The sequence below is a fragment of the Eucyclogobius newberryi genome, unplaced genomic scaffold, assembly GCF_026437365.1.
Source record: "Eucyclogobius newberryi isolate DKJ021-1_F unplaced genomic scaffold, fEucNew1.0.hap1 SCAF_1, whole genome shotgun sequence".
NCBI classification, from domain to species: Eukaryota; Metazoa; Chordata; class Actinopteri; order Gobiiformes; family Gobiidae; genus Eucyclogobius; species Eucyclogobius newberryi.
The window spans coordinates 44626185-44698273 of record NW_027315723.1 but is presented as its reverse complement, the minus strand read 5'-3'; the positions used below and the strand labels follow the sequence as shown (position 1 = coordinate 44698273).

The following is a 72089-nucleotide window of genomic DNA, read 5'->3' as shown; positions in this document are numbered from 1 at the left end:
ATTTATCACTAGTAAACCTGGACGTACTAGCCGTAAGCAGCGCTAGGATGGATTTTGCTTTGGCGGTTTACCACAATTTCACTTCAGATGCCTAAAAATTAATGCATGTAAATATTAACAATGTGCAAAATGGTTCAGTGGCTTGCAAAAGTATTTGTACCCCTGAAACGTTACGTTACATTTTGCCACGTTACAACCACAAACTTAAACAAATTCATTGGCAATTTTGTGAAAGAGCAACGCAAAGTGGCACACAATTGTGAAGTCGAAGGAAAATTGTACATGTACATTATAAAAAAGAAAAGAAAAGTGCTGCATGCAAAATTATTCAGCCTCTTTTTCCTGCGTGCAAACAATTGCTTTCAGAAGATGCCTGATGATTGTTGACAGAGTGAATGGTGACCTAATGATTAAAGGTCCCATAACATGCAAAATCGACTTTTCAGAGCTTTTAACCTTCTTACATTGCTATTTGTGCTTCATATATGTACCCAGAGTGTTTTTTTGATTGATTCCCGCAGTTTTTAGCTATAGTACAGACTATCTCCTTTCCGCGAATCTCCAAACTGACGGGCGGTGGGGCAAGACCGCGTCATAAGGTCAAGCACGCGTCATCATCCCCCCTCCCCTCCCGCCTGCCGCCTCCCGCCCCCTTCCCCCCGGCTCCGTGCTGCGCTGCTCCGCGCCTCTTGTCTCCCTACAAGCCCATTCCGGAGTTTTTCTGCTTCGATTTACGACGAAACACAGCTCAAAGAGGCCCAAAACGTCATTAATGATATCGCACTCTTTACTATTATCACAATGGTGAAGGTTTATGTGGCAGCTGATGCAGCAACCGGGAAAATAAACGGAGAGAAGTTCTATCCAATACCGAAAAACCAGGAAATAAGAGCGCGATGGACATAAGACTTTTATATAGATCTATAGATATATCTGTTCTGCGCACGCTGTAGAATAAACACCAGATTTATTTAGGCTCAAAGTAGTGTTGATCTGAAGTTCTATCGTTTCTCACTCAGTCGCGCGGCAGGAGCGGCGCAGCGCGGAGCAGACAGCTGTGGGACTATGTCACGGGTGGGCGGGGCACACACGCGCTCTCTGAGACTACGTCACGGGTTGGGCGGGGGAGCCAGATCGCTCTTCGCAAGGGTGGGGGCGAATATCAAACCAAGCCGTCTGCATTTCCGGGTTGGTGAGGGGGTCCAAGGTCTGGGTGATATTTCTTAACTATTATGTTAAGGGTGTTGCACAACCCTTATTATTATCAATTATACACTTAGGATAGACTACGAAACGTGAAAAAAGCACATTATGGCACCTTTAAACGTTAAACCATCTGTGTGTCTAATTTCAGTATGAATGCAGCTGGTCTGTGAAGGCCACAGAAGTTTGTTAGGGGAGCAAACGACATCGCAAAGTCCAAGGAACACACCAGACAGATCAAGGATAACCTTGTGGAGATGTTTAAAGCAGGGTTAGGTTATAGAAAGATTTCATACGCTTTGAACATTTCACAAAGCACTGTTCAATTGATAATCCGTAAATGGAGTATGGCACCACTACAAACCTTCGAAAACATGGCCATCCACCAAAACTGACAGGCCAAACAAGGAGAGCACTGATCAAAGCTACAGCCATGAGGACCATGGTAACTCTGGTGGAGCTGCAGCAATTTACTGCTCAGGCGGACAGGGAAACTGCACGTTGGACAACTATCAGTCCTGCACTACATAAATCTGGGTTTTATAGAAGAGTAGCAAGAAGTCTTGTTTTCTGTGTCCTCACATGGCGTCCGGCAAACTGCAAACATGTGGAAAAAAGTGCTCTGGTCTGATCAGACCAAAATTTTACTTTTTGGCCTAAAAGCACGGCACATGATTCAGAACACACCACCCCCACTGTCAAACATGGTGTGGCTGCAGCTGTGGGGCTGCTTTTCTTCAGAAGGGACAGAGATTTGATGAGAAGATAGATGGAGCCTAATACAGGGCAATCTTGTTGGCATCTGCAAAACTTGAGACTGGGGCGGAAGTTCACCTACAGCAGGACAACAACCCTAAACATAAAGCCAGAGCTACAATGGAATGGTTTTAAACAAAACATATTCATGTGTTAGAATGGGCTAGCCAAAGTGCAGACCGAAATTCAATCGAGAATATGTTGCAGGATCAGAAAACTGCTGTTCACAAACGCTCTAGATAAAATCTGAGCTGTTTTACAAAGAAGAATGGGCAAAAATGTCAGTCTGTCCGTGTGCAAAGCTGGTAGAGACATACTACAAAAGACTTTCAGCTGTAATTGCAGAGAAGGCGGTTCCATCCGTATTGATTCAAGGGGACTGAATACTTTTGCATGCTGTACTTTTATGTTTTTATTCTAAAAGAAAAATGGAATTCCTACATAATTTTCCTTTAGCTTCCACGTCATTTTGTTCTTTCACAAAAAAAAGCCAAAACAATTTATTCAAGTTTGTGGTTGTGACGTGACAAATTAGTGCAAGCCACTGTAGATTAAAAAACCTACCTCCTTCTGATTTGTTTTGAAAATCCCCAGCCATAAATGTGTGTATTCGTATGTGGATGTTGTTTCAGGTAACGAGTGCTCTATTGACCAGATGGAGCATGTGCGGGAGATGCAGGAGAAACTTGCCCGTTTGCACTTTGACCTCTACGGAGAGGTGGATGAAATGCCAGAGGACCAGAGGAAAATGGCCTCAGACACCAACATGGACAAACTGCTGCTCAACGTAAGCACCTCAGGGTTTTGTTCTGACCCGGAAAGCTGGTTGTGAATGTTTGTGCTTAATCTGGTTTTAGCTTATAGGGCCTTGGAGTAGGAATGGAAATTGTGAATGAAATATGATGGTATATGTGAAAGAGGAGAGTAAATATGGCCTAAGATTCCTGTTGTTTACCATTGTTCGGTAACACAGCCTATAAATTGATTATGGGTAATGTATGCATCACCATAGAGCTCCTGCACCCTTGTGACTAGGAAGCCGTTATGGCAGGGAAGAAACTGCTGTGATGCCTGAAATTTTGCTTTTGTAGTTTATATTTGTCATTAAATGAAGGCGTAAATAACACTACATGTATACTACATCTTAAAAACGAATCAGGTTAGCGACCCTTTCACTAAAATAGTGAAAACATCAGTGGTTCCCAAACTTTTTAAATTACAACCATTAGCGTTCATGACCCCAAACATTAAATGTTGTCTACCCCAACATGTCCAATGTTTGATTTTATTTTGAGGCTATAGACCTAGATACTTTGTTAGGCCACAAACATAATCTACATTTATTGCTGCATTTGAAAGGTGTCAATCCTAGTTTAAGACTATTGTGTGAATATTTTTTTTCTCGCTCATAATCTGGGAACCCCTTGAAATATTTCTGTGACTCCCATAGGGTCCTGACCCCCTGGTTAACTTTTTTAAGTTTGGGATTTTATTCAACTGTCAATTATTCAAACAGTGTTTTTCAAGAGCAACTACTCCATCTTTAATGGATTAATAGATTTATAATTAATGCACCTAAACACATAAATCTGAATTATTATGAGATGGTGATTAAATCATTGCCCAAATGAAAACCCAAATTAATTCAAAAGTACAATTGTAGCTTAGTTAGTGAGGCTTGACTCACTACTGTTCGTTTACTTGCTTGAATCCATTTCTATCCTCAATCTGAAGCTTTGTCAAAGGAGCTGTCTTCTTCTGCGCATAATAATTTGTACATCCCAGTGCGCGAAACAATCCACAATGTCTGAAACAATACATTTTAAAATTTGCTGTCAATGCCATTATTTTCAATCATGGATCTGATAAATAAAATATCTGAATAGGGTATTGCTAGCTACAAGCTGCCATGAGTAGGCTCCAGTGGCCAGTCCGTTGGAACTGCTGCCAAAAAATCCTCTTCTGCCCAGAAAGCATTTTTCCCATAGAGCACAATGTAAAAACCAAATGCTCGCGTTCAGCTTACAGGCCACATGCAGCTTTCACAAAGGTCGGATTTTGTGGTGATTTTTGGCTATTTTCAGGTTATTTTTTTTTCTTAAAAACAGGTTATACATCTTTAGCTTAGGCTCATTCTGCAGAGGCAGAGGCAGAGGCAGAGGCAGAGGCAGAGGCAGAGGCAGAGGCAGAGGCAGAGGCAGAGGCAGAGGCAGAGGCAGAGGCAGAGGCAGAGGCAGAGGCAGAGGCAGAGGCAGAGGCAGAGGCAGAGAACTAAAGAACGAATCATACACGGATTCAGGAGCCTTACAGAGTTGAAATAAACAAGGACATCCCAAATTGTGTTAAGTTAATTCAGCGATTCATTTTTTTTGTTTTGTCAACATTTTTAAATACATTTTATGTATTGAACTCAACATACGGAACCCTTATGTGTGCTGCTGCCTTAACCACACTTTAAGCACTTTAAATACATTATCAACAAAAGAAATGTTGAAATATGGTGATTGATGCCTTCTAAATGAAGAATGTCTATGAATAAAATGTATAATTAATGAAAATCAGAAATGGTTAAAAAATTACATTTTGATTTAACAATGCCACTGTCTGTTGTAAATGGTCTTTTAGTATGTGTTTTTAGAATCTGTACAGCCAAGATAACCATTACTATTTTCAATACAACTACCATTATTTCTTATAGTCTAATCCAGGGGTGCCCAATACGTTGATCGCGGTTGATCGCAGTGGCAGTCAGGTCGATCGCGCCAGAAAGCTCCGGGAAGCGCGCCGGAGTGCGCACTGTGTAATGCAGAGGAAGGAGGAGAGATGAAGTTCTGGTTAAGCTCGACCTTCTATCACTTAGCGTAGTTGTGGTCAGTATATTTTATTTTCAAAATACTCAGCTGTATTAAATGGTCTAGTTAAATAGCAGATTTTGTCTCTCCTTTTTATATTGGACATTTGTGATTCATGATAAACAATATTAGGCTATTAATGAAAGCCTAAATTGTATTTCTATAGCCTAATTATGGTTAAACAAAAATAAAAACCTGTTTAATTCTGACAACAAAAATAATACTAAATTACTGTATAGTAATTTAGATCTATAGGTAGATCTTTGGGCTTTGTCGAATATAAAAGTAGCTCATGAACCGAAAATGTGTGGGCACCCCTGGTCTAATCAAAATTTGTTGTTTAATCATTGCATGCCTAATATGCAAATTCAAATTTAAAAATATTTCTAATGGGAAGTGAAACTAGATGTACACACGCTGACATTTATTTTTCTCTCTCATTGCAGTTGGAGGAGCTGAGTTCATCCATGTATCCTTTTAAGTGGAGCCCAAGTTATTAAATCTGTTCATTGAGTCCCTGAGATTAAGACCAAAACAATATGAACCATAAATCAGGTCAAACCTCAACCATCCATTTGAATTTAAAATTTAAAATTGCAAAATGTTATGTTATGTGAAACTATTTGTTGTATTTTGTGTGTTTTCTACTTAACCTAAATTATCCAGCCAGAAGTTAAACCTCACTGATAGTCAGGAGATCACAAGAACAGCCAGCATTTAGGCTGAGCCCAGCCCCACGGAGAAGGAGAGTTTGGGATGACTTCTGATAAAAGAACACTTGTTTCACCAGCATATTCTTCTAGTCAGACACTCCAATCAGGTCATACTGACTAAGCTTTTTATGTAGCTGTAACCTTGAAAAATTATCAGTCATTATATTTTGATAGCAAAGTCTTACAATGTGTTTTATCTTTTTGAATCAAATGTTCTTCCATTAAAGGAGCTGTATCTGACTTTTAATGTCTTTTAAAAACAGAAATAGTTCATTTTTAACTCCTTGCAGTGGTCCTAACGTTTTGCTCACTTTCTTTAATGCATTCTAATTTTTCACCATGAGTTTATAAGCACTTTTCACAACCAGAGTGAGTTTTGCTGTCACGGTAAAGCAACCAACTAACATGCTTACACTGCACTTCCTGCTTCACGTTTTATTCGATACACTGCGCACAGCAGTCTCATTTTTTGTCACCAAGAACTGCTTTTACAATATAACTGTGCTGGAGCAAAACAAACTTTACCACTTTAAAAGGTACTTTATTACATGATGAAAATCTGGTACAGCTACTTTAAGTGTGGGCAATATTGACAGAAATGTTCATGTAAATAATTCTGGATTGTCCCTATAACAATAGCGAGATCATATTTTTGCAATCCATCAGAAACGTGTTAAAATGTACCGCTATATGTCTTGTGCACTCTGTAACCTTTTTGATTTAGAATGTCCACCATGTGTTGGTCTCCATAGATATTTTATTGTTTACTCTGGAATGTTCTGCAGTAACCATCAACAGTATCTACATATCTTGCATTTATTAAAGTGCAGGAGTTTTTTTTTTATCTCTTGCCTGTCTCCATGGAGATGAAAATGTTTTAATGCCATAAAAGATTTCCATCTCCATGGATGGAAATGGCCTGGAATGTGAAGCATTCCGGGCCAAGCAAAAAAAAATCTCCTTGGAAAACCCTCAACCAGAGAAACTACATAATGCACCTTTGACGTTCAATTATGGCACACATAAATTGATGTAATCACTAATTTCTCCTGGATTTGTCCATGGTAGAAAAGGTTTCAATTGCCAGCTGCTTTAGAAATCAAGATGTTTCGGCTTACTTTCTAAAGTAATTTTCAATCTGATGGAAAGGGTTTGAGCAGAAGCAGTTTTTGAGCTCTAATTGGTCTCTGCCCAATCAGAGATGTAACAGAAACTAGCCCTGCCCTTGTTTGCAAGTCTGCAAGGCTTACTGTCAGACTTAATTTATTTTCTACTATGGCACAAATTGTGAACTGACTTCAAAATGAAACATAAAAGCCCAGTTTTTTAACAATTCCTTGCTGCTTTTTCCATAGTTGACCCTAAAATAAATATTTACATTTTGCACATCTTCAAAAACAAGACCACAGTCTGCATCTTAGGGAACGCCCTCTAATGGAATGTTGAAACAAAACATACATTTTAATGTTGAAGAACTGTTCTGTCGCTCACAACTACAAGAGCAAACACTGAGTTATGCTGTACCAAATACAGACACAAAGACATGGAGAAGATGGAGTGTATCCAAGAAAGCTTACAGTAGCTGTAGCTACATGCTAGCACAGCCTGCTGTATTTTAACATCTAGAGATTTATACATGTACTTTTCTGGGGTAACCCTTCGTCAACCTCTGTTTAGACTCAGTTGTGACTTGACTTAAATCAGTTGTACTTAAAATAAACCTAAAAGTAACGTCAAAAAGAAACATATTTTTCTCCCACGGCAGACGACGCATCCAATATGATGCGTTTTCCACTGTATCTATTGTCCCCCTCTTTTTCCACGTCAGGATAACCCATCTATTTATAATTATAGCTATGTTTTTCTGATTTGATTTGCAATAACTAACCAAAGTTAAACATGCAACCGTTAACTTTTTTGCTGGAGGGTCTGCAACCAACTTGTCCCCATGGATATGTTTTAAGATGAATCCTCACGCAGAGAAGTTACATAGTGCACCTTTAAGAATGCAAACTGGTTTGCTGAAAAGAAAATATACTGAAATAGATATAATGTATGGAAGTACAATCACTGTATGGTGCTGATGATCTGTTTTTATTAACATAGCTTTAACCATCATCGTTGAATGTAAAACATGTTTTTGCACATTTCCAGAGTGCTGGATAATGAAAATCGACCTTAATTTCTAATTTAATGTCTATGCCTTATCACATCTCACCTTCAAGTGACTTCCACAGAAAATATCTTGTATAGTATATTTATTCCCTACATTTTGTGTTGATTGATAATCTGCTTTTGATTGAATGTGGAAGTGCTGTTTTCAATCAACTTCTTTGTCATTTTAATAAATCATGAACAAAGTAAATGCTAGTTTTCTTTGTTTTTTAATGTTGACATACCTTTATACTACAGCAGAGTTGGCAAATCAAAGTACTAAAGTCTGCTCAAATAACATAAAAATATAAATTATGTTTCTTTGAGTATGTCCTTTCACAGAGACGACCGACTGCCTTACCAACAAGTTTCATTTGATTGTGCCTTTTTTTCAGACATATAGGCCATAGGCTGTAGCCTGTATCGGTCAAGTTCACTACACCTCACAAGGTCACAAGACTGAAAAATTACTTCAAATATAAAATTATCATTGTACTATTGGCTCATGACCAAAGGTTCTCCACTCGCATCGCACCATTTTTTTTACGGCGATAAGTTAAATGCGGAACTATATCCCTACGCCTGAATCATTCTGCCTCTGAATCAGCCAATCAGGGGAGAGATTACTACAACAACATCAAACATGGCTGCTCCCGTGGAGCGGCATGTTGTCTCTCGAGCCGATAGAAAACGCTATGAAAATATGGATTACATGTGCATCACATACATTTCAGCGGTAGAAAAAGAACAAATACAGCCACTGACTGTTGTCCGCTGGAGGAAGCTGTTGTCCGCTGGAGGAAGCTGTTGTCCGCTGGAGGAAGCTGTTGTCCGCTGGAGGAAGCTGATGACTTGTGCTCGAAAGTGGATAGAAATCGACGGAATAGACCGTGCGTTAGCAGCAGCTGTTTGTGTACACAATGATGACTTCGCCAAACAAAACTATCCTACGTCTTCTGTGGCTTCTTCGGACGGAAATTTTTCTCATTTTCTGGAAAGTAACAAGCTAGGCTTTCACCCTACATGCTATAGACGTTTCACCCTACATGCTATAGACGTTTCACCCTACATGCTATAGACGTTTCACCCTACATGCTATAGACGTTTCATTGACAAGAAACGAATTACTAGTGCTGAAAAGCAAAACAGTCGGTATGTGGGGAGCATGGAGAGGGTGACGATGACACTGAATCTACCACATCAACTCTGCCACCTTCTCCCAAACGACTGAGATCTACCACAGATGTTAAGACAAAATCATCTAAAAAGTCAAGCAATGTACTTCCTGAAGTTTGCATCATTTGCAAGAAGGTTGATCGCTGTATCAAAGAGGCTCACAAGACAAAGAAAGATAAATTGGTCCAAGCTGAAACTTTAACGGCTGGTGAGTAGATTATATACTGATTCTGGCATGTGTGTTTTCTCTTGCTCGTGGTAAATAGGACTAATCACAGTGAAATAAGTTGGCCAAAATATACATATATAAGATAAGATAAGATATTCCTTTATTGTCCCACATGGAGAAATTTCATTGATGCAACGCAGGTAGATCCAGAGGTAGTAACAGAAGAAAAGAACAGATAACTTATAGGAAGTTTGAAAACTTACTATTAGTGCTTATAATATGTGCCTAGTTTATTACATGTAGATGTAATGTACGTAAGATTGTATGATGATGTGAGTTGAATAAAAGGGCAATACAGCTTTTGCGATTGTTTACTGATTGTGCTCACCCTCGATTGAAATTCTTTTACTTCTCCTTTACTAGGAAGTTTGGTCAAAGCAACTGAATCAAGAGCAGATGAATCCATCCTGATGTGTACCAGAGGTAAAGATTGTGTTGCCATTTAAGGCACCTCTATCACAAGAGGTGTTACAAAGAATACACAAGCTTTCTGACCAAGAAGACAAGTGATGAAAGGTAACATTTTGGTAATCAAATAAAATATATATATTTCCATATATTTAGATAAATTCATAATTTAATTGAAAATAATTGTAATGACTACACGATAATTTTAAATACCTTTGAATCAAAGCAAATTTCTGTTTGTAGTGAGCTAGTAAATTTTCACTCACTGACCAATCACTGCATTTCCTTGCTTTATACAGGTTACCTAAAGTCTGGGAGTACGGCGATGCATATACAGCATTCTGTGACACTGTCATCCGGACACGACTGATTGAAAACCAGGAAATCCTCAGAATGAAGAAGCTCTTGTCCCTGTTCCAGAACAAGAATTGAATCAAGACTAGAGAATTTGTAATTGTTGAAGCATTCAGTTGAATATTAAATGTGGAGTAAGAATTTTCAAGTGCGTAACGATAACTAAAAATTGTTAAAACTGTTTTTTTAACTTACGTTTGCACATAAACTAAAGCACCCAGAGTCTCCCCACTTTACATCCTCCAAGAAAGTAGTTATGTCTCTGAGAATCTGAGAATACTGGAAGAAATCATGCAGAGAACTTTTTTCCCCAGCTCAAGTATATCTTTGAGATTGGAAAACCACTTTTGAAAAGTAGTCTTGGTGTGGTTATTAGGCCTATGGCCTAATAATTTTCCTTCCCAAACCATTGGCACAATAAAAACAATGAATTGCAAAGACATACCTGCACTCAAAACTTACAATACAATGAAGTTTTAAGTAATGTTCTTGATAGAAGTTTGGGCCATAGCACAAAGAGGGAGAGATGGAAGAGAAGGAATCATACTACAATGAATCATCCGGTGAATCCATTGGCCAATTCAATTCTTCCATTTTATTGCACAGTTATTAAAATACACATAAACACAGGGTCAATATTTCATATAAATATGCCAAAAATCTGTTTGGTCAGCCCCTCCAAACTACCTGTCTTCGCCTCTCTTATACCTGGGACAACAGTAGCACTGCGCCCCTCTGTGGACAAATGGAAAAACAACACATTGACTCCAACTTTACATTTAGCTAAGCTCTGGACTGAGATGAATCAACTCAACACTGAAGCTTCTGTCACAGGGTACAGGATATAAGTAACGCATCTATATTTATTATCTGTGTTATAGTTTGCAGAGATACTAATGTCTATGTTAGGAAAAGTGGCACTAGATAAACTAAATTTGACCTGCTCGTCCCGGAGTCCTGGAGGCGTGCAGGTCCTGCAGAGATGGAAGTCTCTCGTCTCTGTTTGTCCCTGGCTGTGGCTCCAGCGTACCACACGGTGATGGAGGAGGTGAGGATGGACTCAATGATGGCACCATCATCTGCGCTGGCAGCCTGACTTTCCTCCGCTGCCTCAGGAAGTACATCCTTTGCTGGGCTGAGGAGGAACCAGAGCTCATCAGGCGTTTCTGGAGTATGATCTCAAGACCAGATTTGCACATAACACCATAATTGAAACCAATGCACAATTCAATTTACAAAAAATAAAATGTCACATGAATTATTATTATTATATTATTAATAATTAAGAAGTGCATTATATTTGTAAAGTTAACTCAAACATAATGGCATGATTGTGCAGAGACAGACTACAGCTGCTGAGGTTCTGCAGACTTCCATCTCAGCAGGACCTGTACGTCTCCAGGACGAGCAGGTCGGATCGTAACTGACCCTTCTCACCCTGGGCATGGACTATTTGAGCCACTCCCCTCAGGCTGGAGGCTCTAGTCCATCCGGACCAGAACCTCCCGCCACAACAACTGTTTCTTTCCCTCATTCGTTGGAATGGATTTCAATGAAAGGTGATTATAAAGTGTTCATGACATTATGTAATCACCTGTCACTGAAATGACTAATGGATGATGATTAATTTTATCATTGTACTTTTAAGTTGTCAAATCTTAGTGAATAAGACATTATAAAACATCTTGACTGTTACAACTAAGTATAATAAAAAACACAGGTCAGACGTCTGTATCGTGCATACTGCTGTCTAATATTGCAGAGCCACAGAGTCTTTTTTACATCTAACATACTGAGACTTAATGTGAAATGAATGGTTGATAATATTAACTAATCATATACTAAAGTAAGACATTGTCCCTGTTTGAAGCTCGGGTGGTATATTTATTTGGTGTCTTTTCAACATAAACATTATCTGCACAGGGACAGTGAGCTGCTGGTCAAATGGTCCATCTAAAAGTACCGGTCATTTCTGTAGTGCATTTGGTTTAGTAGCATCAGAGTAAAATACATAATACACTGGGAGAATTAGCCATTAGCTCCGATGCTAGCGCCATTTAGCTGTATCACTGCCTCGGGACTTCTGCGCGTCAAGGTTTTCAGGCCTTGACTCGCAGAAGCCCCGCTCGACCTGCAGAAGCCCTGCTCGGACCTGCAGAAGTGCCAAATGTCCAGATTAGGACGTGAGTCCAGCCTCATATAAACCTACAGCACTGTCCGGTTTCTATGGAGAAATGCCATGGTAATTCGTGACGTTGCAGATTGGCAGGTGTATAAATACCGCTCACGCACAGTCCTCGCCAGGTTGACCTCGGACTCGACGCAGTGAGCAGCACTTACCGAATACAAGTCAACTTTTCAACGCACGAAGCCAACCACAGATTTAGCATCCAGCTCTATCTGAGTCCAGTGGTAAGTCAACATTTTCTAATCATGTGTGAGCCGTCTTCTGTGAGCAGTGCCCGGAGGTTTAAGGGAGGCGCAGGGGAGGGTGTGAGGAGCAGGTGAGGAGCCAGACTCTAGCCCTGTAAGCGGGGCCTCGGCGTGTCAGAGCGGAGCGGGGCCTCGGCGCTAGCATCGGAGCTAATGGCTAACTCTTCCAGTGTATTATGTATTTTACTCTGATGCAGCAGCTCACTGTTGTCCCTGTGCAGATAATGTTTATGTTCAAAAGGCACTAAAAAAAAAAATAATAATAATATATATGTATAGCAGTGTAGATGTGTGTGTATATATATATATATATATATATATATATATATATATATATATATATATATATATATATATATATATATATATATATTTGTTTTGCCGTAGGCTTTATTAGACAGTAGATGGAATGAGAAAGAAAGGAAGGGGAATGATGAGAGAGAAAAGAGGACATGCAGCAAATGTCGGGATTCAAACTCACGATACAGTGGCTGGCCGTTCATTTTACCTTTTGCCTGTAATGCCCACATTTCTCCATGCTCGCACACAAGATCTATGGCGCTCAGAAAATAAAATTCACCACAAACAGCCACTGGGGCCAATCAAGCAGGAAGCGCAAGTGTTTGACACACTGTAGCAGACTCTTGTGGACAGTATAAGCACTGTCCAGGGGACACGTCGTGTTCTCTAAATTTTTAGTTTCAAAACGCTGTGTGTTTTATTACAATCAGAATCATATTCACTGAGAAATTAGTCTTATTAGTCCCGAGGCGCAGCGCGGACCGCGGCCCGAGGCGTAGCGCGGACCGCAAGCACGTTCAATAGACAACTGGCCTGTCACTATTGTGTAAATGAGACTTTCTTGGCCAGAACTGACTCACGAGTCAAAAGACACATGTGCATCATTATCTGGACCATATTTCTGTGTAAATATCTCATGTCACAACGTAACACTCACTCGATGATTACGCGCTCAGGAGCAGATGATCCAGATGTGAAGACCCAGGTAAATCAGCTCACACAGAGTCATCAAGGACAGAAGTGACACTAGAGACAGCTGTGATTTGTTCTAAAGCGGGTCTAAAGCAGGACTAAAGTGGATCGCGGGTGCGCCGCGTGCCCCACGAGACCCCCGGTTTAAAAAACGCATCACTACTGCGTTTATTTCTGTGTAAATATCTCATGTTACAGCGTGGGCACCTGCGGTTTATGACAGATGCGACAGATTAGTTTATGAATAATATCATCCAGAAATGGTCTTGAAGTGGCACATTTTGGAGCAGTTGATGAGCATAAAGTCACAGCAAGAAGCAAACGAAGCATCAACCTGGACAAAGTGTCCAACCTCTAGAGAAGTGAGAAGGACAACAAAGTCCGTCACAGAGCCAGCTTCACTGACCAACACCAAAGGATCGATCCTGAGAATTGCCACAACAAAACTTACACCAGACTTTGATGCACTGCAAAACAGGGAGATCAACATCACTGTTCCCACTGAAATTGAAGGTCAATTTTCCTGCTGTGTTTATTCAACTGAAATGTAATTAAATTAATCATTATTTAATGCATTTGGAAAACAATTTGTACATTGAGCCTTGCATTTGTTTGCTTTGTTACAGGTCAAATCTTGCGTGTAATTTATAGTAATTTATTAGTTCACACAAACACACCATCCATATTTTCCTGGCCCGACCCCCCGGTCAAATTTTAGAATCCAATGTGGCCCTCGAGTCATAAAGTTTGGGGACCACTGCTCTATGTTGTTGTTCGTCCTCTGGCCATCTGTACTTCCGGGTGCTGGTCGCTCGGTGTGTATGTGTGGTCCATGCGTCTACTCCATGTAGCAGGTGAAGGTGCAGGAGCCCACCGGGTGTCCAGCTCAACCACCGCTGCCTTTTTGATTATGATGTTTTATTTTTAACAAGTGCTACTCTCCCTGTTACCGGTTGGGATCCGTTTGGTACCCGTCGGCCTCCAGTGGTGGTTAGACCCTCACAGTGGTGTAAGGCCAAGCGGTAGAGAACCCTTCGCTTACAGAGGCGTATCAGATGCAACCGACGTGTTCCATGTGCTGGAGTGTAGCGACAGGCAGTAGTGCGGGCATACAGGTAATTCTGTCAGTTTACTGTTAGCCTTCAGGGCACCATATCAGGCCCCAAGGGGTGAAGTCAATGTGGAAGCAACAGTACCAGTCGTACCTGACTTGTTTTAATTTGAAAAAAAAAGGGTTGCATGGCTTATACCCACTAGACCCCGTTTGGGCTAATTCCTGGGTCTTGCCAACCCGAAGTCCTTTTAAACTTAAGGAGCAAGTGCATTATGCTCACTCCCCTTATGGTGCTGTGTAAATGTGCATAGCGCTACAGTGAATGTGTTCAATGTTTTAATCATCGGGACGATCTGTGCTAGCCACAGATTGTCCATAAAAAACACCATGTTCAAGCACAAGGGTGTCCATCAGTGCACATGGCACCAGGACACCCTAGGCCGGAGGTCAATGATCGACTTTGTTGTCGTGTCATCTGACCTCTGGCCGCGTGTCTTGGACACTCGGGTGAAGAGAGGGGCAGAGTTGTCAATCGATCACCACCTGGTGGTGAGTTGGATCCGCTGGCGGAGGAGGAAGCCGGACAGACTTGGCAGACTCAAGGGCATTGTGAGGGTCTGTTGGGAACGTCTTGCGGAGCCCTCTGTCAGTAGGGTATTCAACTCGCACCTCCGGGAGACCTTCTCCCATATCCCGGGGGAGGCTGGGGACATTGAGTCCGAGTGGAACATGTTCTCCGCCTCCATTGTTGATGCGGCTGCTCGGAGCTGTGGTCGCAAGGTCTCCGGTGCCTGTCGTGGTGGTAACCCCCGAACCCGGTGGTGGACACCGGAAGTAAGGGATGCCGTCAGACTGAAGAAGGAGGCCTATCAGGTTTGTAGGTCTCCTGAGGTCATCGACAGGTATCGGCAGGCCAAGCGAGCCGCAGCGCGTGCTGTCCCAGAGGCAAAAACCCGGGCCTGGAAGGAATTCGGGGGACTATCGGTCGGCCCCAAAGAAATTCTGGCAAACCGTCCGGCGCCTCAGGAGGGGGAAGCGGTGCCTCACCAACACTGTTTACGATGCGGGTAGAGGCCTGCCGACCTCGACTGGGGATGTCGTCGGACGGTGGAAGGAATACTTTGAGGACCTCCTTAATCCCTCAGTCACGTCTTCCGAAGAGGAAGTAGAGACCAGGGACTCAGAGGCTAGCTCATCCATCACCCAAGCTGAAGTCACTGAGGTTTTTCGCAAACTCCTCGGTGGCAGGGCTCCGGGGGTGGATAAGAGTACCTAAAGTCTCTGGATGTTGTAGGACTGTCTTGGGTGACACGTCTCTGCGACATCGCGTGGCGGTCGGTGACCGTGCCTCTGGACTGGCATACCGGGGTGGTGGTCCCTCTATTCAAGAAGACCGGAGGGTGTGTTCCAACTACAGAGGGATCACACTCCTCAACCTCCCCGGTAAGGTCTATTCCAAGGTACTGGAGGGGAGAATCTGACCAATAGTCGAACCTCGGATTCAGGAGGAGCAGAGCGGTTTTCGTCGCGATCGTGGAACACTGGGCCAGCTCTATACTCTCCATCAGGTGCTCGAGGGTTCATGGGAGTTTGCCCAACCAGTCCACATGTGCTTTGTCGATCTGGAGAAGGCTTTCGACCGTGTCCCTCGGGGTGTCCTTTGGGGGGTGCTACCGGGTCCGGGGCCCTTTGCTCAGGGCTGTCCGGTCCCTGTATGACCGGAGCAGGAGCTGTGTTCACATTGCCGGCAGTAAGTCAAACCTGTTCCCAGTGCATGTTGGACTCTGCCAGGGCTGCCCGTTGTCACCGGTTCTGTTCAGTTTTTATGGACAGAATTTCTAGGCGTAGTCAGGGGTCGGAGGGTGTCCGGTTTGGGGACCACAGGATCTCATCTCTTCTGTTTGCAGACAATGTTGTTCTGATGGGTCCATCAAACCTATGCACTGGGACGGTTTGCAGCTGAGTTTGAAGCAGCTGGGATGAGAATCAGAACCTACAAATCCAAGGCCATGGTTTTCAACTAGAAAAAGGTGGCTTGCCCTCTCCAGGTGGGTGGGGAGTCCTTGCCCCAAGTGGAGGAATTTAAGTTTCTCGAGGTCTTGTCCGCAAGTGAGGGAAGAATGGAACGGGAGATTGACAGGCAGATCGGATTTGGGTAATGACCAAAAGGACAAGTGGTCGAAATAAGTTTCCTCCACCGGGTGGATGGGCGCTCCGTTAGAGATAGGGTAAGGAGCTCAGTCAAACAGGAGGAGCTCAAAGTAGAGCCGCTGCTCCTCCACGTCGAGAGGAGCCAGCTGAGGTGGCACCTCCCTGGGGAGGTGTTTCGGGCATGTCCCACCAGGAAGAGGCCCCGGGGAAGACCCAGGACACGCTGGAGGGACTATGTCTCTCGGCTGGCCTGGGAACGCCTCGGGATCCCCCCGGAGGCGTTGGAGGAAGTGTCTGGGGAGTAGGAAGTCTGGGAGTCCCTACTTAGACTGCTGCCCCCGCGACCCGGCCCCGGATAAAGTGGTAGAAGATGGATGGATGGATGGATGGACAATATGAAAACATTAAAACTTTCAACAAATTGTTGTAACAAACTCCAATTATCACATAAATTAACACACTCTTATGTAGTATTTCCGCACTATAAGGTGCACTTAATATCTGCCTTATATGCGCTTAATATATGGATTATTTCTGGTTGTGCTTACTGAAGGTCTCCTTCTCCCTTTTCAAGACCCCGTGCAAAGTTTATTGCAGTACATTTGCTTCATCATGCGTTTTGGCAAAATGAAATAGGCCCTTATATCCGTTCGTCTTTTCGCCATGTTTTGATAATACTGTAATCAGGATGCAAACTTATTTAGTATACAGAGTAATGAAGTGTGAATGAGTAAAACTGAAGCCCTGAATGACACTTACAAGTACCTAGGCTAGCTAAATGCAGGTGCCGTTTCAAGAAAAACATTTTTACAAGTTCTGCCTCGGCGCAAAATAATTTAAACCAACGTACAGCGGCTCAGCACGTGAGGCGGCAGTGCACGTCACCACGCAACGGACTAAACCAATGTCCGACTTACTTAGGCGAGAGTTTTTTAATAAGTTGTTTCACGGACTTTCCTTGGCATTTTTTAAGAGGGGAGGACGCCCCCACACTGCAAGTCCGAGTCAGACACAGTCCCGGGCTCCCACAAACTGCTCTGTGAGGTAGTCCAGGATCCACTCTGCCAGGTCATAGTCCGAACCAGCCGTCTCCAACTTGTCCCTCAGGAGCAGCAGCTGGAAGGTGTAGAAGGCGCTGGAGAGATCAAAAAATAGAATCCTCACAGCGCTGCCAGGCTTCTCCAGGCGAGAGAGAGCGGTGCAGCAGGGAGATGACGGCATCCTCCAACACTATTGATTCTAATTCTGAATTACCCCAAGCATTCTCAGTTTACGTGAATGAGAAAGTAAATGGTCCAATATAGAGCATTTCCAGTCAGACAGGCAGATTACAATTCCATAAAATGCATGTGGCCGAATGAGACTCTGGTCTCACATGGTCAAGATTATGGTCTGGAGCAGGTGTACCACAGATAAGTTACCATATAAAATGCATTTAGCTATGAAGTTAACTCCCGTATTAAAAAACAACCTCTGGATTAACATGTTTTTTTTGCCCTTCGAGACAACCGCTGTTGTGATTTTGGGCGGTAAAAAAATGTATTGAATTGAATTGTTTCAGACAAGAACTTATTCTTGAAATAGGGCAAATGTCTTACCTGACCCACTGTAACAAGCCAGTCAGCCAGTCTAACTGTGAAATTGTGTTTGTGTTCATTTTTACCCTTTTATAGGGGTGTTTTAATAATTTTGATTTTTTTGAGTGTGGTATACATAACACAATTAACATAACAAGAACAACTTGTCCATTTGTTTCATGATCTTCTTAATGTATGGCATGTGGTGCCAGATCCTAGGTCCTGGGTTTGTGGACACTGTGGGAAAAGATAAAAGAAGTAAAATCATAGTAAAGTTTTCCATAAAGCTGCTTTTACTTGAAGGCATCGCTCAGAAGCACTGTCGTAAACTCGCTCAGACTATTGGACTACAGAAGAAAGCTGTCGCAACACCACTCCTGCCGTATTTTGGTTTAGCGGAAAAATTCCCCAGGTGAAGACGCGAAAGCTCTGACCAGATAAAACGTGGATTTTGAATGATGAACATTTTATATTTGATTGTAATACATTTTACATTTGATGGCAAATACGTGATTAGGACATCAAATTTAACCAGATCAACAACATCTTTAACACATTTACTTTCAGTGATTGAGGTTTCACCTCAAATATTGTTCAGTTTAATTTCTGTTACTTTGACCCCTCACATAAAGGAGTTTATTTTAAAGTTATAAATGCACTCTTTGGAACTAAAAACACTAAAAGGGTGAATATTTAACACCAGTTTTGAAGAAAAATCACTTCAAAGTGTAATTAAATTGGCACCCACTGTCACCCACACTATAATTAATCATTTTACACTTTTGGAAGTGTACATTTTCTATTTCCTATAGATTAAATTATAATAATTAGGACATTATTAATACACACACACACACACACACACACACACACACACACACACACACATACATATATATATATATATATATATATATATATATATATATATATATATATATATATATATACACACAAACTCTTGGATAAAAAGCTTATAATATAGTACTATAGTCTTAATTAGTAATGTCTTTATTAATTTCAGTCAGAACAAATGTACATATTTCTGAAACACGCAACTATTTGGGTTGTAAATGGAACAATATACTTCTGAACAACAACAAGGTACAGTTATTTTTTAGGTCAGACAAACTAAATGACAATCTTATTTTCCTTTTTTCTCCAACAGACTTTAGTTTTACATGTTATGTTAAGTTATGCACATCACATTAGTGAGGTTGTTTAAGAGGGAATGGGAGATTACAGTTTTTCTCGATGGTTTTGATACCTGTGTCACCTCTGACATCACATCCTCAAACAACAGTTAACACTCGCGTCTGAACAAAAGCACTCTGGACAAAATGACACATTTTGCTTGCAAAAGGCTGTTACGCCCTCAAAACACTTAAAACATGTAGCAAAAGCAAATCTTGCCTTCCAACACTACAACTTGTTGCCAATTCAAAAGCACTCTTTAATCAATCATTTCACACTGGACAACAAAATAAAAAATATGGCCATCAATATGAACCAGTGCAGCCTTACATGTCCTGTTGACATGCTAGTGGCATTGTCTTGCTTTACATAGTTATACTTGACACAGAAATACTCCAAATCAGAAACAATTCCATGGCATTATTCTCAAAACTTTGGCTGAAAACTGAAATACAGAGAAAAATAGGAAAAAATATGGGAATATACAGTAATAACTGTGTTCAAATTAGTCATTGTCTATTCGTTCACGACGAAAGGGCCACACGTTCTGATCCACATCGCATTCCATATTTTCTCTGGTATCGAGGGAAAAATCTCCTTGCATGGCCTATCCAGCCCTGACATTCTTCAGCACCTATTTCCTGGGCCGCAGCAATCATGGCATCTAGCAAGGGCATCTGGTCATAGGGGCGATCGTACACTTTCCACCTCCAAGCGCTGAAAAATTCTTCAATTGCATTTAGAAAGGGTGTATATATAGGTGGAGAGTGTCTGATTGCTAATTGAAGAATTGTGCAAAGGAGTTTCACACAGGTGAATCAGTAATTCAGACTTATGCAAGGAATCTATAGCATATGTTTTAATTTTGTTTAGCGGGAAAACCAATAGAGTTTGGGGTTTTTGAATGACATCTGTGTTAACTGTTTTGCAAAAGGGTGTGAGAAATGTGTGAACCCAATGAAAATGTATGAACACATTCGCAAGAGATTACTTCTGCTCTACAGAGAAAGAAGTCATGAAGACCAAGTGGGTTCTAGTTTACCTAAGCAGGTAAAATCAATCGAGAAAAACTGTAAATCTGCTCCTGTAAGTGCTCAAAATGGTTCTAAAATGAAAAAGCTGCAATCGTCAAAACAAATATAAATGACTCCTAATCATGCCCCTGACATCTAATAGAAGAGAAGCACGTAAATGTTAGATAATAGCCTTAAACAATGGACATTGGAACACCAACGGGAGAAAAAAAAAGGTAGTGGCAGAAAGGACACTGAAAGTAAATTGGAAAATTTTCTACATACAAAAAATGAGCTAAAGAAAGAGAGAAAGAAAGAAGCACATTCTGAATCATAATGATGCAAATATGTTATCTCTATTTGGGAGCACATAGCACACACAGTTTCAGTAGTCAAAAAATAAATAATACGAAATGATGACACATGGACAAATATTGTAAACATATTCAAAATAATTATAGCCCTCATGGAAAACTGTGGCAGCAAAACACAGTGTCCAACACATCCAATGTGGTCCTTGATGTTCATCAGAAATATAGGATATGTATTTATGCAAGAATATAGTTAAGATGTGACATAGTGAAGGCTATAAGTGCACTGTGTAAACATGGACATAGAGTGCCCTCCTCACATGGAGTGGAGTAGGTGTCCAGAGAAGGTGGAGTGCACGTACGGTCCAGCATACAGTCCTGCGGCCTGATCCGAGGGCAGCTGGACATGCACAGTGTCTCCAGGCCTGAGGGGGAGCACAGCGCTCCCTGATGCCTGGTCCAACAGCCCCTTACTGCACTCATCGTACGTGTACATGACCGCCTCGTGGTTCTTCATCAAGGCCACCCACACGTTGGCTCCTTTGCAGTGGACATGGTAGGCAAAGTAGTAGATCCCTGGTATGGAGCAGGTGAAGAGCCCGCTCTGGGGGCTGTAGTCCTGGTTTGCACTATACAGAAGTTTGTCAAAGACCACCGGCGAGCCCACCAGAGGAAAGGGGTTAGTGAGTTTGGCCGTGAAGGCCGGCATCTCAATGGCCCCTCCCCCCAGTTCTCCTCCCATGCCGGGCTTGTAATATTGGTGCTGACCACTGTAGGCGCCCGTAGCTGGAAGAACCTGTCCTAAGTCAGGAGATGAAGCCCCCGAAGGCCCGGGGGGTCCAGGCACTCCTGGGGGACCAGGGAGTCCAGGGAGACCACCAGGGCCAGTTTTACCCTGAGGACCCACAGGGCCAGTAGGACCCGGTTTTCCCTCCCCAGGATATCCAGGCTTACCAGAGGGGCCCATGTCGCCTTTCTGTCCAGGCAGACCAGGAGGGCCAATGGGCCCCCCCGGTCCTTGCAGACCTGGAATTCCCTGTGGTCCTTGACGTCCAGCATCTCCAGGTTGGCCCCCATTTCCTCGAGCTCCAGGAAGTCCTGCAGAACCGGGGGACCCAGGTGATCCCCAAAACCCAGCTTCTCCCTTTGGGCCAATAGGTCCTGGTAAACCTCTTGGCCCTGGCTCTCCCCCCTCCCCTGAGCGACCCGAGGTTCCAGGTGCTCCAGGAGGCCCCACCTCCCCCTTAACTCCCAGACTCCCCTTTGCGCCCACAGCACCATTCTCTCCCTTTAGCCCGGTAAACCCGAAACTCCCAGGAACTCCGATGGGACCTGGAGGACCTGTTACTCCACTGAGTCCTGGAGAACCCATCATGCCTGGTGAACCTGCTTGACCTTTGTCTCCTTTGGCTCCCGGAGGTCCTGGAAGACCGTCATAGCCTTTGTGACCTTTGGGCCCTTGAAAACCGGGTTTGCCGTATCCCGGCATGCCTGGACCACCTGGTAGTCCCTGATGACCTGGCCCTCCCTTAGCTCCTGGGGTGCCAGGTTGGCCCTTTAAGCCGTCTTTGCCTGGCCTCCCCACGCCTGGCACACCTGGTGGTCCGGGCTGGCCCCTGTCACCTGGTGGTCCGGCCTCCCCTGGTTCTCCTAGAGCACCTGCTTTTCCAGGGATACCTGGCTGACCTGGAAAACCATTTAGGCCTGCTTTAGCAACTCCTGGGGGTCCTGCTTGCCCAGGAGGCCCAGGGGGGCCACCTGGTCCTCTTAAACCCGGTAAACCAGGAAGACCAAGCCCTCTCTCTCCCTTGGGGCCTTGAGGACCAGGTTGTCCTGGGAGACCTTTCTGCCCCGGCTCTCCAAGTGGTCCTGGTTGGCCGGGGAACCCCTGACCTCCTGGTTTGGAAAGTCCAGGCAGTCCAGATGGGCCAGGTAGTCCCTGAGGCCCAGCAGGGCCAGTAGGCCCCTGGCCACCACCTGGACCGAGTTCGCCTTTTGGTCCAGGCGATCCAGAATTCCCTGGTTTGCCTGGAAGTCCTGGCATTCCAGGTTTGCCGATCCCTGGGTATCCCTGTGGTCCAGGAGATCCGGGTGCTCCTGGTGAGCCTGGCAGCCCTTGTCCTGGTAGACCTGGAGAGCCCTCGGGCCCCTGGGGACCTTGGGGTCCCTGGATACCTTGAGGCCCTTCACGGATCCCCTCTCCCATTTGAGGTGGGCCTTTAGCTCCTCGGGGGTTAAAGGGCAAGGATAGACCTGTGCAGAAACAAACGTTAGAGTTCTGTATAATGAATGTGGTGAAGAGACTGGGTCACCTTTGCTCTGGAGGAGGGGCCTTTCTTTTCCCTTTTGCACAGGCAGCTGTGGAAAGTGTGGCAGCAGCATGGGCATCTCATTTCCTAAATATTGCTGCTGAGGCAGAGGCTCGCTGTACTCTGGCAGAGGCTTGGAGGGCTGTTTGTGAGGGTAGTAAGCCCCACTGTGGACCAGACTCATCAGGATAAACTTCAGCACCACCCCCAGGAGACAAAGAGAGGGCGCCACCGCTGCACCCATTTTCTGTAAGCACAAAGAACATGTACTGTACATCTACTGTAAGCAACAGGAAATATAAATGACTCCTAATCATGCCCCTGACATCTAATAGAAGAGAAGCACGTAAATGTTAGATGATTAAACAATGGACATTGGAACACCAACGGGAGAAAAAACACACACACACACACACACACACACTCTTCTTTAAAAGACAAATATTACGCAAAAAAATGAAGGCTTGAAAAATACAAATGACATCCAATGTGGAACTGAGCTATGGGTTTTATCTACTAGCAGCAGAGGGAATAACATATTTGAGAGAAAAGACAGCTAACATAGCAGAAATGCCCAGAACAATTGTCTGGTGAGGATTTATAGACTTACAAAAGCACTCAAGTGTTTTTGACACTTGGAAGAGAAAAGATGTTCTTATTTATTCACATTCAGGCACAAAAAAGGAACATGACACAGAGAGCAAGCACAAAAAATCAAGACATCCAAACAAAATTGCCATTTCTATCTAAAATATTATAAAAGGTGGTATTTTCTCTATTACAGTTGCATCTGTAAATTTCCAATCCGGTTTTAGATCTCTTCACAGCAGTGAAACTGTTATTTTAAAAGTTTTGGGCTATGGCAGCACAGTTGTGCTTGTACTTTTAGACCTTTTAACCATAGCTATAGACACTGTTGATCATCAAATTTGAATATATCATATATTGAATATATGTGTTTTAGCCCTGTTAGCGCTGGAGTTGGGCCTCTACTCTGACAATGTTAAAATCTAAGCTATAAACAGTTATGTTTAGTTGTGCATATAACTGAAATTATTTTCTCTTCTCTTTTAGGTCTTAAACTGTTTTGTGATTTCTGTCATCTCTGTGTGATTTTAATGCATTTTTTTTCCTGTCGTGTGAAGCACTTTGAATTGCTGTGTGTATGAATTGTGCTCTACAAATAAACTTGCCTTGCCTTGCCTTCTACGTGCACCTTCAGGCATATTTTAGGCCTGCCCTGAGGTCCTAATTAAAGTTCCTATATTATGCTATTTTTCCCATTTCATTGTCTACCCTTAGGGAATTGTTGGAAATAATAAGTGTTGTGTAACACCCATAAAATAACAGTTACCATGTCTTGGACCTTGCGGCCCTACCCAGAAATGCAAACGGTTTAGTTTAAGATTCGCCCCCACCCCTTTACAAAGAGCAATCCGCTTCCCTCGCCCAACCCATGACGTAGTATCAGTGTGAGCGTGCCTACCCTGCCAAACCTGTGAGGTAGCCTTGAGTTATGGCGGGTGTAAACAAAGGCTGAGGCGTGCACCAATACACAGTGGTACACTGGAATAAACATTTTGGGGATGCCTCATGCTGAGCTTTATGTCCTGGATCCAGAGTCAGGCCAGTTTGAAGTGCACAGCACAAGTACCACAACGACTGCAGCAGGACGTTGCCGTTTATTGTTTACCAAACAGCAACGTCCTGTGGCATTAATTACGAAAGATACTAGCGATAGTTTATTATTAACCAAGCTAATGCTAGTATCTTTCGTATATTGTGTTATTACAGTTTAGCATTAGCTTGGATGTGGCTCTTCTTTGTTTAGGTGTACCAGCGGGAAGTATCGGAAACAGAGAACATATGCTGCCGAGAAATTCCTAAGGTAATACTTATATTGTGTAATGAATTAGAGTTGTTACTACTCACATGGAAAACATACAATCAAATGTACTTTATATAGGTCTATAGTTATTATGTTACACAGTTGTATCATTTGTTGGACTGGTTCAAAAGTAAATACAACCATACTAAATTAAATGCAGATTTCATATTGAGTAATGAACTGACTATGTATGAAGTGTCAATTGTATCAATACATCCAGTATTTTATTATTATAACACTAAATATTTTTTCCTACTTCCATTTGCAGGTTGTAAGGCAGATTCATGCGCTGCATACTCCTGCCTGCATTAGGCGAGAGGTTTTATATAAGTTGTTTCGCGAGCCTGCCAACGGCAAAAAACGGAGATCCAACAACAACAGATTTTGCGGATTTTCCAGTTATTTTGGCCAAAACCTCAATAAAAATAAAAATGAAAATGTATTCTGCACCAGCAACTCCAAAGCCGAGGTCACTTGCGTCAGAACGTCAGAAGGGTCCATTCCCTCTCAACCTGAGTATCTCCAGGCCTGGCACCCCTGGGGCGCAAGCGTCCACTCTCCCTCAATCATTCAGTTTTATTTATTTCTTTTGTGTTTCTTGTGTTGTCTGATGTGTGTAACCGTGTGTATTTCTTATTCGTTCGTGTTTGAGGTGGTGTTTTGGGTGTGTTTTGTCTGAATCTTCGTGTTGTTTGTTCCTGTTGGGAGCTAGGCTAGGCTAGCGCCTTGTTCATTGTTCTCGGCCTCTCTGCGGCTTATTTTTCGGTGTTTTTCTGTATTTCTTGACCCGTGGGTTGTGTGGGTCGTGCGGGGTGTGTTTGATGGTGGTTTGGTGTTTTTGCCGGCTGAGTTTGGGCCCCAGGGGCTAAGCTGATAGCTCCAGGGGTTGAATGCTGAATCAAAGTAAATTTAAAAGAAAAGGGTGGGCAAATTAAAAAATAAAAGTGAATAAAAGCAAATAAAAACAAAGAGTATGTTGCTCTGTCTAATATGACCAGTTAAACCTGTTTAATGAAAAGTTCTCAAATAAAGAATAATCATTACTTCAGAATATTGTTTATTATTTTCAATTTCTTGCATTGATAACTATAATTATGTAGATAATGTAGAGAGGTGGTTGTAGGGCTTATATATTAATAATAATGATAATAATAATACCTTTTATTTATATAGCGCTTTTCAATGACCCAAAGACGCTTTGACATATACAAAAAGGGGGGGTATTTACAGACAGGGGGGACAGCACGTACAATACACTAATGTACACAGTCCGAAAAAAGAACAGATAAAATAAACAAGACAGAAGAAGTACAAAGAAAATGATGGGGATGTAACGGGGTAGAAGTGTAGACAGTGGGGTAGAGGAGGCTAGGGGTAGGGGAGGTCATAGGCTTAGGTGAAGAGGTATGTTTTCAGGCGGGATTTAAATGTTGTGAGTGAGGGAGAGTGGCGGACAGGTTGGGGGAGGGAGTTCCAGAGTCGGGGTGCTGTTCGGGAGAATGCTCTGTCACCAAAAGTTTTCAGTGGGGATGTTGGTGCAGCCAGGGTGAGAGTGGAGGAGGAGCGGAGGGCTCGGGAGGGGCGGTGGGGGATGAGGAGGTCAGACAGGTAGGGGGGGCTAGGTGGTGAAGAGCTTTGAAGGTGAGGAGGAGTATTTTAAAGTTTATGCGCTGCTTGATGGGGAGCCAGTGGAGAGAGCAGAGAACGGGAGTGATGTGATCACGGGACCGGGTGTGGGTGAGGAGGCGGGCAGCGGAGTTTTGGACCATTTGGAGTCTATGGAGGGAATGGGAGGAGATGCCAGTGAGGAGGGAGTTGCAGTAGTCGAGGCGGGAGGAGATGAAGGCATGGATGAGGGATTCAGCAGCGGGGAGGGTGAGGCAGTGTCTGATTTTGGCGATGCGGCGGAGGTGGAAATATGAAGTCTTGACGATGTGGCTGACATGGGGAGTGAAGGAGAGGGTGGGGTCCATGATGACACCGAGATTGCGTACCAGGGTGGAGGGGGTGATAGTTGAGGTATCAATGGTGAGTGAAAAGGGGCCAGTTTTATTGAGAGTGGATTTGGTGCCAATGAGGAGGAGCTCTGTTTTGTCACTGGTCAGTTTGAGGAAGTTGTGAGTTAGCCATGTTTTTATTGTAGAGATGCAGGTTTCGATGTGGATGAGGGGAGGGTTTTGGGTGGATTTGGTGGTGACGTATATCTGGGTGTCGTCAGCGTAGCAGTGGAAGTCCAGGTTGAGTTGGCGGAGGATGCGACCAAGGGGGAAGAGGTGGCAGATGAAGAGGAGGGGGACTGAGCCCTGGGGGACCCCTGCGTTATGGACTGGTAACATCCTGGTTCAGCCTCTTTACACCAGCGTTAAGGTCGCGGAGGAGCAGGAGCCTGACCTGGAGCAGGAGCCTGACCTGGAGCCAAGGCTGCCATTGAGCAGGGGCGAAATATGGCCTTAAAGTTTTTCTTGGAATAAAAAAAAGGAACTACAATCACAAGCGAGCACGAGTAGCACCTGCAAACTGAGGACATAGTTTTGCTCTATCTTAAGTGTAAGACCTTTATAAATGTCACCTTAGGTTTCTACTGCAGCACCATGCAATGTAATTATGTACATTTTTTGTAATAAATAAGCATCATATTTGTTTTGTGTAAAATCGGTATTGGATATGAACATGTGCACTTTATATCTGGGGGACACGGATAGATTATGTTCTACCTTAAAAGAAAATCCTTTATACCATTTTTAATATTTTAAACATTTCCTTATCTGCGTTCCCAGATATGAAGTAAACATGTTCAAATCCAATTGTGATTTTACTAATAACAAACAGAAAAGCAAAAAATGGATATGACATTGTAAATACTAGCATCATTTAAAGTTTAAAACAGTGTAATCCCTCATTCGTCCAGCAGGGGTCCATTGAAGAAAAAGATTCAGTTGTATCATCAGGACTGTTTTAGAAAAACAAGATGTTTGGACTCTCATCCAAGAGTCATTCTCAATCTGTGGATCTAGTCTTGGAACTCGGATATTTATCTTACTTGGAGTGATCTGATAATATCCTGTCCTTATTTGCTTTATAAAATAAGGACAGGCATAGGATAGGAATCCGATCCTATGCACATACATATAATGTATTATTGCTGGAGATATATTTATGCACATTCATTATTGCTTTGGGTTTTCTGCAGTAATGGTGAGGTATTTGTCATTGGATTATGAAAGTTGTTCTTTGGGAGTGAAAGTGTTTAAATTCTCCATGCCCGGTCTAGAGGGGAGCAAAAGGGTACATTGCAGCAGCATGTATTAAACATATGTACCCTCTTTTGATGTTGAATACTTTTTTGAAACTGATATATCCTCAGTCAGGCTGGTCTTATTCTTAGCTTCATGTCCCCAATGCTAACGACTTTTCAGAAGAGTACAATTACATGTAATAATAAACAAAACTAGTACAAATTTGGCTCCTATACATTAAATCATGCAAAATGATAAAGCACCAAAACAGAAATAATAAAGAGATAAAGATAATATTTAAGACCTGGTGTGAAAGCCCCTCTCTCTGCACTGCCTCTGCACATGGTCCATTGCACAGGCCCTGACACCTGCAGCTAACACTTAAGCTCCTCCACCGAGCATGTATATTTTGTACAATATGAGTGAAAATTTCACCCCAGGGAACAAAAATGTACCTTTAGCCAATGTTACTAATTTGTCCATTTAGGGGTACCAAGCTCTTTGTGTCTTTAGAGTGACATACCACACCAAACACAAGATGTTACACATTTTCCCAAGCTTCCATTTATTCAACTACACAATACTGGTGACTAACGTGTTCATGCGGTTCATCTTCCTTTGGCTGTATAATCTCATCATTCAAGTCATAGTACTTGTTCCCTTCCTTGACACAGATCCACACAGTCTTCGTTTGAAACGGGTGCGTTGCTGTTGAAGGCATCTCCCAGTCCAGATCTCCCAGAGTAAACAGAATTGGACCGGTACTCGGTCCAATTCTGTTTACTCTTTATATGCTGCCATTAGGCAACATTATCAGAAAGCATGACATTAACTTCCACTGCTATGCAGACGACACTCAGCTGTATTTATCAATGAAACCTGATCAGAGCGATCAAGTAGACAGACTTAGTACTTGTGTGAAGGAGATAAAAACCTGGATGACACTAAACTACCTGCTTCTTAACCCTGAAAAAAACGAGGTCATTGTGCTTGGCCCTAAGCATCTACGAGACGCTCTATCTGAGCAGATAGTCACACTGGACAATGTCAGTGTAGCCTCCAGTTCTACTGTAAGAAACCTTGGAGTCTTATTTGACCAGGAGCTCTCATTTAAAGCTCATATAAATCAAGCTTGTAAAACAGCCTATTTCCATTTGCGCAACATCGCCAAAATCAGAAGAATCCTGCCTAAAAGTGATGCCGAAAAACTTATCCATGCATTTGTAACGACTAGATTAGACTACTGTAACTCCCTGCTTGCAGCGTGTCCTAAAAGCTCCATAAAAAGCTTTCAACTGGTTCAAAATGCAGCAGCAAGATTACTAACAGGAACAAAAAGAAGAGAGCACATTACGCCAGTGCTGAAGTCTCTTCACTGGCTCCCCGTCGAGTCCAGAATCAAATTCAAAATTCTACTCTTGACCTACAAAGCCATAAATGACATGGCCCCATCCTACCTCAAAGATGCTATAGAACCATATCATCCAAACAGAGCTCTTCGCTCTCAGAATGCTGGCCTTCTGGTGGTGCCAAGAGTCTCTAAAAGTACTGTAGGAGGTAGAGCGTTTAGCTACCAAGCTCCTGTGTTATGGAATCAGCTCCCGACCCATGTTAAATATGCTGACACAGTCTCTTCATTTAAGTCCAGGCTTAAAACGTTCCTCTTCGAAATCGCTTATGGTCAGAGTAGTTAGGAACAGAAAGATAAACCCACAGCTTCAGCTACGCTGCCCTAGGAGTAACTGTGCTGGGGGAAGTATGACAGCTTGAGCACTATCCTCTTCTTCTTCTGACTACTTATGCTATCAAACAATATTTATTTTTTGATTCCACTTGCAAACTGTTCACCGCCTTCTTTTCTTTCTCTCACTCCTGAGGACCTGTGGACCCAGATGCCCCTCCCCTGGTGAAGTGGTCCCTGCCCTGTGTGGACGGTCCCTCATCTGCCTGAAGAGTGGCTCCAGTTCGCCTCAGTCGGTCCCTCTTCTGCCTGAAGAGTGGGTCCAGCTCGCCTCCGACGGTCCCTCATCTGCCTGAAGAGTGGGTCCAGCTCGCCTCCGACGGTCCCTCTTCTGCCTGAAGAGTGGGTCCAGCTCGACTCAGACGATCCCTCTTCTGCCTGAAGAGTGGGTCCAGCTCGACTCAGACGGTCCCTCTTCTGCCTGAAGAGTGGGTCCAGCTCGACTCAGACGGTCCCTCATCTGCCTGAAGAGTGGGTCCAGCTCGACTCAGATGGTCCCTCTTCTGCCTGAAGAGTGGGTCCAGCTCCAGTCTCCTCGTGTCCGTCTGTCCGTCTGTGAGAGTCGGATCTCTCCTTCACTGGAACTCCTCCAGGTTTCTACGCTTTTTTCCCAAAGAGGTTTTTTTTGTAGTTTTTCCTGGCCGAGAAGGAGAGTCTAAGGACAGAGGACCCTGGGACATCGTCCCTCGCCACCACAGACATTGTCTGACTTCATCGCCACCACAGACATTGTCTGACTCCATCGCCACCACAGACATTGTTGATTCATTTCTCCCTGTGGCCCTCAGAGGCAACTGTTGTTGTGATTTTGGGCCTTACAAAAATAAATTGATTTGATTTGATTTGATTTGAGTCCAACGGCGGGTCAGGACATTAGTCACCAGACTGAACCAAGAGAAAGAAAAAAAACATGTTAAAACCAAAGCCACAGCACAAGTTTAGACATAAAACATCTTTGTATAATACTACTACACCTATTACAAAGTGTATTTAAATATATTTTATCTTAAGGGCAGTATATATTAATGTTTTACTCCACAATGATTCAATTAAGTAAAAACAATCACCATTGTCCAGAAAACTTGTGGGAGAGTGACACTTGTTAAAGAACATGGTCTGGAGCAGGTGTGTATATGTGTGCGCGTGTATATATGTATGCATGTATATATATATATATATATATATATATATATATATATATATATATATATATATATATATATATATATATATATATATATATATATTTATTTATTTATTTTTTTTTTTAAACTACAAAAGAGTTGACATGTAGTTTTGACTCAGTGTAACAAGCCAAGTTGTCTCCTTGAATTTCACTGTGGGAAAAGATAAAAGAAACGGTCTTACATCTCGGTATACTGTGAAAATATACACAGTAAGGTGTATAAAATACATCCTGTATTAAATGTTGAAACCTGTGACTGAATCTTGTGGTCAGATGGTTCATCTCAGTCAGGGCTGTGGACACCTCAGCCTCATGGAGATTCTACTGTTGATGTAAGATATCTTTCAGAATTAGAATCATACATTATCAGTCTGGTCAAATCTGATCTTTAACTGTAGGAGCCAGTGCCACAGTCATCTTCTTTATTACTGAACAATACCCTCTATTTTCAACTGAATTATAAACATTAACATTGTACTTATTTGTGGCCAATGATGGTAGATACAGAAAATAAGCTCATCTCCAATTCAAGGTTGTGGACTCCTCAGACTGCTGCAGATTCTATTTGATGTCACAAGCACATATATAACTTTATTAGTAGTAATTAATCATATTCATAATACTACGTGATACATTACTTTAAACAAAATATCGTTGTATTTATACAAACAAACATCTCACGACAGACCACAGACCAGCACAACAAGAGCCCACCGCTGATTTAGAGACATTACACAGTCATTTCTGTCGTGTTTACAGTCTTTGTAGACATATTCATTATCATTAACTTTCACAATCATATCGTGATAGAAACACCACGATATGACCCTACATGCCTGTTATGAGGAACTGTATTTCATACAAAAGATTGACGTTTACTTTTTATTTATTAGAAAAAAACGGCGGTTAGCATTAGCCACTAGCTCAAAGCCTACACACAACATTTACGTAGAATTACTGGAATGCGAACAACAAATAAAAAAATACTGAGAATAGTTCGGGCACTTACCAGAGCTGCTTCAAAGTGTTCCTTAAAATTGCGTTGACAGAAGCGCATTGCACAGAAACGCTGCCGTGAAGAGCATCGGGTTTAAATTTTAAAGATCTTGTTTTGGGCTACAGTGGTAATTGTCGTAAATCTGCCCCTGCCGTATTCTGAGAAACCGGAAGTAACAAAAATTCACAGGTGCAGACGCGAATGGTCTGGACACATGAATGGTGCAGACGCGAATGCTCCTGACTGTTGAATGGTGTAGACGCGAATATTAAATGATACAAACGATTACATTTGATTGCGATTACATGATTAGTACATCAAAATTAACCAAGTCAAACGATTCACAAGAACATTATTAACACATTTACTTTCAATGATCGAGGTTTTACACCACAGAACGTTCAATTGAATTTTTGTTACTTTGACCCCTCATAGTTGGTGAGGTAGGATGTGAGCCAGTCAAGTGCAGAGCCCTCAACACCCAGTTGGCGCAGCCTTTGTAGGAGGATGGAATAGAGTTGATGGAGACGGCAGTCAGGGAGCTGTTGATTTTGGAAATTTTGTCATTGAAGGCAAGGAGGAAAGAGTTGCAGAGGTTGGGGGTGGAGGGTGGAGTGATGTCCGGTGGCTGGAGCAGCTTGTTGACGGTGGAGAACAGGGTGCGGAGGCTCCGGTGAGAGCTGTTGATGAGGGTGGAGACATGGGCAGATTTGGAGGAGATGTGTAGTTTGAAGGCTTCGGCGTGGACAGTGAGGCAGGTTCTTTTGAGGAGTCGTTCGAGTTGGCGGCCAGTCTGCTTCATGGTGCGGAGTTCAGGGGTGTACCAGGGGGCGGGGTTGATGTATGAGACATAGGAGGTTTTCCAGGGGGCTAGGGAGTCAAGGGAGTCGGAGAGGGTGGTGTTGAGCAAGGCAGCATAGTCGTCGGGGAAAGAGGGGGCGGAGTCAGGGGGGAAAGCAGAGGATATGAGCTGGGAGAGTGTGAGAGGGTTGACTGACTTGATATTGCGGTAGGTAATGGTGCGTTTTTTTGGGTTGTGGGGCGAGGGTAGGGGGGCGGAGAAAAGGATGCAGAGATGATCAGAGAGTGCGAAGGGGAGGGGGTGGGGGTTAGATATGGGTAGGAAAGAGGAACGAACTAAGTCCAGAGTGTGGCCTTTGGTATGGGTGGGGAAGTCAATGTATTGGGTGAGATGGAAGCAGTCCAGGAGAGAGAGGAAGTCGGACGTCAGTGGGGCGTTGGGGCAGTCAATGTGGATGTTGAAGTCACCAGTGAGTAGGAGGTGGGCAGAGAGAGAGGATGCGATAGTGAGGAGTTCAGACAATTCAGTGAGAAAAGAGGGGTGGGGTTTGGGGGACGATAGATTAGGATAGCTGTGATAGAGTTGGGGAGGAAGAAGGCAAGGTATTCAAATGATGAGATGGATGGAAGGTTGAGGTTCAATTCAGTGATGGATGTAGATTTTTTATGTATAACAGCAAGACCTCCCCCACGCCCGGAGAGGCGGGGTTTGGCAGTGTAACTGTAGTTGGATGGAGTGGCTTGGTTGAGAGCATACAAGTCCAGGGGCTGTTGCCATGTTTCACAGAGGAGAAGCAGATCAATGTTATTGTCCAGTAGCAGTTCAAATATAACAGGTGCTTTGTTGGAGAGGGAGCGGCAGTTCAGCAGTGCAAGGGAGATGGGGGCACAGGGGTGGGGGGGCGGAGGTTGCTGAGGTTGGCAGTGCGGCAGGTGGGGGTGACGGGGGGGGGGCGAAAACTAGTCCAGAGTGATGGGATAGGTGAGCCATCGTTGGAGGATCCCAGCTGAGCTAGCTGCAGAGGCAACAGCAGCAGCAGCTAGGAGACAGTGGTTATGGTTGAGGAGGTGAAGGTCAGCAGCAGTGTAGGTGGAGCGGTGGCCTGGAGACGCGGGAGTGATAGTCTGAGGAGGAGATGGAACGTAACAGCAGATGAGAGTAATCCAGTTAGTATGTTGGCGGTGGCTAGAAGCTGGTGAGCAGAGAGTTGTGAGAAAGCAGCAGTGGACCGGGTGTTGAAGCTGGTGGAGTGAATGGTGTTGGTTACCCCAGACCTTGTCTGCAGGCCCCGCGATGCCATGACGGGCCTCAGCAGGTGTTAATCCAGCTGTTAGCTGGCGGCTAGCGCAGCAGATAGTACAGGCGATGGGGGAGGAGATGAGTGATAGACAGGTGCAGCGATGTCCGATGAAGTGAAGGAACACGGATATGTAGACAGAAGACAACACAGAGACGCGGGAACAAAACAAAAGAATGGAAACAACTAACAAAACAAAGACGTTGGGACAGAAGCGGCAGTCAACATACCAGACGCCGGTGGTGCTCTAGCCCAATCGAGACGCATTTGTGTCCAGTTTTGTGTCCAGATCGCCCCCGTCTGCGGAGCGTGGGAAAGCAGAGAAACGGGCTGTACCTCATTTGTATGGGGCTGCTTTTCTCCGGGTGAAGCGCCCTTTTACCGTGTGGATGTAGTGGAAGAAGAGGTAGCAGCTGCGGCGTGCTCGGTTCCATGCGGTGGCGGCGGCGGTGGTGTCGCTGCCCCGCTCTCCGTTTCTGCCCCTGTGGCGGGCTGGGGCCACACCTTCGGCCAGGTACAGACCTCCGGGGCGGCGGGTGCGGGAGCGCGGAGCCGGTGTTCGGACGTGCAGCGGAGGAGAAGCGGTGCCGCTGGTGCTAGATATATATATTATTATATATACATCTAAGAATTCAAGAAATGTATTTAGAATAAAATTTAATTTTTAAATTCAACTCCGAATTCTGGATGGTAGAGATGTGATTTGAGGTGAACGCAAGGTGATGCCGCTGTGAACGCAACACTCTTGCCAGGCTAGGAAAAACAAACTTTCACGGTATTTTTTCCTTTCTTCGACAGAACAACACCCGATCAAGACCTGTATTACCGCTCAGACTTGGACCACCTGGAGGATTACATCGACGAATGCTACAATTGACACAATGGGACCACGCAAAGCAAAAAAGCTGCACACTTCAGACTCACCCACCGCAACTGATTCCTCTTCTTCATCACCACCACCAACTCCTCCAAAAACAAACTACTGTTCGGAGAAATAAACACGCGCTTATCCAACTTGGATGCCAGACTTTCACTCATCGAAGTACTCCATAAAGAATTCCAAAACCTTCGTCATAGCCTGGAATACAGTCGATTCACTCGCACAAGAAAACAAATCAATAAAAAGCTCCATGGACACACTCACCGCCAAACTCTCCACCGTAACTACTCAACTCACCGCCGAAAACAAATTAATGCAAGAAACCATCCTGGATCTACAGTCACGCAGCATGAGAGCATCTAATCTTCACCGGCATTCCAGAACCATCCACCGGCGACCCCAAAAATCTGTTAAGGACTTCATGGTTAATCAACTCAAACCAGAGACCGTCGAGCACATCACCTTCCACCGCGTACATTGTTTAGGACAAAAACTTTCCAACTCTACCTGACTTAGAACCATCATCGTAAAATTTGAACATTTCAAGCAAAAAGAACAGGTTCAGCGACAAGGCAGGCAGCTCAAAGGGACTCATTACGGACTCAATGACCAATTTCCACATCGGATCACGCGTATTTCTATACCCATGATCAAATGAGGGCATAAAGCGGATGATTCAGATGTTCCCTTGTTTATATACACAGTACAACTTGCGGTGCCACCTGTGAGCAGCTGGTACACTAAACATTGTGACGAGCCCCAGTGCGTGTCTTCGTGCTTCGTGCGCATTTTACAGACTGACTACATCCCAATGCCGTCTATGCACCTTCACTTTAGCCTATGAGGAACTTTCGGACTAGCAAACCTTCGGACTAGTGAACTTTCGGACCAGTGAACTTTCGGACTAGCGAACCTTCGGACTAGTGAACCTTTAAAACCTTCGGACTTGTGAACCTTCGGACTAGCAAACCTTCGGACTCGTGGGGGGTAACCCCTGCACCACGCACCCTCACTTTACACTAAATGCACCGAATGAGTCTTTTTGCTCACTGTTTACATGTTTTGTTGAACGTCTATGTTTGTCCTACGTTGTTTGTCATTTGGAATGTAGCCCTACAAGAGCACACACACACGCACACATACACGTATGCACACACACACGCACACACATTCCCACACAGAGTAATTTTGAAATGCCCGTCATAAATTCATGCAATTAAACATTTTAACATGGACTGTTTGACGAGTTGGCTCACAGACAAAAAAGAACAAAGTACAAATGTTTATTACAGGAAACCCACCTCTCACAACCCAAAAACACTTTAAAAACTGAACATTTTGACCACTGTTTTTCATCCTACTATAACTCAAAACACAGAGGAGTGTGCATCTTAATAAACAATAAAATTAGATTTAGCCACAATAAAACAATTTCAGATCCAGAAGGCCGTTTTATAATCATTAACATTTCAATGAACAATATTCCAATTCAAAATGTATGGTCCAAACTCTGATGACCCCTCCTTTTTTTCTAATTTCTTCTCCTCTCTCTCACAACTCCCTTATAATTATAGGGGGAGATTATAACACTGTCATCAATCCATCAGTAGACCGGTCAAAACATACAAACAAATGCATGCAATCCTCCAAGTGATTTTGGTCTTGGCGATAGTTGGAGGCTACAACATCCACTTGACAAAGAATATACTTTTTACTCCAATGTCCACCAAACTTAATCCCGCGTTGATCTTTTTCTAACCAGTAATTCAATCATACCAAATCTCATCGAAACAAAAATTCACCCCATCAATATTAGCGACCACTCACCAGTAACTCTCACATGGAACATACCTGCAATACAGAAGCACTCCACCAGATGGCATTTCAACACATCTCTTTTAAAAGATCCAGAATTTGACAGCTACTTTATTATTTCATATTCAGTCCATAAAAAGAAGAAGGAAAAAGAAGTCCAACTGGAAGAAAAATTGTTGGATGCATGTCTTCCTTTTATAAAGCCAGTCGGATCAGGATGGATGATATGTGGTATAACTTTTTAAATAGTGCTTTACTGATAATTTTGATGTCAACATTTATAAGTGAGATGGGACGGTAATTAGATGTATTTAGAGTATGTGGTCTTTGTTGCGTGTAGGAATGAGTGACATTAGGGCTGTGTTCATGTGGGGTGGGAATGCAGCGTTTTGTTTAATTTCTGTTATTGTTCTAGTGAATAGTGGGAATATGGTTGAGCAAAAATGCTTATAGAACTCAGCAGGGAAGTCATCCGGTCCTGGTGCTTTATTATTTTGCATTTGACTCAGGGCGGAGTGTAGTTCTCAGTAGTCATTGGCATTTCGAGAGTGTTGACTTGTTTCCGGGTTGAGTTTTGGCTGGAGGGTGTCATCGAGGAATTGGTTTATGTCTTCTTGATTTTGGTCCAGATCAGATGAGTGTAATTTTGAGTAGTATTCTTGAAAAGTGTTGTTCATCTCATTTGGTGAATTGGTTAGCTTCCCCGCTGAGTTCCTAAAAGAGGTTATTGTTGTTTTTTCTGTATTTCTTTTGATTTGATTAGCCAAATATTTTCCCGGATTTATTGCTGTGATGGAAATTCTCGTGACGGAGTTTGTGAATAAGGAACTGGTTTCTTTTGTTTATTATTTCATTGAGCAAGGAATAATTTTTTTCTCAGTTCTTAATGGATGGTTTCTGATGGATTATTTGCATGTAAGATTTCTAGTGTCACCTGCAGATTATACAATTTAATGCATTACTCATCACTACAATAGAAAGACACACTCATCGCCACATTAGATACAGAAAAAGCTTTCGATAAGGTCAACTGGAAATTTCTATTCACCACACTATAAAGATTTGACTTTGGAGAGTCATTTATTAACTGGATCAAGATTCTATACAGATCTGCCACAGTCACAACCAATGGACTAACATCACAGCTTCACACTACACAGGGAGACAAGCCAAGGATGTCCACTCTTTCCGTCTCTTTTCACAATTTTTACTGAACCCCTAGCAGCAGCGATCCGCCTGAACCCATCAATCAAAGGTATTGAAACAACACAAGCCCATAAAATCTCACTATATGCAGACGATATTCTCCTATTTATACAAGAACCTCATACATCTGTTCAAGAAATAATCAAAACAATTCAATCTTTTTCAAAGATTTCAGATTATGCAATTAATTGGAATAAATCATCCATCCTCCCACTACATAAAACTAACTGGGATGTGGGATCCCACCAGTCACCCATTCCTATGCTATGATCACATCACTTACCTAGGTATCAAGATTTCCTCCAGGCTGTCAGAGACAATAGAAGAAGACTTACTTCGATGGCTTAACCTTCCCCTCTCCATAATTGGCAGTATAGCAGCAATAAAAATGAAAATTTTACCAAAAATAAACTATTTATTCTCAATGATCACCTGGTTTAAATCTCTAGATTCCATTATCACTCACTTCTATTGGAAAAATAAAACACCAAGGATTAAACTTAGTACACTATAGAAAAACAAAGCTCAAGGAGTAGAATCACCAAATGTTCAATATTACTCATTGGCTAACCAACTACAATACATTTACAAATGGACTCACCCCACCCAATCTGATATTATATGGCTAGAAATAGAACAATCATTATGCATAGAACTAAATGTAGCAGACATCCCATTTCTCACCAAATCAATAAGACGACACACATGCTTTAATGCAATAACCATCACCTCCACTCTGACAGCCCGGTGGAAATTTCACCAAGTAACAAATTCCACATATGCCCCATCTAACTTCACCCCACTTTGGAACAACCCTGAACTTCTTAAGCAATAAAAAAATACTCAACTTCCCCACATGGGCTGAAAAGGGTATCACACATATTAAAGATATTTTTCAAAACAACTTAACAACATTTCACACAACACCAGACCAACAAATTTAGAACTCCCGCCTGCCATATCAGACTTGAATAATATATCTTCTCCAAAGAAACTTCTCACCAAAATATACAAAATCATTTCAAAGCCATCTCAGACCATATGCCTTCAATAAAATAATAAGCCTTCAATAAAATGGGAGTCTAACTTCTGGAACCAAATCTGTAAAAATATATATCTCATGTCCAAAAATGCCAACTTATAATTAATACAATACAAAACACTTCACAGAACACATTTCACGGGTTACAGATTTGCTAAAATGGGATTCACATCAGAGATTTGCACACATTGCACTCAGAAAGATGTAGACACTATATCCACGCAACCTTGCACTGCACCCCTGTCAAACAGTTTTGGGAAGAGGTAACACAGTCACTATCCACTATAGTGGGCTGCTACATCCCATTGGGCAATACGTCGATCGCGAGCGTGCTGGGAAGCTCCGGAAAGCACCGAAGCGTGGCGCAAAGCTCCAGAAAGTGCCTAAAAGCGCCAGAAAGCGCCCAAGTGCGCGCTGTGTTATGCAGAGGAAGGAGGAGAGAGGAAGTTTTGGTTAAGCTCAACCTTCTATCGTTAGCGTAGTTGTGGCCACTATATTTTATTTTCAAAATACTCAACTATATTAAATGGTCTAGTTGAATAGCAGATTTTCTCTCTCCTTTTTATATCGCACATTTGTAAATGATAAACAACATTAGGCTATTAATGAAAGCCTACATTGTGTTTCTATAGCCTAATTATGGTTAAACAAAAATAAAAAAACAGTTAGGTATGGATCTTGGGAATTAACCTTTTAGCACTGTGTTGTTTTATCAGTGTTAATTGTTAATCAATCAATGCTTTTGTCATTTGTTTAATTTAATATAACTTGCTTTGTCACTTTGGCAAGAAAGAACAGTAGGGAGCAGTAAAATATAAATAAATAAATAAAAATGTTATTGCGTAATTAAGTATACAAATGTATTAATAACTGGCTTTAGTCACTTTCTCCTGGCACAGTTTCATCTCATTATCATTTTATAGCATTACAACCTCAACATTTGAATCTTACTTTAGCCGGTTGGACCACATTAAAATGCACCAGAATACATGAAAAAGGTCTGAAAATCTCTGGGGGAGCGCCCCCAGACACCTCTGTTGAATGTGTCTGTAGATCCTTAACACCACTACAAATGCATTTGTAACATCTCTGAGAGGCGTGTTATTTATACAGAGAGTAGAGATGATGTCAGCAGAATAGCAAGCTGCGTTGTGGCATTTGAGTCATCAATATTTGAGCTTGTGAGGTGCTGATTATTAACTAACCAAGATGGCAAACAGATGCCCTGGCATTTTGGTGCACTTTGTTTGCGTCAAATCAAGTTCCCAGTTTGTGAATTGTTCCCTGTCAATGACAATAAAACTGATTCTGAAGATGTGGTGAGGGGCCCCCAAGGAAAATTTCGCTTAGGGCCCCCTGAAGGCTTGGGCCGGCCCTGGTTAAGTAAAAACCAAGATTCAAATGTTTTTTTAGTATTCGGAAAATAATTCAGACGTCAAGGGGTTTAGTAAATGACAAATACCATAACATTTTACTTACTTTGTACTTTGTACAGTACTTTGGTACTTTTGATCCTTCCCACTACTGAGGAAACTAAATTCAAACATGGTTAAATGTTCCATAAATGTGATACCGTACTCCAATAATTTTTCTCTTTTTCCCCTGAACCACTGCATTCCTCCAGCACAGAAACCCATCCCTTTTTTTTATAAATGTATGTATATTTTCTGACTACACATCTTGTAATTCAACATACCAATTCAACCACTTTTGTTCCCTCTCCACAGCTCCCTGGGCCTTGGTCGATGACAGTCTCCCAAAAGAGCTCCGTTTGAGGATGAGCTGCTACTCTTCCATCACCTTCAGCTCCAGCTTTGAAAATAATCACATGGATGTTTGAGTGGTTCCAGATGGGGGCTGTGGGCAGTGAAGAGCTGTGGTAGTTCATGTCGCGGTGCACACACTGCATAACTAGGCTCAGGGGCTGTGCTAACACATCACAATGACTAAACAGCAGCAATACACTTGTAATCGCCATTAACACAACATCACCTGTAAACATTTCAGACTATGTAATCCCTTTTGTTCCTGCATTACATAATCTATATATTTACTACACATCTACTGCATTTATAATACTAGCATACAAAATAAAAGTATGCATATTAAGAATTTACAGGTGTTGCCACTGGCTGTTTATTTGTTTTTTTGTTTCATTACTTATTTCTGTTCCATTCATTAGTACTCTTTAAGTTACTTTAGTAAAAGTAACACAACACTGACAGGCTTTAAACATTCCTCTTTGAAATAGCTTATGGCCAGGCCAGTTAGGAACAGAAATAAAAACCTACAGTGTCCCAGCTATGCTGCCCTAGAAGCAACTATACTGGGGGAAGTATGACAGTTTGAGCACTATCCTCTGCTTCTGACTACTTTTCTTATCAACAATATTTCATATTTAATTTCAATCGCAATCTATTCATTGCATTTTCTTTTCCTCTCACGTCCCCGTGGTGAATGGAACAGGTACATCGATGACCTGTGGATCCAGATCAGGGGTGGGCAAACTACGGCCCGCGGGCCACATCCGGCCCGTTGGGCCTTTCAATCCGGCCCGCCAAGCTTGTCCAAGTTATACTAAAAGTTACAACAGTTACAACAAAACTTACACCAGACTTTGATGCACTGCAAAACAGGGAGATCAACAACACTGTTCCCACTGAAATTGAAGGTCAGTTTTCCTGCTGTGTTTATTCAACTGAAATGTAATTAAATCAATCATTATTTAATGCATTTGGAAAACAATTTGTACATTGAGCCTTGCATTTGTTTGCTTTGTTACAAGTTACAGGTCAAATCTTGCGTGTAATTTATAGTAATTCATTAGTTCACACAAACACACCATCCATATTTTCCTGGCCAGGCCCCTCTTTTAGAACCCAATGTGGCCCTCGAGTCAAAAAGTTTGCCCACCCCTGATCCAGATGCTCCTCAACTGCTTGGAGAAACAGTCTCTACTCCAGATAGGGTAAATACTGAACGTGATACCGGATATTATACCTGACACTGGAGTTGTGGTTCCCTCAAAAAAACAGGTGCTCAGAACTCCAGGAGAGACAGAAGTACTGCTCAGGAAGGTGCAAATCACAGAAAACTGACCAACAACAAGAGTTGGAACCACTGGCTTGGGGTATGTGAGTTCAGGTTCCGGTCACATGGTAATACTTTCCTGTAATTTGAAAAGAAAGAATGTGGAAAGATTTATTTGTTTTTGACATGAGACTTTATGATCCATGCTGGCTGTCAGCTCATAAAATGTGTGATTACATCCGCTAATTAGAGTACCAAATGTGGTGATTGGATTTGTGGGAAGTTTTTGTGGGGATTGGAGCCAGGAACAGCTGGGGAGACTGTCAGGAGGGCCCTTCATTAGGAATGGATTTCCCTCCTCTCTATTATCTTATATATGATCATGTTTTGGGTTTCTGTGGTTCTTGTTTTTATATGTATTGTTTGACCAGAGAGTTTTATAACAGTGGAAAATTAGCTGTAGCAAAATCAATGCAGTCAATCCAATGGCATCGAAGTGTTGTGAGAAGCATCACGTTCGTGGCATACTGAACCCTCTCGAACGATCAAAAATATTGCTAAAAATGAGAAAGGAAAAAAAAAAGTTTTAACAAGAAACACGTTAAAGCAGTCCTTATCAAATAGCCCCCCCACGCGTGGTGTGATACTTTGGGGGGGCGCGCGTGACCCTGGAGAACAGGCTTTTTTTTGGCCGTACTAGTATAAAGTGTAATTGCGCATCCACTACAGTAGCTGGAAGTGGCGCTCATTGTTACTTCTGTCATGTTTGCGACAGTGCAACATTTTACGACTTACAAGAAAACAGGTTTGCCTTGGTTAGCAGTGTTGAGTAAACAGAAAGCTCCGACTGCGTTCTGTCTATAGCCTCCGTTATTCAACATAACAACCCCCAACATAAAAAAGTTTTTAAATGGGATGAAAAGAAAAGCGGAGAGAGACAAAGATAATGAGACAAAAGAAAGTCACCCGAAAGCGTATTTAGCGCTTGGCTTCACTGTGACTACAGTTGGAGAAGAGGAAAGACCGATGTGTTTGCTGTGTCTAAAAAGTTTTTCAAACTTCCTATAAGTTCTCTGTTCTTTTCCTCTGTATCTACCGCTGTATCTACCGGCGTTGCAACAATGGAATTTCCCCATATGTGGACAATAAAGGATTATCTTATCTTATCTTAAAAATGCTCGCAGCGGACAGCATGAAGCCAAATAAATTAGCGCGTCACTAAATACATTACACCCCAATCACGCAGATAAGCCGCTAGAGTTTTTTCAGCGAAAACATGCTGAATATTGCCAACAGTCATCCCTCTTTGTGAAGGCTACTTCAGTAAACCATCGAGCGCTGTTAGCATCATATAAGGTGGCGTACCCAATTGCGCAGTGCAAAAAGCCCCACACCATAGCAGAGGAGCTGATACGGCCTGCAGCATTAGTCATTAACATGGTCTCTGTCATGCTTGACGACGCCAGTGCAGCAAAACTAAAAACTATCCCTCTGTCCAATGACACTGTCGCCAGACGTATAGATGACATTGCTAACGATCTTCAAGAACAGCTGGTAGATAAACTCAAAGACAAACGTTTTGCCGGTGAAGCAACTGACAGCAACAAAGACTGCCTGTTTATTGCTTATGCATGTTTTCACTTGTCAAACTCCCTGTGTGAGGATCTACTTTTTTGTAAATATGTCAGAGACAGAGCCACAGCTGAAGAGCTATTCAAAATTCTGGACTCCTTTTTGACCGAGAATGGGCTAAAGTGGGAGAACTGCATTGGTATTTGCAGTGATGGTGCACAAACCATGGCAGGGAATAGAAAAGGACTTAGGGCACTCATCAAGACAGCCTCACCTCACACTGAGTGGACACACCGTATTATACACAGAGAAGCATTTGCATCCAGGCAACTTTCCCCTGAATTAAGTGAGGTTATGACTGACCTCATAGGTGTAGTCAATTTTATAAAGACCAGACCACTAAAAAAAAAGAGTCTTCTCTTTTCGCCATCTGCAAGGAGATGGGAGCTGAACATCAAGCTGTGCTCTATCAAAGTGAAGCAAGGTGGTTGTCACGAGGAAAAGTCTTGTCCCGAGTCTTTGAGCTAAGAGAGCAAATAAGTGTGTTTTTGGAGCAGGAGCACAAGTATGAAGTGGCAGAAAAAAATTGTGATTAGAACTTCCTGGGAAAACTGGCCTACCTGAGTGACATATTTGGAAAGCTAAATTAACTGAATCTACAGCTTCAAGGGAAAGATAAACACCTCCCTCAGGTCACAGACAAGATTAGCTCTTTCACCCGAAAGCTTGCAATGTGTGGCAGGCAACTTGATGAAGGAAACACTGATTCATTCGAGAACCTGCATGAATTTGTGTAAACTAATGACTATGATGCTATCTCAGTGATTCCACACATTAAGCAGCATATTTCTTCACTGATGGGATTCTTTAAAAAGCACTTCCCTGAAAACAGTTCCCAGTATGATGTTTCAGTGCACCAGCTCCAACTGGTTTCAGCTCTGCAGAAGAGGACCAGTTCATTGACATGACGTCTGACGTCTGACACATTGAGACTGAGGTTCACGTCACAGACACTCAGTGCATTCTGGCTGAGTGTAGAGAGGCAGTATCCACTCTTAGGGGAGAAAGCTATAAGCATTCTGCTTCCTTTTGCAACATCTAACCTTTGTGAGATTGGCTTCTCTGCTGTTGCTGCACTGAAGACCAAGTACAGGTCCCAGCTAAACATTGAGCAGGAGCTGAGAGTTGCACTATCATGCTTCAAACCTCGCTTCGAAAAGCTGTGCACTGCAAAACGTGCTCATTGTAGCCATTGATCCTGACTTCCTCCTCATTTTGATAAAAAAATCATTTTTGTTTTGTAGGTTTAAGTGTTTTGTATATTGTGCTCCTGAGTTAATGTTGCTGAACTGAATATAAATTAGTTATATTATTAAATATTATTTATTGATTTTATTTAATTTTGGCAATGGTGCAATTAGTTGGTCAAACATGTTTACAGTTTAAACAAGGATTTTTTTTATTTTTTTTATTTCAGGCATTGATGCACTTAAAATCTTTTCTGTTGCAGACTTAAAACAAGATTTAATAAAGTTATTCTTTGTAAGTTTTACTTTTCTTTTCTTTTCTTTAATGTTAATAAGGATAAAATGTTATGCAGAGATGTACTTATAACAATTTTATAAAATTATTTTATTTATAGTCACGGTGGGGAGTGGGGGGGCGCAAATAGTTTTCTTCTTGGTGGGGGGGCGTAACAGAAAATAATTGAAAAGCACTGCGTTAAAGCAACATAGAACATGAAAAAACTAACAACATTTTGTCATAAAACATCTAACAGGGGCAAACACAAGAGGAAAGTTGCAATATTGATTTCAAACTGAATGCCTTTGAACAAAGTTCTCACCCTCTGGCATGCTGTTCAAGCAGTTTTGAGAGTAAAAACTATAGTTATTGCCTCGGCAAAAAAGAAACAAATTGAGACAAAGCTAAATGATCAGCAAGAAAAACTAAAATTGATGGAGGCAAATCATGCCAAGAAATGCAACAGGAAATTAAAAAGATAACCTCATAGGGAATAGTTAATAAAATGCTCTTTACCAAACAACGATGACAGTATATCAAAATGTTATGAATTATTATCCTGAAAACTTAGAAAACAACAAGCTGATTTTTAAAATATGGGACAAGCAATGTACTGCAATCTTAATCAAACTAGACCAAATTCAATCTCGGTTGCTCGAAAGATGGAGCTCCCCAAACTGTCAATTTTATACATTTTAAGGATACGTTTTATATTGTGTACAGCCTGTAACAGTGTTTTATTATGTTTTTATCTTTTTAACCGCTGGATATCTGGATTTGTATGTTTTTAACTACTAAGACTAGATCAAACTAGGATGCCGTCGCTCAACTCCTCATCTGACTGTGAGAGTAGCGTGCGTGGTCTAGAGCCAGCAGGTGACCGAGCTGGAGCAAAGACTATCTGTGCTGTGTGAATTTGGGACGACCATGATCCGGCAGTGGTCCTCGGTGGGACCCACGCTACTGCCACAAGAGCCCATTTTGCAGACACAGCGAGCTTCTCCACCAAAGCCTCCGAGACCCGGTGACCCTCCTAATTGGCTCAAAGTGGGAACTCGGAGTCGTGCTGCTGGTTCCAGCAGGGAGCCATGCCCAAGTTTGGCACTGGGCCACACACAGAAACCCACAGCACTCATCCTGGGATCATCCATCGTGAAAGACGTGCGGGTGGGAAAGGGCTATACCTGCTGTCATACTGGTGCCCTTGAGCAAGATATAAACACCACCGCTCCAAACATCCTGCAGCATCACCCGTCTGTGTCTTCTGTGGTCGTTCATGTTGGCAAAAACTATTTAAAACTACAGAAATCAGAGAAACTCAAAGCAGACTTTATTTCCCTGATCAACCCTGGAAAACTGGGTGTCATTTCAGCTCCACTGACAACCCCCTTCTTTGGAGATGTGAAATTCAGTCGCGTCAGACAGTTGCATGTTTGGCTTAAATCATAATGTGGTGCCAAGCAAATTCCATATGTGGACAATTTGAGTTGTTTAAACGTGATCGATTTCAAATATGTATGGATCTTGTCTTCTCTCTTTTAACATCGACCTCACTCTTGCATCTGCACCTGTCAATGTGTGACAATCAGGTATGATGACTTAAAAAAACTCATGGACCTCTTAAAATATTCATGGACTCATGGACCTCTTAAGATACCTTAGAAATTGTGTCAGGGCTTCAACCTGCCCAACACTCTATTGCACCTATGCAAATGTGTGCAATTGTATGTGTTAATAGTCATTAGATCTATTTGATTTTTCTAATTAGGTATTCACTTGGTGTTGTTATTCCAGTGAGATTTTAAATGTGTTATTTGTTAAATATCATTAGATACACTTGTTGTTGTTGTTGTTGTTTTAATTAGATATTTACTTTAATGTATCTGTCATTGTACCAATTGGATTTTTAAAATGGAAATAAAAGAACATTAAAAATCCGGCAGTATTTATTACTAGTAGTAGTATTAGAGGTTTATCCTGTAATTTTACAGCTTAACAAGAATGGACATAAAAATCATACTAGAGGCGCGACCGGGTTGAGGCTGAAGTAAAAAATACTTGTAATGCCCAACCCTATTTAACTTTAAAGTGCAGATTTCCAAGAAAAGCAGCATATCAGAATCAATCGAACAAAACAGACTCTATAGATTACTCTTTATACAAACAATATCGTTCCAGAGTTGTATAGTTTTCCAAAAATTATGTTTTAAACCTTGAATAGGCATCTCTTGAGTATGATTTTTTTTTAGTTGGTAATCCAACTTGTTCCATATACTAATCCCTTTAACAGAAATACAGTTACTTTTTTTAAAAATCCATTCAGTTTAATTTGTATAATTATACATTGAAACATTTAAACGCTTTTGGTGCCAACATTAAAACAACATGATGTAGTTTACTGCGACCAGACAAATAGGTAACTTGAACATAAGTGAAAGAACACTGGGGCAGGATGAATTCATGTTTTTAAAGATCCCTTATTATGCTATTTTTCCTCTTTCATAGTCTACCCTAGGGGTATATTTGATAATAATAAGTGTTGTGACACCCAACACCCATAACATAATCGTTATGAAGTATCACCCATACCTTGGACCCCGATCACAAACCCGGAAATGCAAACGGCTTGGTTTGAGATTCGATCTATTCTGGGTGGGAGGAGACCAGATTTTAAGTCAACTCCCACCCAGAAGCTGCTCGCCTTCTGATTGGCTGAGTGCCCGAAGTTATGAACGAAAAAAATATTCGCCTCCCGGGCACCGCTACACAGCAGCACACAGGAATGCCAAGTTATCAAAGAATAAAAGCAATAATCACATTTCAAGCACTTGCACAGTCATCATAATAAATTAAAAACATCACAAAACAATGTAATAACAAATGCCTCGTCAGGAAATGTGCGTGAGTCGCACGTGTACATGTAGCTTTAGTACTTACAGCTCTCGCGCTGAAACTAACTTCACCGCGGTGGCTCTCTTCCACGTTGTGGGCAAAAACACCCGAAATAAACTCCAGTCACCTTCCACGTACTGTGTCCTCTTTCGGCAAATTAAACAGTTTAGATACATATTTACAGCCGAAAACACATTTTCTCCAAGAAGACACGGTGAGCAAATCAAGCTGTGCCCGCGTCACCCCCCCCCCCCCCCCCCTCCCCCTTTTCCCCTAGGCGCTGAGGCGGGGGAAGGGAGAGGGGGGTGGGGAGAATGGGGGCCATGCGGTGATTATGACGCGTTGCTGTGGGTAGGCCCCGTCCGCCTGCAGATCCGAGGATATAGACTGAACTCGCTAAAAACTGCAGGAATTAAAAAAAACACTTTCGGGCACATATATGAGGCACCAATAGCAAGAGTAAGAAGGTAAGAAGGTTAAAAGCTCTGGAGAGTCGATTTTGCATGATATGGGACCTTTAATGTTTTGTTTTTTTTTAAATATAAAATGTTATTATTTAAATTATTTAATTTTAATATTGCAGAACAAAAAAGTTTAATGCCACAGTCTGGACCATTACAGGCAATGTAATAATCTCCATGGAGTAAAGGTGGCCCTCCTCCAAAAAAGTTATATCATGCAATTTAAAGTTTTCTATCGACTGGACAAACGTTTTGGCAAGGGAATAAGTTTTGCCCCTCTTCCAAGTAGTTTTCACAACCCAGTTAGATCTGAAGGAGCTGCTCTCATCTTGTGGTCTCTGTCTCACCGACCACAAAGTTGTGAAGGACTATGGTGTGGATGGACTTGATGGACACTCTGTTCTGCTAAAAATATACCTAAAAATATACATTTGTATAAAAAAGATCATTACAGAAAAAGATTGACCATCGGACAGCAAAGCTCAGACTCAGAGTCTATGTCCTGTCCTAAACCAGAGCTACACCAAAACAGAACTCCTACTCAGACCAGCCTAATGTCCAGGCTCTACACAGCGCATGCACCGCTGTGTCATGCGCTGCACGCCCCTCGGTACACCTAGATAGCGTTTCAAGTCTTTATGTTCTGTTATTTCAATATATTTAATAACTTTGTCATTTGGTGGGCCACAACCAGAATCTTGTTCTTAAAGGTCCCATAACACGCAAAATCGACTTTTCAGAGCTTTTAACCTTCTTACATTGCTATTTGTGCTTCATACCAGAGTGTTTTTTTGATTGATTCCCGCAGTTTTTAGCTATAGTACAGACTATATCCTTTCCTCGAATCTCTAAACTGACGGGGGGGTGGGTGCAGGACCGCGTCATAAGGGCAAGCACGCGTCATCATCCCCCCTCCCCCCTCTCCATTCCCCTACCGCCTCCCGCCCCCTTCCCCCCGGCTCCGCGCTGGCTCCGCCAGGCTAACCCGTGTCTCTCCATGCAAGCCTATTCTAAACCGGAGATTTTCTGCTTCGATTTACGACGAAACACGGCTCAAAGAGGCCCAAAACGTCATTAATGATATCGCACTCTTTACTATTATCACAATGGTGAAGGTTTATGTGGCAGTTGATGCAGCAACCGGGAAAATAAACGGAGAGAAGTTCTAGCCGATACCGAGAAACCCGGAAATAAGAGCGCGATGGACATAGACTTTTATACATATATATAGATCTATAGACATATCTGTTCTGCGCATGCTGTAGAATTAACACCAGTTTTATTTCTTTAACTCCCTTTATTTCTTTAACTCACTTTATTTCTTTAACTCCCTGCTTGCAGCGTGTCCTAAAAGCTCCATAAAAAGCTTTCAACTGGTTCAAAATGCAGCAGCAAGATTACTAACAGGAACAAAAAGAAGAGAACACATTACGCCAGTGCTGGAGTCTCTTCACTGGCTCCCCGTCGAGTTTAGAATCAAATTTAAAATTCTACTCCTGACCTACAAAGCCATAAATGACATGGCCCCATCCTACCTCAAAGATGCTATAGAACCATATCATCCAAACAGAGCTCTTCGTTCTCAGAATGCCGGCCTTCTGGTGGTCCCAAGAGTCTCTAAAAGTACTGTAGGAGGTAGAGCGTTTAGCTACCAAGCTCCTGTGTTATGGAATCAGCTCCCGACCCATGTTAAATATGCTGACACAGTCTCTTCATTTAAGTCCAGGCTTAAAACGTTCCTCTTCGAAATCGCTTATGGTCAGACCAGTTAGGAAGAGAAACATAAACCCACAGCTTTAGCTATGCTGCCCTAGGAGCAACTATGCTGGGGGAAGTATGACAGCTTGAGCACTATCCTCTTCTTCTGACTACTTATGCTATCAAACAATATTTATTTTTTAATTCCACTTGCAAACTGTTCACCGCCTTCTTTTTCTTTCTCTCACTCCTGAGGACCTGTGGACCCAGATGCCCCTCTCTTGGTGAAGTGGTCCCTGCCCTGTGTGGACGGTCCCTCATCTGCCTGAAGAGTGGGTCCAGCTCGCCTCCGACGGTCCCTCATCTGCCTGAAGAGTGGCTCCAGCTCGACTCCGACGGTCCCTCATCTGCCTGAAGAGTGGGTCCAGCTCGACTCAGACGGTCCCTCATCTGCCTGAAGAGTGGGTCCAGCTCGACTCAGACGGTCCCTCATCTGCCTGAAGAGTGGGTCCAGCTCGACTCAGACGGTCCCTCATCTGCCTGAAGAGTGGGTCCAGCTCCAGTCTCCTCGTGTCCGTCTGTGAGAGTCGGATCTCTCCTTTACTGGAACTCCTCCAGGTTTCTACTTTTTTTTCCCAAAGGGTTTTTTTTTGTAGTTTTTTCTGGCCGAGAAGGAGAGTCTAAGGACAGAGGACCCTGGGACATCGTCCCTCGCCACCACAGACATTGTCTGACTTCATCGCCACCACAGACATTATTGATTAATTTCTCCCTGTGGCCCTAAGAGGCAACTGTTGTTGTGATTTTGGGCCTTACAAAAATAAATTGATTTGATTTGATTTAGGCTCAAAGTAGTGTTGATCTGAAGTTCTATCGTTTGTCACTCACTCGCGCGGCGGGAGCAGCGCACGGCGGAGGACAGCCAGAAGGGGGGGTTTAGGTGCTCTAAAACTAAAAGAGGGCATTTTTCCATATGGCTTAAAATGAATTCATGCCCGCCGTTTGAAATGGGTCAAATATGTTAATGATTCTTTAGAAAATATTGCAATATGAAATATAAAAGAATATAACAAAAAGCAAAGGGGAAAAGGAAAACCCCCCAACTGGAAGCTTCTGGCTGAAATATTGGGGTATTTTCCGCAGTCTGATATAGGCCTAGAACAGGTATGCTGCCCGCACTTTTTAAGCCTGCAAGCTACTTTTAGATTCAACAAAGACTGAAGATCTATCTATAGAAACACAATATAGGCCTATATGAATAATATGTTATTATGTATAGGCATGCAAAATGAAGCAGGAAAGAAAAATATGTTAGAGCCAATGAAATCTCTTCATAAACAAGCCTTAAAAACCCTAGAACGGATACCATGTCAGCTAAACTTTGACAACATACATAAACTAGCCAAAATTTGAATAGTATATTGAATTCTAAGTAATAGTGCACTTGCATCTCTTCAGCACTTTGTTCAGTTCACATCTGTAGTGACTTTCAGAGCCACACGGGATTCCACCAGGGGCCAATGTGACATTCCAAAAGGGAAAACTACATTTGCACTAACAGGCTTCTCCGATAAAGCAATATAGGAGCGGAACAATCTTCCTCCTGAACAAAAAAGTCAAACAATCTATTCAACATTCTCTGTGGAACTTAAAAAGTGGCTATGGAATAATCAAACTTGTCATAATTAACAATTAAACATTCTTACGCTTATAATACACCTAATGTAGCACCTTTTGTTAACCGTTTTATGACATGCAACACCACATGCTGCGGAAATGTGTGTGTATTATGTAATTGTACACTTACATGAATAATTATTACTTCTCCACATGACAAAATGAGTTGGCTATGTTTTGTGATATGTATTTTATGGACTGTTTTAATAATGCAAATCTAATCTGATCTGGTCATGTATACTCCTTTAGTTTATGTAAAACTTGTTGAATGAGATGTGTGTGAGTGTATTAGGGTCAGAGCGAACTCTGTGAAATGATCTTATTGTTGAATGTGTTTTGTTTCCACTGGATTATTTATTCCTGTAATTTAGTTGAGGGAATTCAGATGGAAATTAGATATTTAGTGACAAACTGGTGAGGAAAATCTTTGTTTACTTGTAAAAAAAAAAAAAAAAAATGTTTACATTTTTAAAAAGATTTTGTTTTAGTCATCTGGACAATGTTAAACAAGACGTTTCGACGCTCATCCGAGAGTCATTCTCAATTTGCGGATCTAATCTGAGACCTTGGATACTTATTCTACTCTGAGTCCTGATAATAGCCTGCCCTGTTTTTATTCTTGTTTTTGTTTACACTGTGAGTTTGACCTGAAACCAATATTCTTTATTTTCAAAGAGTAATGAGAGTCAGAGTCCATGATTAGCATCAGAACGGCCAGGGCTGATGGCTACAATATGCTGTTGTACACTGCCGGAAGATTGAACCTTAAACCTCCATTTCTGTTTTGTTTTTTTCTGTACAAAAATGGCCTCTTTCAAACCATATTTTCTCCCTGCTTAGAATGTTCACCTCATTTTCTTCTAAAGAGTGGTTTGTGGCTTTGAGCTGATGATGCACAGCACTCAGTAATCCTGAATTTGCGTGCCGTCTGTACTGATACAGCCTTTTGTGCAGTGGCTGTTTTGTCTCACCTATGTAATGCTCTTTACAACTTTCCTCAACCTCAATTTCCTCCCTGCAGTTATCACAAACAGAAGTTGAGCTAATTATTTTCAATTATTTATTACATTGACATAAGTGAATCAGCCTCTGTTATGAACATCAGGCTCACATTAATTGGAGTACATGTTTTCACTGTTTTATTAAGATCACATCATTTTAACTGTCAATATCAGGAAAAGTTATAGATACAGGGTTTTGTAATAAGTAAGTAACGTATATTTCTCACGCACAGCTGCATTTTCGGTGATATTAGAAGGTAAAAAGTTAATTAGATCTATACTCTTTAAAAGCATACCTGCCAGGTAAGGGTTGATCATTTATGTACTGATGTACTGATATTTACGGCATGATTTAATGACAAAAATAAACTGCAAAAGCAAAGCTTCTGGCTCGTTTCCATTCATAACTGCTTAACATATGTAATCAATCAGCTGTCGGAGTGCTATATCAAGGAATTATTGAACTACCATAACTAAACTCCCCTGTGTCTCCATGAGGTCTTATTCCGTCTAAAACCTCCTACCCTGTTCAAACATGTTCTGAAATGCATTGGATTCTTTTATTATAGCAGTTCAGATTTCTTCTCAGATGTTTTCTCTCAAATGTTAATGGTCCTGGACATGTTTATAGTTTGCACTGTGAACTGACTACTATTAATAACAAATCAAATTGTTGGAAAGTTGTTGGAAAAATCACTTTGACAGATTTCGCCAAAATCTGTTCAAATTAATGCATTATTTACCATTTTAATTTACAGCGTTCGTAAAGCATTATGGGCCCTGATGGCTGATGCATTTTACAGGAGCGTCATAAAAACTCTGCTCTCCCTACAGTGCATCGCAGTATATTTACAGGCACAATAACTCCAGTCAAAGTTTAGATTTAGACAGACACAGAGCCATACATCTGCTCTTTTTTATGACTGAGATATGTTTTTACAACTAAGATACACAATGCCAATTTTAAAACTTTAAACTATACAAACAGCAGAAAATCCAAAAATCCACATTCACAAATAACGTGCTGCTGCCAAAATCAAGTAAAAAAATTCACTAAACATTTGAACTGGAATAAAACACATGTGGGCAAGTAGCTCAGCTTTGCCCAACAACCTGTAGGTCAGTGGTTCCATCCCTGTGCGTGCTGATGTTTTATCCTTGCAAGACTGTGTTCTGAGTGCTTGCTGCCTGCTCGTCTCCGTGGAGATGTTGATGCTTTTCCAGGAATATTCCTCTGTATGGCATTAAACTTATTTGTCTTGTTTTTTTCCCCCAATTACAGTTGTTTTTATTTCTCAATACACCTTGAAAAACATGCATTCTCACTGTGAATGGGCTCAACTTTACATGAAATGATGTTTGCACGACAAAATGTAAACTTCCTCAAACATTCTCGTTTGCCTCGCATCAATGCGAGGCAGCTCAGCAGAACGTACTGTATGTGCGCTTGAGCGCAGTACTGGCTCTGTGTATTTCAGTGGGAAATGTAGCTTTTCTGGTATATGTGAGGCTTGTCGCCATGCAGATGTTAATGCATTACTACGTAATATTAGTATTATTTTTTACCTCTTGTGTAATTTTAATAATTAGGTACAACTTTATAATAACTACACCTTAGTTAGCAAATGTATTTAACAAAGTAGTAACGCATACACAATCTTTAATAATGAACGGATTGAAATGAAACGGTTTATTAGTAACTACTTAATTTAGGGGTTAGGGTAATCGTTAAAGTTACACTATGTACATTTCTGGAGGTGACCTGATTCCATGAAATGCATCCCCGCCCATGGTAAGGACACTCAATTTTGATATTTTGATGTACTATAAGAAACATAAAAGAAAAACTGCTATTAACTTAATCTATTTTTGGCTAAAAATATCTTAAACAATTTGTCCATTATTTCTTCATGCTTAAATAAAAGGCAAATTATTTGCTGTTTTTATACAGAACCAACAATAATACCAATAATTCTACAGGTATTTCTTTCACCTGTATTCACAGTTTGCTCTAATACAAAAGCATACATTTTGTTCATTAACAATTCATTAACAATTTTAAATCAACACAGGTTTGTTGGATCGAGTAAAAATCCACTTGAAAAATTTCAAAATATATCTTTCAACTATCATATGTTTCCTCATCAAATGACAAATACTCTTGCTTTAGCGTCTCATGTTTTAGAAAATAAAACAATTAGTCTGCAAAAAGCATGCATGACTTAGAGCGCTATCCTCTGGCTGCAGAGGGAATTACATGCTAATGCAGCCACAGACTTGTAGAGTAATTGTGTCTGGTGATGATTTATGGACCTATGATGTCACAAAACGGAAAACTTAGGACCAAAGTGTAGGACTAACTAAACAGGATTCATCAAACAGGAGTAAATAAATAAAGCTAATACAACTCAATGTATGTTCTTGATGAGGGAACAATGGTTAAAGAGAGAAAAAGTACTTTTCCTCAATCTTCAATATGTGTCCATCGCCTGCATCAGAGGTGAGTAGAGTATCTTAAGAATGTACCCAATTGTAAAAGTGTGTACTTAAAACGAATATTAATCAAGTAGAAGTACAAAGTGGTCCAAGTAAGTAATTGTAAGACTAAGTGTCCGGACATACTCACAGTGGGAAGTGAAGACATGAATCAAAAATTGTATTCAAATAAGAGACTATTTAGATTTTATTTCAAATTAAAAGTAACAGCTAAATGTAACTGAGTACTTCAAGCTTCAAGTCCTCTCCATAGCCTTAAAAAGCTTTCCTTGCACATCAGCAAATGTAATTTTTTAAAGACCTTACACCTTAACCAGATTCATTCTAATGATTGTGGCGCTACAAAGCTTTGCAAGTTTATCGTTTTAGCTTGATACAAATTGCTACATTCTTCTGTGCTTCTGTAGATGCAATGTAGTTAGTTTACAGTCGCAAACATTATTTTAACTCTTTGAAATATAAAAAACTGAATAATGCAGGACATTCTTAAATTATTGATCCAAAATATCTAAAATAAAATAAAAGTCCACAAAATCAACCCATTCAAAGATTGTCTTTACAGTCTCTCAAAATATCTTTGTTAATTTTCCAGAAGACAGTAGATTATTCTTTTTCAAATCCTCAATTTTCCAAAATTGGCTTTCAAAAGTACTAGTAAAATATATTTTGTCGTATCCCTCCCTTGTGTCTGGGCTTTGGACTCCATGGGATAGTAACCGTAGCTGCTTCTGTCTGCTCCATTTATATAGTTTTTACGAAGGAATGTTGCAGTGCTGAGAAAAATGCACTATTTTGCTTCTTTGCCTCAGTTACATTTATTCCAATAATCTCTTTAATATAAACGAGATGCCAAGTTGTAACAAGAAATAGTTGGTAGACATGCTTTGCCTTACCTCTTTGTTGCAGCAGACTGGAGCATACGAAGATCTAGGTTTAGAAAGAACTTCTCAAATGGTTTGGCTTAAATCCGCAGGTAGGAGGAGCAGCAAGCTACAGGAGAGAGAGGAGAAAGAGAGCGAGACAAGGAAAGGAAAGAGAGAGCTAACAGGAGGAAACAGAAAAAACCTCCATTGATCTATATCGTTTCATTTAGCAAATTGTCCAAACATTAAAAGGGGTATATTGGGTTTTCAGGTACATATTATTTAACTATAACATAAGAAAATCACAATTTTACATTTACATACAAAAAGTTGGCATTGACCAACTGATAAGCCCTCCTCCTCATAGTGACATTTCACAGTAACAAGTAGCAGATTGTCATGTACATGTTTTGAAAAATCACACAGAGTATTAATATTTCAAATAATGAAATATAATTATTATAATCATAATAATTACTCAAACACTCAACAAATGCAAAAAAGCAATTGATTTTGTCCCTTCTAAAAAAACAAGAATACTTGTCTGAAGTGTTGCATATTTGTTAATTTAAAAAGTTGACAACAAAAACAAAAATCACTAAATCACAAAAAAATATGATATTATAATATGTATAGTTATGCAGTATTTTTTTTTTATTGGAAACAAGGAAGATAAACCTGCTTTTTGGGTGCAGCTAGTAGGGATCCTAAAAAAACCTCCTAACAAATAAGAATAAAATAGCACAAATTAATAGAAAGAAATTAAATATTAGAAATTGTGTGTGACTACACAAAGTTCCAATCTGTTAGCACTGTCAATAATAAGGGCTATTTATCATAAAGAGGAAGATATTCATTTGACCTGGACAGGCGCTGCATTCTTCAGATTAGGCTTTGAACAGGACTGCCGTTCTCAAGACCAAACATAGCAAAAGCATGACTGTCAAATATCCACGCATCATAAAGTGTTCAGCGGACATCTGTAGTCTCTAAATCAACGTCATCAGGAGTTCATGCAAAAGCAAACTAACAAAAGCTCCCCACCAAAGCATGTTTTTACCCTGGAAACATAATGCATTCGCAGGCATTAAAAAAACAATAGTCATCACTCATTTTCGATAATTTGGTTGATTAGCCAAACGTGGGCAGCAATCAAAAAAATTGAAAAAGTGTTTAACTTTCTTTGTTTCCATGTCATTTTAAATGGTCACATTTATATAGAGCTTTTCTCAAAGGAACTCAAAGGGGTGCATACCTATATTCCCCGGTACCTATGTTCTCCCTTTTCTATGAACGGTAGCATAGGCTACTGGTTCTGGTTCCACAGCCCCAAAGGTTGTGCATAAATGTATGGTTTTACAGCATAAAATCTAGCAGCATATAACCCTAACCCAAACCTTAATCTAGGTCTTGGGTAACATAGGTACTGGAGAACATAGTCTCTGGATGTTGTAGGACTGTCTTGGCTGACACGTCGGAGGGTGTGATCCAACTACAGAGGGACACACACTCCTCAGCTTCCCCGGTAAGGTCTATTCCAGGGTACTGGAGAGGAGAATCAGTCCGATAGTCGAACCTCGGATTTCAAGTACCTCGGGGTCTTGTTCACGAGTGAGGGAAGGATGGAACATGAAATTGACAGGCAGATTGGTGCAGCGGCTGCAGTGATGCAGTCGCTTCATCGGACTGTTGTGGTGAAGAAGGAGCTGAGTCGAAAGACAAAGCTCTCGATTTACCTGTCAATCTACGTTCCTATGTCACCTATGGTCATGAGCTTTGGGTAGTGACCGACAGGACAAGATCGCGGATACAAGCGGTCGAAATGAGTTTCCTCCGCAGGGTGGCTGGGCGCTCCCTTAGAGATAGGGTGAAGAGCTCAATCACACGGGAGAAGCTCGGAGTAGAACCGCTGCTCCTCTAGGCCGAGAGGAGCCAGCTGAGGTGGCTCGGGCATCTGTTCCGGATACCTCCTAGGTGTTTCGGGGCATGTCCCACCAGGAACAGGCCCAGGACACGCTGGAGGGACTACGTCTTTCGGCTGGCCTGTTTCTGGTTCTGTTTCTACCACATGCCGACCTGGAGAAATAGTCCCTACACCAGATGAATGGCTCTTCTTCTGCCTCAAATAACTGGTTCTCCTACTTCGTGGTTCCAGCTCCACTCTATCTGCAAATTGAAGTGCATCCGCCTGCCCGTCTGAAGGAGTCGGATCTCTACTTCACTGTAGTACTTCTCAAGGTTTCTACTTTCTCCCAAAGGGTTTTGAAGTTTTTCCTTACCGAGAAAGAGTTTCTAAAGACAGGGGATGCGGGGACATGATCCATTGGCTTATTTCCTATGAACATTATTTAATCTGTTTTTCACCTTCCCCCCCTTACTTTAGAGTAAAAGTACCTCAGTTCCGTTGCAATGCAGTCCAGGGAATGTAAGCTCTGAAGACAGTCTGGAGAAATGAATAATGTCTCTGAAGAGACTGTGTAGCTGCTGCTGAATCAGTAGCCATGTGGTTCGCAGCTGATTGGTGGAAAAATATCAACAATGCGCTGGCTAGAAAAAGGTGACGCCCCCTCAGGAGCGCTGGAAAAGACCCGAAAACTACCCATTTTTAACAGCTTAATGCATATGTTTAAGACAACCAATAGTGTTATCTGAAGCACAGAGGGGCTCCTTCATAACTTCAACTTGCACATTCTGCAAAAAACAAAAATCACAATTTTTTTTGGCTTTAATCTCAGTTCCACCGAGGCCGACTTGTGGGGGTTTTACCCGTGGTCGATCACATTTATAAATTAGCTTGCCAATCTTGTCGAAATGATTATGTCTTGTTTTTTTATTGTCATTCTAAATATGCTTCTGCTTGTCTCTCATCATTGTTGTCAGAGGCCGCGGTTGAAGAAGGAACAAAAATGTTATCGCCTCTGCATTTTTTCCATTCGCTGCACTTTTGCTTGGTTTGACATTGGAGCCCTCACACATGACAATGAGGTCTAGTTACACTGAACATACAGCTCATGGTACAGCAGCTAGCCCCAATCCCCAAACCGAGAACCCATCACCTCTCTTCCTATTGTGTGTTACATGAGTGCAATATGGCCTGGAAGCTAGATTTAAAGGGGTATACACACAGACTGACAACAGCTGCAAAAAACAGCAGAAACAGATCTTACATCAAAGTTGCACTGTCCTAATTTTTGGTCGCACATGTGCCCAAATTGGTCGCACTTTGGAGTCCTGACCTTGTCAAACTTGCTCAGTTTTCCACCTTCATCTCAGCTCTTGTTGGTACCATCTCACCGTGCATTACAAAAAGCGTTGTCATTACTTGTTCCAGCCGTATGTCTTTCCGCACATCTTCTCCTCAACCGTTGTGCCTGTGCTGTGGGAGCCTTACACAGCAGGACCCACCCTCTGAGCATCTGGATGGACTAACTTTAGCTTGACAATTTTTCTCGTATGTTGCACTTCGTCATTTTGGGCTGACTGGATATGTGTGCATTCTTTACTTTCATTGCTTTCTTTTATTGCAATGTCCCCCAATTATTATTTTTTTCCTAGATTTGTCACATTTTTGGAGAAGCCACCAAGTCCATCAGCGCCATCTTGGAAGACAGCATCTGAATTTCTTAAAGCAAAACTGCCTCAACTTCGCATTGCCACATTTAATCTGGCCCGCCTAACATTTCCAGTTTGTATTTATTAACATTTATTAACTACAAAACCCATTGGGAGAAAGTAGAAACATTGGGGAAAACTACAGTGAAGGAACTCTAAGGAAGTCCTTTGTCATTTAATGTGATTTCAATGTATACACAGTAGGCTGGGTATTGCCAAGACCCTCGCAATACGATACGTATGCCGATACAGGGGTCATGATACGATACGTATCCAGATACTTGTATATTCCGATACAATTCCCTCATCACGATACGTAACCCGCAAAATTTACCAAATGGGTAATGTTTTTATTTCAAGTTTATCCACAAAGCACTTATTTATACATGCGTTAAGCTTGTATAACTTCATACATCCAACCAACTGATCCAAATAGAAATATAAGGAACACATTCTAGTAAAGTATTGCATGTATCTTGCCAAACAATTGGCCTGGTCTGAACATGCTGCAGCAGCATCTTCTGCACAGATCAGCTTCTGCTCAGGTTCACAGCTCCTTCTCACCTCGGCCGAGAGGAGCGCGGCACAAACAGCATAGCAAAAGTACTATTCCACCTCGTTTAAAGCCTACGGGCCACAAAAATAAAATGTGTTTTAAATTAAAAAAAATATTGATACTGTGACTCAGTATTGATACATGTATTGATACGGAGTCCGTGACGATATATCGCCATATCAATATTTTTAACACAACCCTATTCCACAGCGATATCCAATCATAATGAAGAAAACATCTCACATCACATTAATGTATTGGTTTACTCGGAACCCATAAATTCAACCTTGAGCTTAGGGGGCTCAAGTCTCAGATGTTTTTCCAAAAGCTCTGGGATTTTGGGAATTTACCAAAATCTCTATAACAATAAATTATTTAACTACAGAAATGTGCTCCTTCTCAGCATAATTTGTCTGAATTTAAGTGTAAAATGCCACCATTACAGTTACTGGTGGGTTTAGCTAAGCACGTAAAGTGATAGGTTGGGGTGCGGGTGAGCCGGGATCAATATTGACTTCAATTTAATCATCATTGTTCTTGTTATGTTTAAACATTTTAAAGTCACAAATTGCAGTTTCTGTAGTATTTTTTACAGAACTTTTTTTATTCAACAGCAGAAGTTTCATGTGAAAATGTGTCTGTGTGTTTGTGCAGAGCTGAGGCTGACAGTTGTTCTAATAGTCTCCGGTCCAGTCTGGCGGAGAACATTTGAAACAGCTGGTTACCATTTGAGCCCCGACTCCGTGTTCCATTGTTTGTCTTGCTGTTACATGTTTGCCTCCATGCTCATGCTTACACTGAAAACATTTGGGTTTCCACTCCGCCTGCCTGTAATGGTCAGCTCCTCTGTGCCAAGTCTCACGTGGCTCATTTGTGCTTGTTAAAGCCATTTGCAATTCAAAAAGTCATGACTTCACTCTGAAACCACTACCATTAAAAGCCATTTAAATACAACACAGACACAGTTTGCTTACGTAATGTTGTTCCTCCGCCGTCATTTCACATTACATTAGTCACAACAATTGTCTGCTGCAGTGATGAGTTTACATTTAACCATGTAAAAATGTGTCTTTTTTTTTTTAATAACAGCTATTTTGATATATTTACTGCCATACTGTTGAACATTCCAGGCAAAGCAATAACATCTCTATAAAAGCAGACCCGCAGGTGGTGGACCCAAGGCAGAAAAGTTACATAAGCCACTGGCCCTCATTTTAGAGCTCTTTGGAGCGGTTCTCCTCATATGGAGTGTTTCTCAATGTTTAGGGCCTGACTCTGTGGTCCAGAGGCAGAGGTGTACTGTGTAAGCAACTGCCATCACCCAAACATCCATCAATCTTCTGCTGCTTATCCAGGGCCAGGTCGCGGGGGTAGCCATCCAAGCAGGGACTCCTAGACTTCCCTCACCCCAGACACTTCCTCCAGCTCCTTCGGGGGATCCGGTAGCTTTCTCAGACCAGTCGAGAGACATAATCCGTCCAGCATGTCCTCCCCAGGAAGGCGTCCAAGATGCATCTGGAACAGATGCTTGAGCCACTTCAGCTGGCTCTTCTCGATGTGGAGGAGCAGCAGCTCTACCCTGAGCTCCCCCCGTGTGACTGAGCTCCTCACCCTATCTCTAAGGGAGTTCACAGCCACCCTGGAAACTCATTTCGACCACTTGTATCCGTGATCTTGTCCTCTCATGCATTACCCAAAGCTATGATCAAAGGTGAGGGTAGGAATGAAGAATGACCGGTAAATCCAGAGCTGTGCCTTTCGACTCAGTTTCTTCTTCACCACAACAATTCGATACAGCAACCACATAACTGCAGACGTTGCATCAATCTGCCTTTCAATCTCAGACTCCATCCTTCCCTCACTTGTGAACAAGACCCCAAGATACTTTAATCTCTACTTGAGGCAAGGACTTCCCACCCACTTGGAGGGGGCAAGCCATCTTTTGCAGATTGAGAACCATTGTCTCGGATTTGGAAGTTTCATAATTTCTTCGACATTGCAGTACCATGGGATGGTAAGATCCGGAAAAAGCAACATGAGAAACTAAAGAAATACCAAGGCCTCAGACAGGAGCTGGAGAAGGCCTGGAGCATGAAGGTATCGGTGGTGCCCGTAGTGATCGGAGCACTTGGGGCAGTGACCCCCAAACTGGAGGAATGGCTTGAGCATCTCGGTCCAGAAAAGTTCAGTGCTAGGAACAGAAAAGATACTGCGCAGAACCCTCAAGCTCCCAGGCTTGAAGGGGGATAAATAGAGACCACCCGCGGAGGGTGAGAAAGAGTTTTTTTGTTTGTTTTATATATATATATATATATATATATATATATATATATATATATATATTGAATTGTCATGTGATATTTCCGTTCTGTTCCTGTAGCTTTCTGACCCAACAAATCTGACTTGAGAAAGGATGTTTTTTTCTTTTCTTTATTTGATGTAAAATAAACGTGTAACATTTAAGACATTGAAACATCATGAAAAATTAAAATGACACGGTGGCTAGCACGCTCGTCTCACAGCAAGACGGTCACAGGTTTGACACTTCTGGGGCCGACCTGGCCTTTCTGTTTGCATGTTCCCTTTTTTTTTCTTTTTTTTTTAACTCTGGTTGCTCCAGTTTCCCCCATCAACTCAAAAAATGCAACAGGTTAAATCCTCCAACGAAGGTAGACATGACCAAACCTAGCACAAAGATCTGGAGATGGGTCCCGTGCAAATTTCCCAATGCAGACAATGAAGTGTAACTTAAAAAACAAAGAAGCTGAATTTTCAAATAGTTTCCCGCTAGTTTTTACAATAACTTTAGCAATATCTAGTAATGTACTTCAGTACAATTTTAGCTTCACTACCATCGTTATGGTGCTGTTAGCCTAGTCTGACCACAGACATATCATAGTCGTTTTGTAGCCTTTTGTAACATTCAATAACGAATGAACTTTAACTAATTGTCATCTCCATATGTTAGCACTTACATTGTTTACAAATGATGATTTACAGAACACTTTAAAAGGTTTCTGGAGCCATGATTGGCGCCGGTATTAGCCCTCACACAGGCAGCTATAGCAACCCTAACCTTTCCGTCTCACGGAACCCCACTTAATTAAACATGATTAATCCAGTCAGCATGAGAGACTTCATGTTTTCATCCAAGACTAACAGGAGGAGTGAACCGCGAGCAGGCTGGAAAATCTGACTGCGCCGTTCCTCCTGGCTCCTTCTTTTTGTGTCTGATCAATCGAAGAATTAATAAAGCCAAGACACCACAGAACACTTTTATCCACAACCACTGGACCCTGGAAAGTCTAGGGAAATCGTTTGGTTTTAAAGGCCTGCCCGTTAAAACATCTTGTAAAAACAACAAGCACATCACCCTTAATTTAAAATACGACTTGCCTTTAGGAAGCTGTGAAAAATGTCTAAAGCATGTCAATTAGAGTTTGGTGCAAGCTGGCTGCGGTTACAAACTGTGGCTTTTGGCATCTGAGTGTAGAAAAGTGTCAGAATCCATGAACGCGCCAGTCATTTATTTCACCGGGAGAAAATGCAACCACCGACTTGGCACGTACGTAACAAGCGGTTTTATTTGGATAGTAGTGAGTTCAAATCTCCAGGGCAGGCTCTCCTCTAATGCCCCTTTCCTGCCTGTTTTCTGACAAAGAACCAGACGTTTTTTCAACAACTGAAAATCATTTAGAAGGAGAGTGTAATGAGTAGAAAGAATGTTGAAATGTTGCCCCAAAAAGGTTGGGGAGAAATACCGTACCACGGAAAAAAGTCTATGCTGGGTTAGCAGTCTTGTCTCTTTTAGGAATGTAAGATTAATCATAATCATAACGTCTCAACGGAACAAATCATAACGGCTCAAACTCCCTAGATCCATGCTGGTTCACCCCCCGTTTCATGTCTCCAAGGTTAAACCGGCCTGAGAGAGCGACCTGGTCCCTGTCGCGCCTCCACCGCCTCATCAAGGGAGATTCCTCCTACACTGTCCGTCGCCCCCTGCAGTCTCACTGGCGTGGGAGGGGATTGCAATACCTTGTGGATTGGGAGGGTTATGGCCCTGAGGAAAGGTCCTGGATCCCTGGGAGGGACATCTTGGACCGTACTCTCATCAAGGACTTCCATCCTCACCAACCACAACCTCACCCAGATGTCCAGAACCAGGCTACCTCCCAGACCACGCCCTCCATCGGAATCCCCAAATTATAGCAACGACGCCGAGGATAGGGCGGGTCCCCCCTACTCTGAGGAAGATGATGGTCCCCCCGGGACCGTAGATGTGGGGATGGACACTGGACTCTCGGACGAGTATTATATGCTTATCGATATTTGAGCTTGTGAGGTAGTGATAACAAACAACCGTAATTTTCTGACTTCAAGCCGCTATTTTAAGCCCATCCAATGGTGTGGTTAATTTTTTTTTACTGGCTAATGGCCACCGTGGTGCACTCTAGCAGGAAGCGCAAACGTTTTACACTGTGTAGAACAGGGGTCTTCAATTATATTTTCCAGGGGGCCAGATTTTTCAGAGGGCGGGGGACGGACTGCAAAATCACACCACAACTCACTGTGGAACAATTCAACAACAGAAATAAACATAGGACTTTACATTCAGAGAAGAAAAATATCATAACAGTATTACATGACTAAAGCCCAGGCTACGCAACCCCAGTTTTTACCAGAAACCTGAATCGACTACTGCAAAGCAGGCCTGGACCTAGACCAGGTTCAAACAAAGACTAAACAAACCAAATATACCAGAAAAATATGGATAAACTATAAAGCAGAACCAAAACAGGACTAAAACAGGTCCAAACCAGGACTAAAGCAGGACAAAACAAGGCTAAAACAGGTCTAGAGCAAGACTAATTCAGGACTAAAGCAGGACTAAGACATGTTTAAAACAGGACTAAAGCAGGACAAAACAGGACTAAAGCAGGACTACAGCAGGACTAAAACATGTCTAAAACAGGACTAAAGCAGGCCTGAAACAGGGACAAAGCAGGACTAAAGCAGGTCTAAACTGAGCATTGAAACATATGCAATGGAATGAAATGGACAATGGGAAAAAGTTCACTGAAAGCACTAAACTGGTGAAAATGGATCTGCACCTGAGAAATAATGTATTTTTTTTAACTTTCCTTCACCTTCAATAATCACGTTCTCTGTATGATGAGCTGTAAAATGATGTGTTTTATAACAATCTGACACATATTCATGGAGAAATGAGCTTATGAATCTAGACACGTCTAAAACAAAAGTACACACGTTCAGGGACGAGACCGCGGTCCACCTTTCATAACTAGTTACTTGGAGACTTGTCCTCATGCCAAAGAGAAATACATTTTCAGATTTTGGAAAAACTCCTTCTCCTTTCTTATAACCGCTATTTTGTGCTAAAACAAGCATGTTCTGTTGTTGTGTGTTGGTGCTCTTGCTAATCCACAGATTTTGTTTAGCAATGTTTTTCATTGCTTGAGGACAAGCCTACACCTGTTTATTGTATGGCATTGTATTGTGGTAATCTGTCAACATAAAATATTAATAAAGCTCAGGGCCACTTATGACTCCAATGTTAAATGCTTCTCCTTGTCTATCGCCAGAGCCACGCAATTATGATTGTAAGCAAACCAACCATAGGCTTTAACATGTGACCGTGGAACTGTGCAGACGTTCAGATGTTCTGTCTAAAAACGGTCAGAATCTAACATAATCTGCTAGTTTTATGTGAAGTGAAGCAGCGACCGCATTGTTGCCACCGCCATGAGAAAATAGCTTCTTCAGGGGCCCCAGAAAGCTACCCAGCCGCTCTTGGCTCCAATCCTCACGAAGAACTTAATACACTACCTTTCCAGTCCACAATGCCCGCCAGCTGCCTTCTACATGTTATTTTCCATTGTAGAAAAAGCTTCAGTTGTAGTCATCTGGACACTGTTTTAGAAAAACAAGACAACTCTCATCCAAGAGTCATTCTTAATCTGCAAATCTAGTCTGAGAACTCGAATACCTATCCTACCCTGAGTAAGTTCTGCCCACTGGACGGAACCGCCTGATAATAGTCTGTCCTGTTTTTGTTTACATTCGGAAATGACGGAAAACGTCAACCCGATCGGGAGACTAAATCTCCAGATTTTAAGATATTTCAATCGACCTTTTGTACGCCGTTATCCTTTATTTTGGTAGCAAAGGCGAGCGGGGGGAACATGCCGAACATGCGGGGGACATGGGCGCCGCCATGTTTGTTGTGATTACGCTGCTGGGCGTGTTTCCCTCCCAGAATGCAAAGCGCAGGTCAAATTTAATATGAAGCGACTCCATGATGCAGAACGACGTGAGCGGTGGCCATACCAGTGGCGCTGACAGAGGCAAACCAACCAAAAAAAAGGAAATACAGGTTCACTCCTGCATGGTCTGTTCAATACAGAAGCATATGGAAGACCAAAAATGTGAACGGATATGCATTGTGCAATGCGCTATTTGTCCCCTGGGATGAAAGATAAGTTGACCAGCGCTATAAAAATATTCTACACAGCGCTTTTGATAATAACGGTTGGTGAGTTGGCGAAATATAAGAAAAATAAAATAATTTGGCGTCATTTTGACAAAATGCTGATATTTTTGTTTCAGTCGGCTAGTTTTATACCGGGTCGTCGGGTTACGGAAAACAGACATAATTTTTTGCTCAGGCTAATGAATGTCTTCAAAGACTGTAAACACGACAGAAATGACTGTAATGTCTCTAAAACAGCGTGTGTCTCTACAGACAGTGGGCTCTTGTTGTGCTGGTCTCTGGTCTGTCATGAGATGTTTGTATCCATGCAGTCTGGGCCTTCATCATGAGCTCCACAGCCCTGTGAGACCAGTTCACTGACAAGAACACAGCTCCACCTCCTCAACAGGACATGAACTAAGCCACAGTGTGAGTTCCAGAGTTCTTAATTCTTGGTACAGGATGTTGATATATTAGTATTAGTTATTGTAATTTATGCAGGAAAAGCAGAAGGTTATGTTACATTCACATACAAGTCACATTATGCCTGAACTGTCTTTCTATGTCAGTACATTCAGTACATCAGTACACTGACTCAGGTATTTAGAGCACAATCATCATTTGATAGTTTGGCCTTTCAGAAGGGTCTTTATGAAACATAATTTTGTTGTACTATTTGGTGGCATCTGAGCAATTGAATTGCATTACATTTCAGAGCTGCTGGTTAAAAAAATAAATAAATACAAACACAAATAAATATATACAAAATAAATGAATACCCAAACAAAAGTATGAATAGGTATAACATATTATTCATGTATAATTTTGAAAATAGTATGTAGTGTTCTGGTCTTGACATTTAATAAGCAGCAAAAAGTTTATCTTTGTAACAATCAGTAGTGTCGGGTTAGTTCTGTGTAACTGTGTTCTATACTCCAGCTTCTATTGTCTCTCCCCCCCCTCTCTCTCTCTCTCTCTGGCTCCGTCACAGTCTAAAGAAGAAAGCCTAAAGAATAAAGCCTAAAGAATTATGCAGACACTCATAATGCCCCATTTATTTCACTGGGGAAAAAGTAAGATAAGATAAGATTTTCCTTTATTGTCCCACACGGGGAAATTTCATTGATGCAACGCAGGTAGATACAGAGGTAGATACAGAAGAAAAGAACAGATAACTTATAGGAAGTTTGAAAAACACTCTCAGTAGAAGATCTATAAACAAAAACTCCCATAGACAAAACCTCCCATTACCCAACAAGGGATGGAGGGGAAAAATAATAAAGATGAAAATAAATAAATAAATACATAAATACCATTGCATATGATCACGACAGTAATTGCACATGAATATGTGTCACGACGGCACATGGATTGCACATGAATTTCACAGTAATTGCACATGAATCACGACAGTAATTGCACATATGACGGAATTGCACATGGTTAGGTCAGTATTGCGAGTGTTCAGGACTAGCAGTGTTTGTTATAAAGTCTGACAGCAGCAGGAAGGAAAGACCTGCGAAACCTTTCCTTCACACAGCGAGGGTGGATCAGTCTCTCATTGAAGCTGCTCTCCAGAGCGGACAGTGTCCTGCAGGGGGTGGCACTCATGGTCAAGCATAGATGTGAATCTAGCCAGGACCCTTCTGTCCCCCACCTCCTGCACAGAGTCCAGAGTACAGCCCAGGACGGAGCTGGACTTCTTGATGACTTTGTCCAGCTTCCTCCTCTCCCTCTCTGTGATGCTGCTGCTCCAGCAGGCCACACAGAGAGGGCTGATGCCACCACAGAGTCGAAGGTCTTCAGGAGTGGCCCTGTCACTCCAAAAGACCTGAGTCTCCTCAGGAGGTAGACCCGACTAGTCGAACTACTATTCGAATCGCAAACTACGCAATCATCAACGGTGAATTACTGAGCTTCGTTTGGTATGCCGCAAAACGTAGCAGAAAACATACACGGGTGGGAAGGGGGTCGTGCGGGAAGGCGAGAGCCATCATCGCCGCTAGCGCCGCTTTAATGTAATTTGTTGTCAATTAACTTTTTATCTTAAGTAGTACCACCAGTACTACTTACACACATGTTGTACTTTTACGCAAGAACGCAGACACTTGCAATGGGTTCAGCCATTACATATGATCTAGTTTTGATGTGTTATTTGGATGTGATATGTAAAATCTTTTCATATTCTATTTTTGATACTTCTTAATTGATTGATTTTATGGCAGTTATAGTACATTATAACATTTATACTAGTTGCTGTAACACTGTGTTATTTACACTGGTGTATTGTGCGTTTGAAGGTTTTTACCTGACTTGATGCCAAGGGATCTACAAAAATTAAAGAGTGGAAAATATATAAAGGCTATGTCTGAGTCAATCAAGCATTAAAACTTCAAATTATGGGTACACCCCCTTCAAGTGTGGGGGCCAGCGTAGTCAAACCTGTAATACACTTGACAGTAAAAACCGGAGCTCCAAAGTCAGTATCAAGCCCCAGCTCATAGCCCAAGCTCCAGCTCATAGCCCAAGCTCCAGCTCATAGCCCAAGCTCCAGCTCATAGCCCAAGCTCCAGCTCATAGCCCAAGCTCCAGCTCATAGCCCAAGCTCCAGCTCACCTCAGCTCAAATGGAGTCTAAAACCCTGCAGCAACTGAAAACTGCAAGAACAACAGCTAAGAGGCAGTTTTCCCGACTGGCCAACATGATCGCTAGATCTTGTGAGAGCATGTCTGTTGAGGAGCTAAAAGAGACCTTTGGGAAGATCGTCTTAGACGCTGACAAAGTAATCGACGCAAATTATGTTCTTTAGACAGCACTTTCAGAGTGTCAGGAGAGCAAAGGGGATTCCACTTCAAAAGAGGAATGGCGCCAGGACGTTAAAGATGCGGCTCAGGAGTGTGAAGACTGGAGGAGGTGCAACATGGGATACGGAAAACCATATGGGAAAATGTTGGTTACCCAGCGTTGTCTACAGCCCTGGAGTTGGCCGAAAGGGAGTGTGAGAGTTTCCTGACCACCACATCCGGCATTAAGTTGGAAGCCTATGATTTTAAGCTAAGCCAACTGGAAATGCGGTTCAAGATGGCAAAAGAAGCTCATGGCACATGGAACCGGTGGGCCCAAAGGGAGGAGAAAGGAGATCTTCAGCATCGGCTAAAGGATGTTGAAGTGTGTTCAGCCAGAAAGGCGTCTGAAAAAGCTGCCTTGATTCAAGAAAGGGTTGAACAAGAGGAGAGAACATCACAAATTAAAGTGCCTGTTGCAGTTTTAAAGGGCATTGTTTAAAGTCATCACTGCCTGTCGGAAGAAACTCCTGCTGTGGCAGGATGTGGTGCATTTAATGGCACGATAGCGCTTCCCAGATGGAGAAAGTTCAAAAATGCCACTGGCCGGATATTCTGATGGGTCATTAATAATCGATAATGCCTGAGATAGAAGTCTTGGTTAATAAATTAAATCACATTTAATATTACATCCCTAACTCAATGCCTCAAATCTATGTTATTATTTATATTTTGACTGTGGAAAATTAATGAAATTGTCTGGCTAATTCCGATCAAACTTGACAAAATGATTGAAACTACAGCAAATTATTATTATTGGTCCCTGTTCATTTAAACATTCCATCTTATTACTATAAATCTCTCGCACTTCCTTCCTTTCATGTGGAACTCATATGGTTTCTAATAATAATAAGCTGTGTTTTAGCTATGAGAGTGAACTTTGAAGCGGCCTTGGACATGAAGCTTCTCCGTCACTCAGGATTACTGCATGTACTGAAACACTGCAAGTACCACAAAAACTGCTGTCTTTTATTTATTTGGCTGCGTCTCAGAGCCAAATGCTTGGGTTGCACTCTATTCCTCTGCTGCCCTTGGCGCTTTCGGAAAACCCCTGAGTTTCAGTGCTGGGAAGTGGATAAATCGATAAAAACAGGGAAAATTCCCACTGTCTGAGTCAAATGTTGAACCTCAAAATCATGGTTAGCCTATTTGTAAATGGAACCTGTGTGGAGCATATTAGCAAAAACTGCAAGTTAAGGATCCTTAATTGATTATTTTTAGGTAACACAATTCACTTCTGTACATCTTAGCCTTTAGAATAAGTTGGTTCACTTTTATTGGGGAGATGGTAGATATACTATACATTTACAAAGTGGACTTGCCAGGTGAAGCCTTTTTGTGGAATTTGAAGAGGGAGTAGAGAGTAAGTAGAAGTATAAAGTAGTGGTCCAAGAAATGACTCAAGAGTGAAAAAGTATTTGACCAAGAAGCTGACCCTTCTCATGCCCAGGATGAGAAGGTTCAGCTCTGTCGGATCACAGCTGACCCTTCTCATCCTGGACATGGACTATTTGACCCTGAACCTGTACGTCCCAGAGCCCTGGAGATGTGTCTGTCAAAACTAAAATTTAATTATTGGCCAATAATCTTGTTTACCCTTTACTTCTGTCTGCTGAAACATGGCCTAACCATAACCCTAAGTCATGGGGTCCCTTAGTACATTAGTTCCAAAGGTTATGATCCGAAACCCCTGGGGGGGTCACTAAGCATGAGCTGGGGGTCATGAGATGATTTCAAGATGTAACATTTATACTAGTTGCTGTAACACTGTAAGTTATTTACACTGGTGTATTGTGTGTTTGAAGGTTTTTACCTGACTTGATGCCAAGGGATCTACAAAAATTAAAGAGAAAATATATAAAGAGTCAATCCAGCATTAAAACTTCAAATTGTGGGTACATCCCCTTCAAGTGTGGGGGCCAGCGTAGTCAAACCTGTAATACACTTGACAGTAAAAACCGGAGCTCCAAAGTCTCTAAGCTCTAGCTCATAGCCCAAGCTCCAGCTCACCTCAGCTCAAATAGAGTCTAAAACCCTGCAGCAACTGAAAACTGAAAGAACAACAGCTAAGAGGCAGTTTTCCCGACTGGCCAACATGATCGCTAGATTTTTGTTACCCAGCGTTATCTACAGCCCTGGAGTTGGCCGAAAGGGAGTGTGAGAGTTTCCTGACCACCACATCCGGCATTAAGTTGGAAGCCTATGATTTTAAGCTAAGCCAACTGGAAATGCGGTTCAAGATGGCAAAAGAAGCTCATGGCACATGGAACCGGTGGGCCCAAAGGGAGGACAAAGGAGATCTTCAGCGGAAAGGATGTTGAAGTGTGTTCAACCAGGAAGGCGTCTGAAAAAGCTGCCTTGATTCAAGAAAGGGTTGTTCAAGAGGAGAGAACATCACAAA

At 42.0% G+C, this 72089-nt stretch overlaps 2 protein-coding genes across 2 annotated transcripts in view; one reads left to right on the top strand and one right to left on the bottom strand.

Moving 5' to 3' along the window:
• Positions 1-7752, top strand: part of ccdc28a (coiled-coil domain containing 28A) — a 10751-nt gene extending 2999 nt beyond the window's left edge. The window contains exons 4-6 of the mRNA XM_072446945.1: positions 2592-2746; positions 5258-5280; positions 5478-7752. Coding sequence (XP_072303046.1) covers positions 2592-2746; positions 5258-5280; positions 5478-5532 — 233 coding nt within the window. The 3' untranslated portion in view covers positions 5533-7752. The remainder of the gene's footprint in view (positions 1-2591; positions 2747-5257; positions 5281-5477) is intronic.
• A 12724-nt stretch (positions 7753-20476) lies between these two features.
• col8a1b (collagen, type VIII, alpha 1b) lies at positions 20477-56232 on the bottom strand. The gene is made up of 3 exons (XM_072446932.1): positions 56215-56232; positions 22884-23127; positions 20477-22824 (listed from the first exon to the last, which is right to left on the bottom strand). Exons 2-3 carry the CDS (start codon positions 23122-23124, stop codon positions 20888-20890), a joined length of 2178 nt encoding a protein of 725 aa, XP_072303033.1. The 5' UTR covers positions 23125-23127; positions 56215-56232; the 3' UTR covers positions 20477-20887.
• Positions 56233-72089: the final 15857 nt, after the last annotated feature.

What these genes read in the sequence shown, in the direction of transcription:
- col8a1b (XM_072446932.1), bottom strand. Translation starts at nt 23,124, where the DNA reads ATGGGTGCAGCGGTGGCGCCCTCTCTTTGTCTCCTGGGGGTGGTGCTG. An exon ending in GCCCCTCCTCCAGAGCAAAG is followed by an intron (nt 22,825 to 22,883) that starts GTGACCCAGTCT and finishes GTTTCTGCACAG; the next exon opens with GTCTATCCTTGCCCTTTAAC.